This window comes from Amia ocellicauda, chromosome 14 (genome assembly GCF_036373705.1).
Source record: "Amia ocellicauda isolate fAmiCal2 chromosome 14, fAmiCal2.hap1, whole genome shotgun sequence".
Classification (NCBI taxonomy): domain Eukaryota; kingdom Metazoa; phylum Chordata; class Actinopteri; order Amiiformes; family Amiidae; genus Amia; species Amia ocellicauda.
In genome coordinates, this window is record NC_089863.1 from 17,216,464 (window position 1) to 17,288,552 (window position 72,089).

At 40.2% G+C, this 72,089-nt stretch overlaps 1 protein-coding gene and 2 long non-coding RNA genes across 4 annotated transcripts; all 3 read right to left on the minus strand.

Annotated features, from left to right (window-relative positions):
* Positions 1 to 4,021: 4,021 nt before the first annotated feature.
* On the minus strand, positions 4,022 to 14,522 carry rpusd4 (RNA pseudouridine synthase D4). 2 transcript variants are annotated; one of them, XM_066721911.1, is made up of 10 exons: positions 14,157 to 14,522; positions 13,768 to 13,939; positions 13,324 to 13,525; positions 12,757 to 12,850; positions 12,201 to 12,351; positions 11,890 to 11,987; positions 6,241 to 11,712; positions 5,698 to 5,764; positions 5,370 to 5,541; positions 4,022 to 4,775 (listed from the first exon to the last, which is right to left on the minus strand). In XM_066721911.1, the coding sequence occupies exons 1-7, from the start codon at positions 14,508 to 14,510 to the stop codon at positions 11,518 to 11,520; spliced, it is 1,266 nt and encodes a 421-aa protein (XP_066578008.1). In that variant the 5' UTR covers positions 14,511 to 14,522; the 3' UTR covers positions 4,022 to 4,775; positions 5,370 to 5,541; positions 5,698 to 5,764; positions 6,241 to 11,517. The 2 variants fall into 2 exon arrangements, with proteins under 2 accessions (XP_066578008.1, XP_066578009.1); XM_066721912.1 differs by lacking the exon at positions 5,698 to 5,764.
* A 2,732-nt stretch (positions 14,523 to 17,254) lies between these two features.
* On the minus strand, positions 17,255 to 54,620 carry LOC136767959 (uncharacterized). Its single transcript, XR_010821906.1, has 12 exons — positions 54,354 to 54,620; positions 50,356 to 50,625; positions 40,970 to 41,254; positions 30,423 to 30,680; positions 29,938 to 30,207; positions 29,082 to 29,359; positions 27,879 to 28,278; positions 25,743 to 25,936; positions 22,270 to 22,424; positions 20,504 to 20,949; positions 18,079 to 18,284; positions 17,255 to 17,679 (listed from the first exon to the last, which is right to left on the minus strand). It is a non-coding gene; the product is annotated as an uncharacterized LOC136767959 (long non-coding RNA).
* Positions 54,621 to 55,392: 772 nt separating this feature from the next.
* Positions 55,393 to 58,707, minus strand: LOC136767971 (uncharacterized). Its single transcript, XR_010821918.1, has 3 exons — positions 58,572 to 58,707; positions 56,152 to 56,195; positions 55,393 to 55,440 (listed from the first exon to the last, which is right to left on the minus strand). It is a non-coding gene; the product is annotated as an uncharacterized LOC136767971 (long non-coding RNA).
* Between the last annotated feature and the right edge of the window lie 13,382 nt (positions 58,708 to 72,089).

The following is a 72,089-nucleotide window of genomic DNA, read 5'->3' on the forward strand; positions in this document are numbered from 1 at the left end:
GTTTGTTTTTTGACTGCCTGGCATGTTGCCCTACAGCAGTGGCTCCCAAACCGGTCCTGGGGGACCCCCTACCCTGCTGGTTTTTGTTCCAACCGAGCTCTCAATTACTTAATGGAACCCTTAATTGAACTAATAATTTCCTAAATCAGAGACTTTTACTTATTTTAAACAGTAGGGGTTTTAAGTTAAGTATAGAATTATATTAAAAAAACGTATTGAAGAAACAACTATTTTCTTACAGAATTTAAAAAGTAAAATCTAAGCAGATTGTTACTTCAATTAAGGTTCAATTAAGTAATTGAGAGCTCGGTTGGAACAAAAACCAGCAGGGTAGGGGGTCCCCCAGGACCGGTTTGGGAACCACTGGTCTAGAGTATCAGTTTCGCCCTAACATTGTACATTGTACTGTCTTGTACTATAATACACGGTGTACTATAATACAGTGTAAGTCTATGCACTGTGATGTTAAGGCTTATTGTAAAGGTTTTTGGATGTGCACCTGGGGTGCCGATATGTATCTCCCGGTACAGATTGCTACTATGTCCGCATTCCGCTTTTTGTTCTCATAAGATGTAAATACAATTTTCAGCTCGGACCAGATAGCTGATAAAACAAGCCCGTCTAATGCAACATATTCCCTTATTTATTTTCAGAAAGAGAATATATAAAGGAAAGCAAAATGTGTTTGAATACATAACATTTCTTAATTGAAGTACATTTAATTGAAGTTAACCAGTGAACGGGAATCCCATTGCAACATCACAGCTCTGGATACCGGCGTCTTTACAGAGTCGTCCGCTGCTGTTGACTAATGCACTGTGTTCTCTGTGTTTAAAAACAGTATGTTCTTTGGCGGAAATTAGTTTGTTTGTTTGTTTCGTAAAAATAAACACTTCGTTTTGCAAGACACATATCGAGTCCCGGTATAAAGAGAGCATGTGCCGCTCAGCATTGGAGAGAGGAAGGCCAGAGTATTCATTCGTACGTATTGTCTTTTAATGTCATGTTGAGTTGTAGCATATATATAGAACTTAGTGCATACAATTACCTTTGCACCACCACTTAAAAACATATACACATGTAATTCGATTGTATTTTTGATGATGATATTATTATTTATTATAACTATTAATAATAATGGCTGTATGATTAACACGTGTACTCAAGGCCAGTGTTGCTGAGACTACAGAGAGATGAAGAGTTCACTGATTGTGGCTACTGTGCTGCTGCTGGCGCTGAGCTGTGGTGAGTGCCCTGTGTCTGTGGTTTGGTGATGGTTGGAGGTGATTTCGCTGGGTTGTGGGAATTGGATTGAGGTCGTGGCTGGCAGAATGAAGGGTAGTGGGTTGAGGTGGCGTGGAGTGGGGGTCCAATCAGGAGGTCTGAGCTGAGCACAGTGCCCCCTCAGCAGCCAGGGCACCTTGCCTGGTCTCTTTACTGTCTCCCTCCCCTATGCTGTCTTTGAGTGTGTCCATGTGTTAGTTTGTTTGACAGTCTCTCTCTCTCTCTTTTTGTGTGTGTCTGTGTGTGGCCCCTTTGGCTCAAGCTGTGTGTGCTGCTCTTCCACACAGGGGACGCTCTGCGCTGCTATAAATGTCTGGCAGGAGGGAGAGGCCAGAGATGCACTCGCACCGTGGAGACGTGTTACAGCTCTAATGATGTCTGCATCAGCGCCTACTTCCTCCCACCCGCCTGTGAGTCCACTGCACTCAGACACTGTGTCTATCTGTTAATACTGACAGGGTGTGTTTTAGTTAATATGTAGAGTATGTCTATTTGTATTAATTAATATTAGATATAGTACATCATATGAATAGTGTGTCTATTAGATATTATATATAGTATACAGTGTGAATAATCCCAAACAGTGTGCATAATAGTTCTCATATAGTGTGTTTGTTAGTCAATACAGACAGTGGCTTCTGATCCTGTATAAAGTCCTATATAATTCTGTCACCAGTTGACTGCTACAGTGTCATACACATTAACCTCGACCAGTAAATAAGAGATGTAAAAGCAAAAGCATGATCTAATTAATGCCTCTCTCTCTCTCTCTCTCTCTCTCCACTCTACAGCTGGTTTCTTCCAGAGATGTGGCAAGTCGTCTGAGTGTGCCATATACAGCACCAATCAAATAATCCAAGCCCACTGCTGCTACAGCGACCTCTGTAACTGAGTGACAAGGGTGGGATGGGGGTGGGGGTTGTAAAGGTCCATTATCAGTCAAGCTTGGGAACCTCTCTTGAGCCTGATTCTGTGACATTGTTGAAATAAACTGCACTGAAACAGAGTACACATTGTCTCACTTGTGCCTTTCTCCTTTCTTGTGTCATTCATGCATTTTCATAGATAGATGCATGCATAGTATACATAGATCAACAGATATACAAATAAATAAACAAAGCAAGCTGAATGTGATCTGCAGTTAAAATATTTATTTATCTCTCTGTAGCATACTTATGATAGGAATCTCTCTTTAAATATAATTGATTACACACAAGATATAAAACAAATTGCTATGTTTGCCCTGCAGTTGAAACAGTTGGTGCATTTAGCTGTTGCTGGAATACACACACTTCTAATCTGAATAAACTTACATTACATTATTGTAATATGGTGCATATGGTAGATGAAAGATTTTATTATATGAAGGACAGTCACATAAGGTCCGGCGGGTTTAACTCTCACAGCCAGTAGGAGACAGACGTGCCGACATTACTGCATGTCAACAGAGCAGCTATTGATCAAACAGAGAGCCGCAGAGCCCCTGTCTCGATTAGCACTGCAGACTGCAGGAGAGTGCAGGGGGTCGTGCTGGAAATGTTTTTAGACACAATTGTGTATGTGCATTAACTAGAAAATTCACAATTCATTTTCCTTATTTAAGCTGCAGTCTTCATGCGTGTTAATTTCAATCTCTCCCATGCTCCAGTGTCAGAAAAGGTGAATAGAAACTCACTGCACGATTTATTGAGGGTGATATAGGCTAACCCAATGGCTGGGAAAGTTGTCTATCCGATTTTAATTTAACACAGTGCTGAAATTGAGGCCTTGGTACACATTAAGAAACATTTTTGCAAAATACCTGTATGTCCATCTATGACATAATCTGAAAGTCATGTCTTGTTAATTAATTAATTAATTAATAGAGTGGAGTTGACTTGGACTGGAATCTGGAATTGTATCTGGAATACACGGATCTGAGTCAGATGTTTTTCAGAGACCCAGACACAATACCACCTGTATTGGCCCTTTGGTTTTCAATGGAAAGTAATCTTAATGGCTAAATTGGCGATGCAGTGTATTGTATGCTGTTTTAAAGGCACTTATTTTATTACTGTACATCTCCCGTATATTATATTAGCAAAATATCAACTCTTTACAGTTGTGGTGCTATTTGGGATTTTGTTAAATTGTTAATTAAGCACTGATTTCCTCCCTTACGAGTGTACCTGTTGCCAATTAAGCATTTGGCGAAACGCTTCCCCCTCTAATTAGTGGGACACCTATTTAGAATTGGGACTGTAAGGTGGAGTTAAAAATTGCTAGTAGATGAGCCAGAGTCACAGTCAGAGTCAGTCAGAGTGCTGAATGCAGCCGCTGTGCTCTGCGTTTCCGTCTCCTGTGGGTAAGGCATGTGATGTGTTATTAGGGGGAGGCTTTTTCTTGTAGTCCCCCCTGTCACATGTATGTAGCACATTACACATTCATTGTGATTTTGTTTCCTGACACCCCGTCTATCTAAAGATCCAGCATTGAGCAACTTACTGCTGACTGCTGGGATGCAAACTGTACATCAAGGCTGATCTGAATTATTGGTATTAGCTTTTTCTTGTATTCCATTCTTTCACTCAAATTAAATTATTTTCTTGCCACCTTACGTGTTCATGAGCAGAATCCAGACAGTGCAGTGGTAGGAACCATTTCTAAACTCTTCCCATTGTCCCATTGCAGTACACTGCTGGAGACACTGCCCTTGATTGAGCTCCCCCCCCCACACACACACACGCACACACACAGACACAGATGAATATTTAATTGTGCAAGGCATGTATTTTCTCCTGGGTGACAGTACAATTGTGAGAATGAACAACAGCAAATAGAATCTGAGCTGTTTTTAAAATCAGTGTCACTGACGTGTGATTCATTAGGGCTCATAAAACATATATGTTGCTTAAAATCATTCTCCATTTTTGTTTTCACTGGATTCTTATTGTGCTCTGAAACTTTTGCTCAGGGAGGCCTTCCTTCAAGTTAAGTGTTTGTTATGTGCTATGCATTAAAACATTATAATAAAGTACAATGTGCACATTACAATAATGGTTACATCTATATTTTTCAAGGCATCATTCTATTCATAACTCATCATGCACATGGCGCACGTCTTGCTCTCTAACACAGATGCGGAAGAACTGGAGGTTGCGGGGGAGTCTGTTGGTGATGTTATATTCTCTGAGGGTGTTTTCGAACCTTGCAGAACGAGTCGGGTCATTGTCAAAGCGGCTCCCATAGGGTCTCTGGTAGATGACGCAGAAATCACAGGATGGATGATTGGCTGCAAATTGCACGATCCTGTCCAGGCAGCTGCCATGTCTGTTTGTGCAGGGGGAGTTTTCAGTGAATAGGTAAACCGCTGTACTGTTGTTTTGAGTAATGTTGAATTCCTCTGCACTGGACAGGAGCATCTCTTCAGTGTGCTGGCCTGCTTGTTGGTCATAACGAGATGATTCCTGGAGCTGGCGCTCATTGTCACGCATTATTACGAGGTTAGCTACCTGTCCAATAAATAAAACAATGGAAAAGTAAATAACACAAATGGCAACAGTCAGTGCATCTTTATGTAGATCAGGACTGCACAATCTCACTGACTAGCTTCTTCACTTATTCAGACCACACCCCAACATCGGTTTCCCAGCTTTGCCACCTATATACTGTTATCACCAGTACAGCACTTCATACCTGAGACCAAAGCAGGTTTATACAGATTAGTTAATTTGAACAGTTATTTTTTTCATTCTACGTGTTTGCTGTTCAAGCATATTTTATGGACAAACATGTTAGCCAAATGTAATTGTATTTATTATTATTTCAACAACAATAATGTCATCATTATCTATTGTGATCCAACACACTGTGTGCCACACACATTGTATATCAGTAGTGAATTATAATACATTACAGTTTTACAATAGTACTGTATGTACTATAGCAACAGTAAATAATGAAGTCATAAAGGAGAACAGTGCTTTTAGTGCTTCAATTGATCAGCAATTGTGTTTAGACTGAATGAAGGTGAAGTTAATCTGAATTCAAAATGTTTTCCATTGATATTTATATTTATTTGGTTTCTTCTACTCAAAGAATCGTACCTGGGGGGTGCCTCTTGTAGCATTTTGTTGTGATCTTGCTTGTACACGGAGTTCCCAAAATACATCACGGATTATTTCATTGAATTCAATACACGCCACTCCATATAGTTGAGACAGCAGGGTAGTGATGACTGCTTCATATTTTGAATGTGTTGCCCCCATTGTTGTGTGCCTTATGTAAGAATAAAGGGTTAAATGCATACAACATTATTATTATTATTATTATTTTATTATTATCTATCTATGTTGGCATATTCTTTTATATAGAATATATAGAACTATTCAATTTACCAGAAAGTCCTGGAAAGTTCACTTTATCTTGTCTTACCTTAAGTTTAATTGTCTGGAGTCTGTACAATGTTCTCTTTAATCTGAATCTAGTGTGTCAACGAGGTCTGGAAAATGTATAATTTATAAATAAATATACATTTCAATGAAAAATATATTTAAGCTAATTGACAGAATAACTAAAAATCTCAATAAAGGGTGGGAATACTTTCAAACTGCAGATGCTTGTCATGCAAAGGAAAATCTTGCAGTAACCAACAGAAAATAAGCATTCTACCAATGCCCAGACTTGTGATTTGAGACTTTTGCATAATTGTGATTGACTACTGAGATCTATTTGATACTTTCTCTTATTTCTAGTAAGCTGACTGGAAACATTGTTATAAAGTGATTAATCAAACATAAATGAAATTGTGTGGCATCTGTGTATTAACAAACTGCAAACTGTAAACTGTTAGGTCTCATTATGCTGTTTCTACTCCGGTAAGTCAGACATTTGTATGTTTCCTAATTATGAAAAAAATACCTGCAGAACATGATAAACAAGTATGCCAAGACATGGGTTACAGAAGAAAGCACCTACCTCTGTCTTGGTTGACTCTGCTGAGGAGAGCAGCTGCAGTGTTGACTAGAAGCTCTGATGGACTCCTATTTATAAGAACTAAATGTTTTCTCTTTCATTTTGAGTCACTAGCAGAGCTGCTGCAATATGTGCTGCTTTCCCCAATGTCACATGCTATGCTTGATTTCCATATTCCAGAAAAGTCTCGTCTCAGAGAGGAAAGTATAATTAGAAGGCAATATTAATCTATGACTAAGTTTTTCAAGCACAGCTCACTCCAGCTGATCCTGGCAATTACAGTATTTTGGTTGTCATGGTCTAACTGTTTAACCAGTGTATGACCATTTATTTGTTTAGGTTTTTATTTTGATGGGGACTTTTCCTAACCTCTGCACATGCAATTCTTTACCCCCTGGATTGGATACAAATCACATTGTTTCTATTTTTATATTTTTATATGATTTTTTATGATTAAAGCTAGTTAGTTTGTGAAATACAAAGCAAAAATGGTTCTCGTTTTAGTTTAGGAATGTGAACACCTGTGTCTTTTCTGAAAAGTCTGACTAGTGACTAGCTGACAACTCAATTGGCCAGTGCAAACTGGGATTTGATTTACTTCTGCAAGACGTTTTTCTTTGTGTGATAACTGCCTCTTTGTCCGTGTAGGAGTATGAAACCCCCTGCTCTGAGGAACTGAGGCAGACAGGAATGTTAGCCTACGGTTTCTCTCTCCATACTGCATGAAGAAAGAATTTGTTTGACTATCACAACAACCTGAGTGAAGACTGAGCTTTCTTCCACAGGACACAAGTAATTGGATTGTGTTGCAGCACAATACTTTTATAGTGTTTAACCTAAAACCATAATAAGATTAAGATTGTCAGAGGTTTGGGTAGTACAAATACAAAAATTACCCACACATTGCAAAGTACAAATCTGTACCATATAGCAGTTTATTATATTGATAGAAGGCAATTTATAGTATTTACAATTCAAACCGCGATAGGGTACAACTTCATAATTTGCCATTTAGGTCAGGGTCCAAATTTGTATTTGCCAGATATTGTACAGATCTGAACAGAAACTGCACAGTGTTTCGGGAGCACAAGCTTTTGTCATCTCATCCAGTGATTTGGTCATTGTTCTTTGATGAATGTCACATGGCTCTTCCTTCTCAATGTAGGAGTCTTTCAAGTATGAATTTTTCAAAGGATTTATTGACACAAAGCTGGAAAATTCCTTCTCCTCTCATTTGCAATGTGAATGGTGGCATTTTCATATACAGCTTTTTGGATAGCTGGGTTCAGCTTTTGGCACTCAAAATCAGCTCTTTTGCTACACAAGCATGCCTTCTTGAACGCCTTGCACATATCCTTGAACGCACCCAACATAGCCTTGATTGATCCCGTAGCTGTCTGGGATTTAAAAGTTGTTTTGAGATTGTTCAAATACCTCCGTTTCTTCCGGTATAACTTTCATAGATTCAGTTTTGGCTGAAATCCAATGTTACCTCATTCTTCTTCTTAGCATACAATGTCACAGCACAGCAGTCCTTTTATTTTGTGTAAGGCCGTAAGCCACCTTTTTCATAACGGACCTTAAAGATTTTGAAATTACTCCACGTCTTTTTTTACTGAAACATGTCTAATCTCATCGAAAGCTCTTGTTTTTTCCAGAAGTATTTTTCAGTTTGACCTGTGCTTTTTTAAAGGTATCATTGAGGATGTAATTAAGACAATCTCCTTCTACATGATCTTTTTCCTCAGGAGGTTTTGGTTCTGTGTGCCATTCCATCCATTTGATTTGATTCATTTTCTTCTAGACGAGATCCCAGTTGTTTGCACATTAATAGCTTAGCCTCATATTCTGATTTCCTGTGATACAGCTCTGATTGACTTCTCTTATATGTAATTAATTAATTGCATTAGTTCTGAGTTTGTACAATAAGATCATGTTTCTCTGTCTCTAGCCTTATATCAATGTTCTCTTCATACTGAATCAGCAACTCTGAGTTTTTCTCTTCCATAAACTATTGGTGCTGAAGTAGTATACCTCAGCAGTAACTCTGCTGTACATCTGATACATTTCCTTTAAGAAATTTGATATGTGAACGTTCTACACAATTTGGTTCATAATCTGGTTGTGTAAGGTGTTCTGTCAAAGATTAGCCATTTATGGCATGAACGCTCTGGACGGGCATCCACTTATTTAATTTTGTAAAATTAATTATTTATCATTTTAGCATGCATTGCAGATTTTTAGAAAGTATTACTATTACCTTATTAGTGACAATATAGCTTCTGAGCCAAGTTAAGTATTTGAAATGAATACAGTGAGCAGCTCTCTACAAAGTGAATACACAGGTTCATATATGCAGGATTAAATCAAAACTTTGACCCACCTGCTAACAGAAAACTACAAGTCTGTACATAATACTGGTTACATTTATGAAAAGAAGGAAGTAGCATCTCAGAACAAATTAACCTGCCACTGAGTACAGTTTTGTAGTTTTCTATTAGCTCAGTGGGTCAAAATTTTGATTCAGTTCCAGCCCAAGTTACCGTAAAGTAAGAAATGCACATATAATGCTTACTTTCAACTGACTACTCAAAACTGAACTTAAAAATCATACTCTTAAAAACAAACCGATTTCCTTGAACGCAATTTACTTGGTTAAATTATAGGCTACTAAACGGATAGATAATAGCACAGGCCACAACAGTTATTATTGGTACCTATTTTCTCAACTAAAAGTAACAGCACTGCAGGTCAGCTACATTATTATTCAATGCAATTATGAATTTGACAAAGTAACATTTTACATTTTAATAAAATACTATCGCAGCATGTCCAATATTCATAGCAGAATGCTTTAAAAATGAACTTACCAGCCATTTTTTACAGTTACTCTAATGTTTTGAAGGTCACCGTTTGCATTTTTTTTTGGGGGGGGGGTGATGTGCTTGTTTGGGTGTTAATTATTAGCCTACATTATTAATTATTAACAGCAATAAAAGCAGGAAAATTATTCAGGTGTAGTACTAAGGGTATTATTATTATTATTATTATTATTATTATTATTATGTATAGATGTATTTTTAGTCCAGAACTATATAAAAAACAAGAAACAAATAAACATTTAATTTATGCAATAATTCGTACTAGGGTTTTCTATGGGTGCGATCACAACACACAGACTTTCACAGTTCTGGACAGAATCTGCAGATTCAGAAGATTCTCAGAAAACCATTAGCTAAATTGGTCAAAGTCTGCGTAGAATAACAGAAGTCTGCATTTCTGGTATTATTTGCAGTAGCAGTTACATTTTACAGAAGCTAACACAGTGTTTATTCACAATTATTATGCTTTACTTTTATTTGTATTCTTTATGTCTATTTAGAATCAGAATTTGGGGGGACACTGGTCATAGCGCTGGGCCTGCGGCTGCCACTGAGCTGTAGTCAGAAGCAGAACTCCTGCTCCTGGTCACTCTGGCTGTAGGTGGGGTTGGGAGGGTCCATTTTAGGGTCTCCTACAAGAAGATTCTGGAAGTAGAAAACCTGGGTGTCCAGATAAAATTATATTATATTATATCACTGACACCAGTCATATCAACTGTTCCTCTTGGCCTGCAATAGAAGCCGTTTCATTCAGCCTCTTCTGAAGACACCTCTTCCCTTCCTTGTTTTTATCACTTTTGGATGTTTCTGCAACATTTTGCATCATTACATTTAAGATTTAGATGTAAACTAAACGTGTATTTAAAAGCTTTAAGATATATTTTTATATCTTATATTCCATTGTTTTATTTATTGGACAGGTAGCTAACCTCGTGATAATGCATGACAATGAACGCCAGCTCCAGGAATCATCTTGTTATAAGATATATATTTGACTCAGAGATTTAAGATTTAAGTTAAATATTTATTAAGTTAAATGTTTAGTCAAATGTTAAATATTATTAAAAATGGAGATTTAGCATTTATTGAATTATTTATTTTTTTAAATGAAATATGAATACATTTAGGAAAAAACTATTTACTAAAGTATATTAAAGTATTTACTAAATCCGGAAAACCATGCAAGATTTAGGCTAAGTAAAATTTGTGAAACTTGTGTGCTGTTTTACATTTGGCACCCCGTAAGAACAACAGTTTTGATTTGTATAGTTGTTACAGCAGCAAGGAGATCAAAAAGTTCTTAAACAGTGCTACTGGCTGTGGTCTTCCCTCTTCTGATGGGGCCTCTCGTGCGCAACTTACAGGACTTAAAGGATCTGCTGCTAACGTCTTGGTGCCAGATACCACAGCACACCTTCAGAGGTCTAGAGGTTAATGAAAACTTTCATTAACTTAAGATCATTTAAGTAACGAGAAGAATGAGCACATCCACTGGCCATGTTGACGTTTATGCAGCCCCCTGACCTGCTGTTTGAACTGTAGCACATGGAATTTGGAATAGCAGTATAGTTTCATTGGTTCACAGGATCACCTGTGGTTTCATTTACTGTGATTAAACTCAAAACAAGGCGACTGATACTGTCTCATAAAATAGAAACTTCTAGTCACAACTTCAAGTCTGAATGAGGGAGACACTGTATTAATCCACTTTAAATCTTTTTAATCGAAGGTAGAGCAAATGCTGTACACAAGGTATTGTGTAACTAATCTGGATTACTAAGGATGTTAAAGGCATTTATAATGAATCTGACAATTAATAACCACAATGCAGTAAGTACATTTTATTTTTACAATATACAGCCTTATATAAATACATGACTCCTCTCCCAGAAAGTGGAGTACTACTGCTGACTAATGTATACATTCACGGTGATATTTAAATAGATTTTTTTCCTCCTGACCAGTATATAAAGTCAACTGTTGAAATAAAAAAAAAAAAGTTAATGACTTAACTTTTTGAGTAAATTGTGGATTGAAATTGCCAGTGAGTGGGAGAAATACACAGTTCACTCAAATAGACTAGTGATGCGGTTTCAAGCTTTGACCAGCAGATGCTCAATTTTCATTACAGGGCAGAGCGCTTTTGACACAATCCCAGATGCCTGGCTTAGTGCTAAACCAGGCCAGTTTTTAACCTGTTGGTGGTGCAGCAATAACACAAAGGAACCACATCTGCATTAACCAATCAGAGTCAAGGAAGTTGGACACTCAGCTTGTCTTTCTCTGAAGGTTGGAGGTCCCGCCTGCTTCTCCACACCAGCTCTCATGGATGACCTCTTCCAGGTTAATGTACTGGAGTGCTGCCAAGAGAGCCAGCACTTCCTTACGGGCTGCAGAGTCATTTCTGCGGGAGCGGGATCTCAAGTCTCCGCAGGGAGTTGCAGAAGAACTTGGGCAGAGGGCAGTTTACCGTGACCTCTGGGTGACCTTCGACCCTGGGGAGGACGAGCTGGCGAGCGTGCAGGTGGATGGGGAGGTACCGCACTTTGCTCTGCTCCAGCCCCAGCTTCTTCAGGACCCCGTCCGGCAGTTTCTGTGGAGAAGGGAAAGTAGGTAATTCATTTACAAAACACAATGTAACGTGAATAGTCTTTTGCCAAGGCCACAGTTACTGATGTCCTGGATCTATCCAGGCTTAATAATGCTAAACAAAAACCTCTTCCAACAATATCTTGATTCCCCGCCCAGACACTTGTTAGCTGTAGCTCACCTGTGGTGCCAGTTTGCTCCAGTTGGCGTATTTATGGTCTCCCAGGATCTGGCAGCCCAGTCCGTACGCCATGTGAACCCGAATCTGATGCTTCACCCCTGCAGAGAGAGACAACACAGGGAGTCAAAGTCTAATACTGGTGAAATACACAGCCTCTTATTTTCAATATCATCATCAGACACGCAGGAGTGAGATCACAATAGGAATGGCCCCGATCTCATACACAGTCACATGGGTCTGATCCGTATCAAAGAATGCAATGCAGTGAGGAGCCCCACAAGACAAGTGTCCCCCCGTTGCCTTTCCCGTACCTGTGATGGGCTGCAGCTCTACCAGGCTGCAGGCCCCGGACGAGGCTAGGACGCGGTAGCGGGTGACGGCGCAGTGGGCCTGTCTGTTGGCCCGCACCCGGGACACCTTCTCACCCCCCTCGGCGATCCTGTACACCGGACTCAGGGTCATCTGCAACAGAGGTCCAGGGAAGAGAGGACTGAGCCACAGCGGTTCCATACTCAATCAAACAATCTGTCTTTAAGTATAGAGCAGAGACAGGCACCGTGGTACTGGAGAGCCGGAGACGGGTTTAAATTAAGAGCGCAGCTGGAATACAAACCAGCGGACACAGAGGGTATCTGGGGCCAGGGCTGAGAACTGCTGACCTGAGAGCTTCAAAACTATGATTGGTCCATTGAAAAGTCAATCCAGTGCCTGTTAACTCAGTGGGTTACAGCAGGCAAGAGGACTGAGCCATATAAACACCCCTAGAGGTTACAAGCTCTCTTGTTCAGGTGTAATAAACCAAGCATGGTGTTAAAGGTTTTAGGCCTATGGCCAACAATAAGTTGCACTGGGTTTAACTTCGTTTACTTTATAGTGTGGCTGAGGGCCTTCCACTTCTTTCTCAATGATGGGGATGTCAATCACTCCCTCTGAAGGAACTGGGACCCCAATACTCAGAACCCTTAAAAGAGAGAAAGACATTGACAGAGTGATTATTATGCAAATCTCAGAAGCAAAGTGATATTTTCTGTCACATGGTTTAAAAATAATAATGCCATTTAACAGCAGCTATCACTTGACTTCAATCTATAATTGTATAAATAGGTGACCTTGGTCCTGGAGACAGACAGTCCTGCAGGTGCTATGGGCCCCTCTCTCCATAAGCAATTACTAAACACCTGGAACATATGGCAATTCTGACCAAATAACAATTAAGCCTACATCAATTATCTTATTAAGGGGCGGGGGGACGACACAAATATCTGTGGCAGTGCAGGACCAGGGGTTGCCAACCCCTGCTATAAATCACAGTCCAAGTACAGGTATAGTGCAAACTGAACCACTGTCACATTAGTGTTTGGTCTTAGATTGCAACACTGATCTGTGTGCGTCTGGCTGTTTTCTCACAGCGAGTCATACCTCTCCATATCTTACCAGTACTTCTTCTCCACCTGGTGGGTTTTGAAGAGCTGGTGAACGCGATTGGCCGCCTCCTCGCTTTTGCCCAAAAGCATCACCCCGGTCGTCTCCTTATCCAATCGGTGGCACAGGTGCAGGGGGCCCACCCTCATGCCGCCGACCATCTTGGCCAGGACAGGAAGCACTTCGGCAATGTTGTTCTTCACCCCCGGCCCCCCTGGTGTGTGAACCCGTCATAGTGGAGAAACAGGACAATCAAGGGGGAATTCATTGCACAGAAATCAGGGGAGAGATGATCACAGAACAATTAGCATCAAAATGAGCAACCCTTGACCACCACAATGACCACATAGCAATGAGAGTTACATTACATTCAATGGGGGGGATACACAGGCAATACTGTTTATGTATACATGCTTTATCCAATATCAGTAGCACACAGGGACAGGGGACACCCACCGTGCACCGGGACTCCGTAGGGCTTGTTAATAGCGACCAGCTCGGCGGTTTCCAGCAGCTTGCCCTGCAGCAGGGACTTGGCCAGCACGTTGGGATGGACCCTCTGCAGCTGCTGGCTGAAGCGCCGCAGCTCATCCACCCGCCGCAGCACCGGAGGCTTGGGGGTCTGAGTCTGCGCACAGCGGGGAGAGACAGCACTGAGAGCAGGGGACGGGTGGACAGACAGCGCAGGGCTACAGCGCTGTCGCCAATCCGTACGCATGGTAGACAGTAATGTGTGCGCAACTGATACTGTACAGCTGCAAACACTAAGCCTATATTAAGTCTATGCTTCATGCGTTAAAAACCACATTGTATCGCACCGCACTATGGAGTATGGATAGTCAAACCTCAGCTTTGGCTTCTGTCGATTGCTTCTTACTCTCTTTACGTATTTTCTCCGCCAGATCGCTGGCTTTCAGCCGCGGGGGTTCATTTTCATCCGAGACTGCGGCGGTGCGGAGTCCTGTTCTCTGCCCAGCCGCCGCTGTCTGCAGCCGGGGAGCCGGTCCCGTCAGCGCCGCTGAATGGCACAGTATCCGCCCTCTGTCTGAATGAGGGAAGATGCATGGCGCACGACAGGTGAGTGTAGCTGTATATGGGTTTCGACCCAGTTCGGCGAAAGTGCGATTGAAAAGGCTTCTGAAAACGGCAGCATTTGATGAACACAGAGTCCATGCCCGCTCCCTCACGGGCGCCGCCATTTTTATTTTCTTGAACTTTCACCTTTTGAATAAACTTTATTAGTCGGACTGTGTGCACCGGTGCGCTTTCTTTCGTTGATTGTTTGTACTTAAATTGACATTTTAACAAATTATTGGCATGATACAGTGATATTACATTCTTGTAAAATGTACGTAGAGATTAATATTTTTAGGATCATGCTGCTCAGTGCAATGTTCATTAAAATATGTAATTTTAATAATGATACGTGAATAAATATGTATATTATTTATTGGCAGACACCTGCATTGCAAATTGTGCTAAAGGGAGGTGGGCATATGAGAAATCACAGTAAATGGTAAAACAACAATATAGAAGTAAGCAGAGGCATAAGGAAGTATAGTTATAAACAGTGCAAGCAGAATAACCTGCAATATTACAGTCTGAAGTAATGTATACTGAACAAAAATAAAAAGGCAGCATGTAAAGTTGTCCCCATGTTTCATGAGCTGATATAAATGATTTCAGAAATGTTCCATATGCACAAGAAGCTTATTTCTCTCATATTTTGTGCATACATTTGTTTACATCCCTGTTAGTAAACATTTCTCCTTTGCCAAGATAATCCATCCACATGACAGGTGTGGCACATCAAGAACCTGATTAAACAACATTATCATTACACACATTCGCCTTGTGTTGGGGACATTAAAAGGCCACTCTACAATGTGCAGTTTTGTTAACAAACTCATAAGCCAACTCCAAAGTCATTTTAGAGAATTTGGCAGTACATCCAACTGGACTCAAGGCTGGAAAGCACTTGTAACCACACCAGCCCAGGACTCCACATCCAGATTCTTCACCTGCGGGATCGTCTGAGACCAGCCACCCGGACAGCTGATGAAACTGTGGGCTTGACCCCACTGCAGCACTGGTGGACATTCATGCAGCAGCAGCCAATCATGATCCCTCAAAACTTGAGACTTGAAATCCATAGTTTAGAACCTAATTAATATATTTCAATTGATGTTCTTATATGAACTGTAACTCATTAAAATATTTGAAATTGTTGCATGTTGTGTTTGTTCAGTTTATTTATAATTCTAATATATATTCTGTTGTATCCGATTTGAGTTATTAATAAACAACAACATTACATCCATTATCAATAACAGAGTCATCCACCACAGCGTAATGGAGAGCCAGAGCCTAATCCAAAGGCTCTTGACCTGATCTTCCCCTCTGTGAAGGTGGCAGTTCTGCAGTGCTGGAGATTGTGAATGGACTCTGATGGAAGGGGGAGGAATGATGGGAAGGGCTCACATAGATTCATCTTTAAAGTATTTCAAGAAAACTGCAAAGACTCTTGAGTCTGAAAGACACACAGGACATTTTTTGCATTGAAACCGGAGTACAATATTTTGGTTCCAAATAAAAGCACTGTTAAAATTGCTAACAAATAAGTAAATGGTGCAGCATTCTCTTTAAGACTTATATAATCAACTACCATCTTATTTTACCCTTGTGATAAATCTGCATACAATAGATCAGCATTAATTAATTTGAGGAATGGTGAATATTACACTTTCTTTCCCTATAATGCTCTACTCTGAATACACTGAATTGGTAAAACATGGTGGATTTTAAATGCGCTCTACATTCAGGAAACAAAATTCGTAGTCACACAAAACAAAGATGATTAGAATACAATGAAGGATTAAATTGATATAAACAGCAAAATACAAGGTTAAATATTAAATAATTTAATTTCTTTCCCTGTGTGTCTGTGTAAACAAGGTCACTGTTTCACTGTCTCACTGAGCTTCGGTACTGTGCTATAGATTAACCCAGATACCTAGAAGAACAGGGTCTGATAACAACTAGTTTTCACCAGCAATTTGTGCTCGATACATCGTACAACCCCCCCCCCCCCCACCCATATGAAACATTACATATGCCTTAATTCTCCCCAGTTTGACTATATATTGGTCTTCCTGAGCAGTTGTCAGGCAGAAACTGAACTTTAGTCAATCATCTTTAGTCAAATTTGAAAATGATCTATGTCTATTACATCCCTTTCAACTAGTCTACAATATGTCTTAATTGAAGCATTACGGTACATTACTTCTATCGACCCCCCCCAAAATACAAAAAAGCAAATACAAACCAAGTGCTTGATGTTACTTGAAAAAAACTACAGTTGAGTACTGTATACATACAGTGCGGGGAAAAAGTATTTGATCCCCTGCTGATTTTGTACGTTTGCCCACTGACAAAGAAATGATCAGTCTATAATTTTAATGGTAGGTGTATTTTAACAGTGAGAGACAGAATAACAACAACAAAATCCAGAAAAACGCATTTCAAAAAAGTTATCAATTGATTTGCATGTTAATGAGGGAAATAAGTATTTTACCCCTTCGACTTAGTACTTGGTGGCAAAACCCTTGTTGGCAATCACAGAGGTCAGACGTTTCTTGGAGTTGGCCACCAGGTTTGCACACATCTCAGGAGGGATTTTGTCCCACTCCTCTTTGCAGATCCTCTCCAAGTCATTAAGGTTTCGAGGCTGACGTTTGGCAACTCGAACCTTCAGCTCCCTCCACAGATTTTCTATGGGATTAAGGTCTGGAGACTGGCTAGGCCACTCCAGGACCTTAATGTGCTTCTTCTTGAGCCACTCCTTTGTTGCCTTGGCTGTGTGTTTTGGGTCATTGTCATGCTGGAATACCATCCACGACCCTTTTTCAATGCCCTGGCTGAGGGAAGGAGGTTCTCACCCAAGATTTGACGGTACATGGCCCCGTCCATCGTCCCTTTGATGCGGTGCAGTTGTCCTGTCCCCTTAGCAGAAAAACACCCAAAGCATAATGTTTCCACCTCCATGTTTGACGGTGGGGATGGTGTTCTTGGGGTCATTCCTCCTCCTCCAAACACGGCAAGTTGAGTTGATGCCAAAGAGCTCAAATCCTCATCTGAAGAGCACAAAAACAAGACATTGCTCTAGGCCTTTATACACTCTTTCTCTGCCTCTGCCTCTTCCTCTTCATCTGAAGATGACTCATTGAATAAATCACTCTCTTCAACTGCCTCTTCCTCCTCAGTGGCATCTTCACATTCCCCATTCAGAAATGCATAGTAGTTTTTCACTTCAGCTTTTTGAACCAGATCCAAATATTTTCCACACAGGATTCCAAACTTTCTCCAAAACTAAAATTAGACATAGACATATATTGTTAGTAAACAATCATTGAAAGATCATCAAAGCATTTTGTTTCTTTAAAACATAAAAGTAATGAACACAGCTCTCAGTAATTGATTCTGCAATCTCTGTGGTGCCTTTCATGACATAGCAGTTGTAGTTGTATTGATACAATAGTCACTGCTATGGTATAGCAAACACTACTGATTTGGAGAATCGTAATCATAGTCAAGTTTCATTAAACAAAGATTCAAACCAACTACTATGGAACTACAGGGTGCAGACTGTGATCCAAGCATATGCATATTTTTAAATATGTACATTTTAAAGTCATACCTTATACATTCACATATTGTAGATAATTTGCACATAGGAAACTTGCCAACTAACTTTTAATGCCATCTTACCAAATTGGATTCCACCAGTTTCGCAAAATTGATTCTCTGATATGTCTTGTTTTCAATGTTTTTCAGGTAGGCGATGCTCCTCTCCATCTTGCTGGCAAGAAAAGTTTCTATCTTTGTCCAAAACTCAATGCAACTTCTCCACTTCTCTTCAACATGCAACAGATCCTGTTTTACAGTCTTGAGAATGATCTCATCATTATTCATTTCTGGAAAGGAGAATCCACATGGAGACAACAGATTAAAACAAACAAACAAACAAATAAAAACGCTTATCACCCTCATAATACCAACACCTCACCAGGTTTAAAAAAACAACAACTTTAATTTAAATAAATATTTCTGCTTTGGGCATGTACAGTGAGGGAAAGAAGTATTTGATCCCCTGCTGATTTTGTACGTTTGCCCACTGACAAAGAAATGATCAGTCTATAATTTTAATGGTAGGTGTATTTTAACAGTGAGAGACAGAATAACAACCAAAAAATCCAGAAAAACACATTTCAAAAAAGTTATACATTGATTTGCATGTTAATGAGGGAAATAAGTATTTGATCCCCTATCAATCAGCAAGATTTCTGGATCCCAGGTGTCTTTTATACAGGTAACGAGCTGAGATTAGGAGCTCTCTCTTAAAGGAAGTGCTCCTAATCTCAGCTTGTTACCTGTATAAAAGACACCTGTCCACAGAAGCAATCAATCAATCAGATTCCAAACTCTCCACCATGGCCAAGACCAAAGAGCTGTCCAAGGATGTCAGGGACAAGATTGTAGACCTACACAAGGCTGGAATGGGCTACAAGACCATCGCCAAGCAGCTTGGTGAGAAGGTGACAACAGTTGGTGCGATTATTCGCAAATGGAAGAAACACAAAATAACTGTCAGTCTCCCTCGGTCTGGGGCTCCATGCAAGATCTCACCTCGTGGAGTTTCAATGATCATGAGAACGGTGAGGAATCAGCCCAGAACTACACGGGAGGATCTTGTTAATGATCTCAAGGCAGCTGGGACCATAGTCACCAAGAAAACAATTGGTAACACACTACGCCGTGAAGGACTGAAATCCTGCAGCGCCCGCAAGGCCCCCCTGCTCAAGAAAGCACATGTACAGGCCCGTCTGAAGTTTGCCAATGAACATATGAATGATTCAGAGGAGAACTGGGTGAGTGTTGTGGTCAGATGAGACCAAAATCTAGCTCTTTGACATCAACTCAACTCGCCGTGTTTGGAGGAGGAGGAATGACCCCAAGAACACCATCCCCACCGTCAAACATGGAGGTGGAAACATTATGCTTTGGGGGTGTTTTTCTGCTAAGGGGACAGGACAACTGCACCACATCAAAGGGACGATGGATGGGGCCATGTACCGTCAAATCTTGGGTGAGAACCTCCTTCCCTCAGCCAGGGCATTGAAAATGGGTCGTGGATGGGTATTCCAGCATGACAATGACCCAAAACACACAGCCAAGGCAACAAAGGAGTGTCTCAAGAAGAAGCACATTAAGGTCCTGGAGTGGCCTAGCCAGTCTCCAGACCTTAATCCCATAGAAAATCTGTGGAGGGAGCTGAAGGTTCGAGTTGCCAAACGTCAGCCTCGAAACCTTAATGACTTGGAGAGGATCTGCAAAGAGGAGTGGGACAAAATCCCTCCTGAGATGTGTGCAAACCTGGTGGCCAACTACAAGAAATGTCTGACCTCTGTGATTGTCAACAAGGGTTTTGCCACCAAGTACTAAGTCGAAGGGGTCAAATACTTATTTCCCTCATTAACATGCAAATCAATTTATAACTTTTTTGAAATGCGTTTTTCTGGATTTTTTTGCTGTTATTCTGTCTCTCACTGTTAAAATACACCTACCATTAAAATTATAGACTGATCATTTCTTTGTCAGTGGGCAAACGTACAAAATCAGCAGGGGATCAAATACTTTTTTCCCCCACTGTATCTTCTTCCTACCTTATAATGTAATACGATATTTTGAAAGTATTAATTACAAAAACAAATATTGGGATGAATAGTTATTGGATAGATTGTGAATTCAGAAAGTGTTCTTGTTGTGCATGTTTAGATATAATCTATGAATCTAGTTTACTGCGGTGTGAATAATTAAAAACCCTTTGTATGGATCAGCAACCCAAACCTGTTTCTTTATACCTACACTTGCAGAATGAATGGTAACCTTAATAAAGTCTAGATATTATAAATGTTAACATTATTTCTGATCTATCAAATTATATATATATAATATATAATAGTAATTTAAGTTGCCATTTTAAACCTGTATGTTTAAATTTAGTGATTTAAAATCTCTAGTTGATGTCTTATCTTGATCTTGTTCATTTCCTTTTTTAATGACTGGCAATGGGTGCTCTTTGTTTTATTAACTGTAGATCTTTAATGATTTAGTCATAAAAAAAAGCTCTCACTTCTGTTTCTTAAATGCTCCAGAGTTTCCCTTTTTGCATTCAGCTCCTCCTCCAGCATTCTTCTTTGGATCTTTTGTTTAATAACTTCTTCACATTTGCCTGCGATATGATTGTATATTTCAGCTTGTAATTCATCATCATCAGAATCTGAGCTCATCCCCAGGGAATGGCACAATCTGTCCCTTTGTACCATAAATGGAAAACCAAACCTTAATAGAAAGCCTTCTGAAAATCCTTCTACAGATCCTACATGGCGTATGACAGTTTTAAGGTTATTTAGACTCCTCGCTATGTCTTCTTCACAAGATTCCTTTTTTTTATAAATATCATTTATTTCTTCTTCCATAACTTCAGTTTCTACATTGAGTGGAGCCCGTTCTGTGATAACCTTGAGCTTCTTTTTCTCCACGCTGCAGATGATGGTGTTGACCCTGATTTGTTGGAACCTGTGTTTATTATGACAGGAGAAAATGTACAAATGAATCAGACTAAATTAGGCTGTTTTCTTGTGTGGAAGGGGATGCAATGCAGACACTTAAGCTTAAAGCATGATATATAAGTAATACATATTTTGATGTTTTGATGTTATAAATAAAAAACAATAATTTGTTTTTCAGGACTGGGCTTTGTAACCTGTATGTCAATTGTCATCTTACCAGTGTCACTAGAGGCAGTCTAGTAAACTAATCTATTTAACACTTAGGAAATCAATACAGAAGCTTTCATTAATAAAAAAATGAGAAGCTGGGTTTTGGCCTTTTTTAAGAAAAGTTCAGAGAAATTATGATCTGTGGGGGCACTATTGCTTCCTACTGAAATTGGACCCACAACAATTGTGTGGTTTGCATCTGGTATGATGTTGACTGTAAATCAGAAATGGACAATACCTACTATAAATACCTATACTAAACTATAGGCAGGGCCCTGCAGTTTCTGCAACTTTTTTCCCCCTCCAATTGTAATACAACTGCTATGCCTATTGATGATCCTACAGTCTCCTAATTTATCGTAATTTATTTCACAATTATATATTTTTAAATATCTTCTCCCTGTTTGCTCTGCTATTGGGTTCCCCAGCATGTCACAGCAACTCGGTTAAGAACCAGTCAAGGTGGCGGGACACTGTATCATCTGCTACTGTCTGGAAGGTCCTGGTAGTCAGGACTCGTATATAGACAGACACTATCAGCCGTTCAGATAATGCAGCACTACACAGGTTTGTTCTGGTCAGGGCATTATACAGCGCCATAGATAATTCAGCATGTCTTTGTTGAGATGATACCTGAACATAATGTGCTCATTGCTGAGCTCTTCATATGTGTGCTGAGGCTGGTACACCCTTTCAGCATATCTATGTCGGGGGTTGCTGTTGCCGGGTGTACACTGTCCAAATGTCCACGGACACGCTGCACACTACAAACCATGTTTCCCATTTATATTTCTTCCTTTTCTATTGCCATTCAGTCAAAGAAGACTGTTAGGAATTCATTCTGGTGCAGCACACATACAACCATATATAAAACAGTTCCACACTTCACATTGTTGACTGTGTGCTGGAATGGTGCTGTGCGTGTAGTTAACACCATCTTTTCCTAATCCTTATTCTGTGCATTGCAAACCTGTTTTTTGCTGATGAACTGATGAAATGTCGAGGTGGGGGAGTGCTGATGAAATGTTGAGCGGTGTTAGGGGGAGGAATGCAGATGTAGTGCTAAGATTGAATATTTAGATCTAACATTTAGACTTTTAAATTTAATGATAAATACCTCTCTCTTGTTTCAGTAGCATCCTTCTTCAAATCAGATACCCACTGTAGGAGCAGTGAAATAATTTCTCGGGCCATTTTACCATTGCAGAGTTTCAGAGTTTCCCTGGTATCTGGAATTAAGTCCTCTAAGACTGTACTGACTGTTCCTCCCATCTGCAACAATAACAACAGAGTTCTGGGTATTTTATTTGTGCATTTATATTTGTTTTTAATTAACATTTACAATTATGTCTCCTATTCATACACCTCCATTTTGGAATTGCCAGTTGTTAACCAGCTTCCACAACCGCTTAATTAGATGAGTTACGCACACTTAAAACATATATTTGCCCTCCAAAATGTAAACTATAAAAAGTTTATTATCTTTCAGACTTCCTGTATATGAAAAACAAACGTCTCTTCAATTTGAGGTTAGAACAGTTTTGATACTGGTGGACCCCAGAGAATCCCTTGGGGCTAGTGGCTGTTTTACACCACAAATAATTACATGTAAAGTAAATGTATACATTTAAGTAACTTAAGTTTCTAAAAGTATCCCTATATGTATGAATGTGGACAGACTGACTTAGGTTTTGAGATTGATGATGAATGGAATGGGATGTGTGGGATGTAGGAAAAAGACAAATCTGACAAATCCCTTTACTCAAAGGCTATGTCAATAAAAGGTAATGGATTAAAATGTTCAGGCCAAGATTTACACTCTACTTCATAATCACCAAGGGGCTACAAATTAAAGTTGGTTTCTGGGCTTGGCGGCACTAGTTATGCAGAGGTTCATATGAATTACCTAATTGAACACTTTGATCCACACAAAAGTGCGGTCGGGGGGGCTGACTCCTCCAAATTATCTCTCTTATGGGGGGTCCCTTAACATCCCAAGCCTCCCCTCAATTAGAACACTGGTTGCAGCTCTACATTGAGTAGATCTAGAAAATCTGGCAAAATGTATGTCACCATCAAGTGATATTGGTGGATTAGTTTGTACAATAAGGATGTGGAGTAGTGGTCAGGGCTCTGGACTCCTGAGTGGAGAGTTATGGGTTAAATCCCATGTGGGGGACACTGCTGCTGTATCCTTGAGCAAGGTACTGTACATAGATTGCTCCAGTAAAAATAACTTGTGTAAATGGGTAATTGTATATAATACATAAATAGTGACATATCTGTTACAATGTAAGTTGTCCTAGATAAGGGTGTCTGCTAAGAAATATAATAATAATATAGGTCGAGCAACAGGAGAAAAAACATAAATGACTGCATCATTTAGGTTTTTACCTAACCAGTATGTGAAAGAAAGACACCATGATATTGACACTATGAAATTAGTCAGTAAAGTGTTTTATGTGAAAATGTAATAATACTAATGCACTTGAACAAAACCTAGATGATTGTCCTCCGACACTTTACATCCAGTGACAATATGAATGTGTTTGCTTGCTGGTTAAAAGTAAATAAAACAGAGGCAGTTTAATGATTTCTGTTAAAGTGGCATGAATGGATTAAAATGGGTGCTTGGGTTAACACTGTATTAATTTAACAATTCCTACTTTGGACTGTTATATCTTGCTGTTTTGATTGATATTTTATATTCAAACATTAACAAAATGTTTAGAATTTTTAGCTTTTGTGTAATTGCTATTGCATAGCTGTATACAGTGCATTGCAAAAATATTCAGACCCTTCCTATTGTGTCCTGTATTGTGAATTTACAAAATCATGCATATACATTTTAGCTTAATATTTTTTTCAAAACTTCAGTGCTCAATCTGGTGCAATTTTTGGGCATTCTTCTTGGCAGATGTGCTCAAGATCTCTCAAGGTGCTTGGTGATGGCTTAAGGACAGCAGTATTCAAGTCTTTCCTCAGATTCTCAATAGGATTTAAGTCAGGATTTTGGGATACTCAAGGACATTCACTTTCTTACTCTTTAGCCACTTTATTTTTTCACCTGAATTCATTTAGATTTGCACTTGGCAAAGAGTTTTAATAATTATGCAATCATGATGTTTCCATTTTTATTTCATATACATTTTCTACAAGTAGCGAGAAAAATTGTGAACCCCTTAGGGTTTTCACATATTTCACATTTCAAACCTAAAATGTTATTATATCTTATTCTAAGTCCTAATAATAGATACAGATAACCTGTGGTTTTCTCCTGGCTATCCTTCCATGAACACCAATCTTGTTCAGTCTTCTTCTGATAGTTGAGTCATGAATATTCACATTAGCCAGGGCAATAGTGGCCTGCAAATCCTTGGTCATAAATCTGGGGTTCTTTCTGACTTCCTGGATCATTCGCCAGTTTGTTCTTGGACATATTTTGTTAGGATAACTGCTCCAGGATAGTGACTGTGGTCTTGAACTTCCTCCATTTGTAGACTATCTGTCCGAAAATAGATTGGTGGAGACCCAAATCCTAAGAAATGGTTTTGTAAACGTTTATATGCTGATGAGCTTCAACAACTGCTTTCCAGCTATTTCTTTTTCTCATTGTGTGATGTGTTTCCACACACCTGTATGGTGAAGACCAAACTCACAACGATTCTGATCTTTATATAGGGTGGGGCCTCCCAAAGTCACCCTTCAAGATCTACCTAATAATTTAAACACCTGATTATAATTATCCCCTTTAGGTGAGCTGATAGAACCAGGGTTCACTTTATTTGTCTAATTCAGGGGATCCAAACCCTGGTCCTGGAGTACCCCCTACCCTTCCGGTTTTTGTTCCAGCTGAGCTCTCAGTTGCTTAATTGAACACTTAATTGATGTAATGATTTGGTTACATTTTACTTTTTTATAAGAAAATTGGTTCCTTAATAAGATAATACATTCCTTATACAATGTTATACTGAACTTAAACCCTCTACTGTTTAAAATAATGAAAAGGCTCTGATTTAAGAAATTATTACTTAAATTAAGGGTTCAATTAAGTAATTAAGAGCTTGGTTGGAACAAAAACCAGCAGGGTAGGGGGTACTCCAGCACCAGGGTTGGGAACCACTGGTCTAATTCATGCATCATTTTGATTCTTAAGACATGAAATTGGTTAATATATGGTAAACCCTATTGGATATTAAAGAAAAGACTGGTTTTGCTTCAAGAAAGTTCTACAATGAAAGCTAATGTACTTTTGTAATTATCATTGGGGTTCACAAAGTTTTTTTTGCCACTGTATTTACTTCTTTATTTTTGTTTTGCTTTGAATGTGTGGAGTAGGTTGTGTATATAACACATTAATCCCTATTTCAGTGTCATGACGGCAACAAAATGTTAAAACTTTCAGATTGTCTGAATACTTTTGCATGGCACTGTACGTCTGTCACACTACTTATGTAGAACTAGCATCTAGATGTATTTATTTTAAATTAATTTACATGATCTAATCAGTATCTGATCAGTATATCGATCCATACACGTTGAACTTGGTAAGGACCTGGAACACTTTATTTTAAGAGATTGAAGACCAACCTTCTGAATCACATTGATTTCATGAGCAAGCTGCAGCTGGAATGAAACCGCTCTGTCTCTCAGCTGTTCCGTGAGATCAGGAAACCGATAAAGATTCTGAAATGACTTTTTAATGAAAGTAGCAATTTCCTTCTGCCCTTCCCCAAGCTCCTGAAATTGTAGTACTTCTTCCAGCCTTTCAACATCCTCTATTGCTGCCAAAAAGATGGTAATATGATTAAAGGCCTTATAAAACTCAACAGTAAAACATTAAAATATCTTTCATGTTCAAAAGCATTGTTAGACACTAGCTGATCTCTTTCTACAGAGCAATTTTGAATGCAGTAAAGTTTGCTTTTTCCAGAGTCACTTAAGTACTTGTAGGAACATCAACACATGGGATACATTCCAGAATTGAAATGGGTCATCCCATGTTAAATCAAGCTTGATCGCACGTATCTAATGAACAAGAGGTAATTTAGGGTTACAACTTAAACTTGTCGAAAAACTGATCCTGGAGGTATTCGTATTTGTGGAAAATGTATACAAATTTCAAGGAGGTCAGGTAGGTTAAAGATTCATGTCATATGGACATTGTGATGGAGTGATCCCATCACTATTACAACTACAGTACTCATCACTGGTTTAGTGTGATGCAGTGTGTTGTAGTTAAACTGTTTTTTTTTTAAGTTTTAAAAATGGTGGTCATTTATTGTATTTATAAAAGGAAAAAAATATTTTAAAAAAGAAGGGCATGGTTGGTATTAACAACTCTTATGAACTTACCTGCGGTGAAGGGAAAGGGGGAGTTGGGCTGGAGTTGCTGGGGTTGGTGTGTTGGCGGCCATGTTGTTGAAGGCTAAAAGTGGTTACAGAGGCCATGATGGAGAAGTGCTTGGCCATTACCCTATTTATTGTAGTAAGGTAGCCACTCTTAATTCTCTGGCCATAAGGGAAGGGTTGTTTGCAATAATGTTTTGTTTTATTTTTCTTTGTACTAATGTTGGTTTGTTTTTTCATGGTATTAGATATAATTAGTATTGTTTATTGATATCATGAGAGTGGGTAATTTACAGTATTTGGGTCTATACTTTTAGATATTGAGATATTTATATTTTATTAGTGGTATGTTCTTGGGGGAGGAGTTCTAGACCTTGGGGTATAAAGAGGGAGATTTTCTACCATTATTCTGTCCAGCTATTTGTTTTTTGTTTTTTCCATAAAAAAAAACTTAAATTACTTTCTTCTGGAGAACTGTCTATCTGGTCCTACGTGTTCAATGCTTGATGACACCTGACCTTGGGTCTGTAACAGACATGATGTAACTGCTGTGTAAAATGAGTCTGATAATTCATTGTCTCGGAGAATTCTTAGGATGTTTAAATCAGATTCAGTGTGAGTGTACTGCACAATATTTAGATATGCTTATAGATTGAATCACTGTTGACTGTTGGCACCACTGGCAGTTTGAACTTAAAAGGGCTGATTGGAATTTTTGTACAACAATACTTCTATTCTACCATTTGTTTTACAGCTATAAGTGCTTTTCATGTTATGTGAATGATACGTTTGTGATCTAATAACACCATGACAGAGTTTGGGAGGGGCTTAAGCCAGGAAGACATGATTCATAAAGTGTGCGGTTTCATTTGTTGTTATGCTAATGTAGGTAAAGTAGCTGGTAAATTAGGAAAAAAAAAAAAAAAAAAATTAAGGGTAATTATTTAATGAACGTTAACCATATTTGTAGTACACTAACACTACAACTATAACAACAAGATTCAGAAGATGAGATATATTAAAACTATAGACATAAAATGGATCTACAGACCCCAAAGTTATTGGGGATGAATCAGCAGTGGGGAGCACCTGACAGACAGGATTCCCCTCATTGGCTCCTGCAAAAAGGTAGGAGTTTGTGGAGACGGGAGAAATGGGTAATCTGACTCTGTTTATGGACTGGGACTGCATTTGGATTGTTTGCAGTGTCATTTTTCTTTTATATTTTTAGGTTTATTTTTATTTGGCACAATAAATATAATACATCACCTCCATTTGTACCAATCACAATGTGTGTGTGTGTGTGTGTGTCATTGCTTTTCAAGACCCTGCCTATTGGTGTTCATCTCCCCATGGTCATAATAAATATATACATACTGCTGTGGAGGACTTCCTCTTGCTTCAGTTGTTCTTTGTAAGCATTTATATTCTCTTCTCTCTTTCTCCACTCCTCTTCATATCTATGTTTCATTTTTTTCTCTCTTTCCATCTGCTCTTCTTCATATCTCTGTTTCAATTTTTTCTCTTTCCATCAGCTCATTTTCATATTTCTGTTCAATTTCTCTCTCTCTTTCCATCAGCTTCCCTTCATATTTCTGTTTCATTTCTTTCTCTATTTTCTTCAGCCCTGCTTCATACGCCTCCATTATATCTTTTTCTAATCGATCCTTTAAATGCTGTACATATTGAAGTGTGCTTTGAATTTCTTTTTCTTCTTTGTCCAGTTGTTCTCTTTTCAGATTGAGTTCCTCCATTTTCTTCTTGACTAGATCCTCCTCTTTCAAATAAGAGAAAAAATTTATATATATGCATTTTTTCAGACTTAAATCTTAAATCAAGTTTCTCCTGTTTTAGTACTATACATTTTCATAACTGAATTTATTAATTGTAATTGATTGATTAATCTTACTGGTATATCTTGTAGTCATTTAACTAACCAAAGTAATAACTAAGAAATCAACATTAAACAATGACTAATCTGAAAATGAAAATAATAATAATGATGAACATTTATGTTTATGTTTAAAGTGATTTAAGCACTGTTTTGATACTGTAAATATATATAATGGAATCTTATATAATGCTTAAATCATGGGAAAGAAACTGTGGTTTTATATAGATTTTCACATTTTCCCCAGTTATTTTCATAATACATAATGCTATTACTAATGATGCCAAGATGGCTGCTGCTAACAGATTTTCCCAAGGTCCTAAAGACCACAGGATTCATTTGGGAACATATCACACAGAGCAGTTAAAATGTGATATTTATATACTCCTAGTCCTAATTGTATGTAAAAATTATGTGATTATAATTTACAATTATAAGTCGCCCTGGATAAACTTTTTTAATGTGCCTGCTTGCTCCTGGTAATTATATTACAAATGTACACTTTATATGTTTGTTTTTCATTACACTTTCTTAAAAATATCTTAACAGGGGCTATTGTTTAGCTGGATAGTACATTAAGGATATGTGTGTTATATTTCTTATTTTTTCAGTTTTAATTTAAATGTTTTGTTAATGCAATTTATGATTTATTGGAGTAATATATATTGGATTGCAGGATTAACTCTTACTTGTTTTGACATGTAACTTCACAGAGCTGCTCATATCAGTTCCTCGAACTGTGCAGATTGTAAATACATAAAAAGTTTGGTCCTTCAGACCATTAATTGTCTTAAACTTGGTTCTCCATTCAATTGATTCTGTTTTTTTTTATCTCCATCAATTTCATAGCATATCTCAAATTTGGTATTTTCATTATCCTTTTCATCAAGTTTTTCCCAGTGCCATTGTAGAATGACACTCTTAGGTTTGACATCAGTTGCTTTGAATCTGTAAGGAGCATAGATGGCTGGGAAAGAGAAATTAACAAAGATAAGACTGAGTAACTCACTTAATGTTACTAAAGTGCACATTGCTTCATACTGCAGTAAAAAGATGTGTGGAAAATTTGAAAATGACCCATTTTAGACATATTAGAAACCCATGTTTCTTGAGGACCAGTTTTATACCACTGATTTAAGCAAGCACAAACAAGCACAGTACATGCAGTGTTGTCGCTTTACAAATATGTGAATTCAAATAAACATTTATAGCAACAGCAGTCACCTAGAATCCTGAATCCTGATCTACAATACATGGATTGGACAGTACCATTATACCTACTGAATTAATTATTATAATTTTGAATATAATTAAAAATGAGCTGTTATGTAATTCAGTAAGTAAATAAAATGATCAAATAACTAACCACAAGACATTTACAAAATACAGGTTTATAAAATCAGTGCAGTGCTGTCTCTCTCACTTGAAGGAAATCACACTTAATCACCATGCTTTTCCTGGTGAGAGTGTCTTGTGTTAATATTCTCTTGACTAATGACTAACTTACAAATTAATATCATAATTTTAAATAAAATTTGATCTTACAGTTTTTGGTCTTCTCCTTCAATTCCTTTGAAGATTTCTTATAGTAGATTTCATTTAAACTCTTAATTGTGTCTTCTTGAATATTTTTTTCCCCATGTTCTTTAATCATATCAGATACCAGGGAGACAATATTTGTTGCCTCAATTTCCATTTTTTTATTTAAGAATGATATAAAACACTTCAGTTTTTGTGTTCTCAGTTTGTTCAGGGTTTCTCTGATATAAATCTCAATTGTGTTTTCCTCCTTGTGATTTTCTTCTGTGCCAGAAGCTGTGAAAATAAAAATCTTATACTGTTTTACATAGGTCTGTGGTAACCATGGTATACCAAGGTATTCATCACTTATTTCTAAAATGAAAGATAGATCTATCTATATTTACATTGCTATATTTCTAATAATTTTTCAGTTTTATTATAAGTTTATAGTTAATTCTATTTAAGATTAACTAAATGTAATAGATACATTTAACATGATCGATCCTTACCTGTTGTGACCGTTAATGACACAGGATAGCTCTCATCAGTTCCACGAACCGTACAGATTGTGAATTTATAATCTGTTTCTGGTTTCAAACCCTGAATTTCTTTAGTGGTTCCCCAGTCAATTGATTCTGTTTGTTTTTCTCCATCAATATCATAGCTTATCTTAAATTTTGTATTTTTTTCATCAGGTTTGTCCCATTGCAGAATGACACTGCAGGGTTTTACATCAGCTGTCTTGAATACCTTAGGAGGAGAGATGGCTGGGACAGAGATAAATGAACAAACGTAAGACTGAGTAACTCACCTAATGTTACTAACGTGCACATTGCTTCATACTGTGGAAATACTGTACAACATTGATGTAAGCAATAATATTTTTTGAAACTGGAAACATTTGAACTGGTAGAATTCAACAGTTTGTGACAAATTTCCTGATTCACAGAAAGTGGACATGGCTGAAGGGGCTCTCTGAATGTCTTGTCAGTAGCATATCAATAGCAAATGTTAAAGATGAGTGTTTTGGGGAGGGTTGCTTTAATCCTCTTTGAGAGAGGTACAGATATGGGGAAACAGAGTTGTTACTTTGTAGTGTGAAAGTGGGAGAGGGCTCCATTGTCACATTATATACTAATAAGACACTACTGTTGGCTACTCTGGTAGGGTTGGGTGGTAACCCTGGAAGATGGAGCTGGACAGAGGTTCAACTAAAAAAAGACTGACTTGTCAATCAAGTCTCTGTAGGACTATCATTGCCTCAGTTGTACTCAGTGTACCTGTTCACTATGCTCTATATCATCCACTCTGTATTAAATCACATTTAACCAGAATTGTCCAGACACTTTTACAGGTTCCATTCTGACATTGAGGACCAGTTTCACACCAGCTGACATACAGAAACCGCTGAACAACATCTGCAGGGGCTTAATACACTAGAAGCCTGATGGGACGGCCTGAGACACAGCTTCTAAAAGGTCCAGCAGGCTCTGACAATTTCTCAAACTCTATCTCCTTATCTGAAGAAGTACAGACAAGAGCAGATCACAGCAACTCATTCAGCGGTGAGGGATACGTACATGGCGCCATAATCCTTACGAGGATAAACCTGAGACATCTGGATAGACTGCTCCCTGATATGGGGAAAGCAGTGTAACATGGCCTCAACCAGTGGTCTGCACTTTGTCCAGAGCTTAGACAAGTCTAGTGGCCAAAAGGGAGACAAGCGAGGATCCTGTGGCCCTAGCCAGTGGCCTGGCCCCCCAAGCACTTACGAGCCACCACCCCTTGAATAACACCGTAAAAAACAAAAAAACACAAGCACACAGCATCTGTGTGGTGCATGGTGCATAGGGAAGCAGGGAGGCAGGGAGCTTCTGCACCTCTGGGAGGGTTGGACCCACTCAGGGCATCGTGGTGGCTGAGGTGAAAGGAGACCAGCCAAGTATACCAGGCAAGCACTGAACTTGGTATAGATTATTGCTTAATTCATGAATCTGATGCGACCACACCCCCAATTACAAAAATGTGAAACCTACATCATTAACACAGCAGCACACACACACACACAAAAGACACAAGCAACCGTCTTGTTGCACTGAAAACAAGTCTAATATTTCTTTACAAACTTACTTTGCCTGTATGGACTTAGCAGAGCCTCAAAATCCTAGTTGCCAAGGCCAAACCCTAACAGTTGGCATCTCTGCACTTGATAACAAATGTTGCTCTCTCTCTCTCTTTCAAAATATATCTCTCAGGCATTCTTAAGAATTGGGACAAAACTCATCGAGCCATACCATATTATGTTATTTAAAGTAAAAAAAAAATTAGAAATTGGAAAATGTGATCAAGTCTTACCTCTAAGTGACATGCATATATGCTTACAACTGTTCAGGTTATTATGGAAATATTTTTCACTTTTTCCCTATTAAACTGTCTCCCAAGAAATACCCTGTACAACATAACAGACCTCAAATCAAGGTATTTAAAAAAAGGGTAAAAAAAAAAATCTCTCAAAAAGTCACAGTTACTGAAAGTAAACCTTGTTAAAAACATGGCCATAGTAATGTGTGACAAATAATAAAATTTATGCTCAAGCAAGGCCTTCAACAAAAAGTGTACAGGGTTTGTGTAAAAAAAAAAAGGTTATATATCAGGAACATTCACAGACAGCTATGTTCTCAGGACCCCATTCACCTTCCTGTTGCCTTTGAGTGCAAAATAACTGCAGATGGTCTGGTAAGAGTTAAATGTCTTGATAATTTCAACAAAATATAATAATTTCATCATGGTCACAACCATAAGTTGTCAATTCATAACCATTAAAATTTGATATTAATATTGATTTATGAACAAAATGTGTTTATTTTGATTGGGTTGTAGTACCAGTTAGCAGACTGAACAAAAGCTAAATGGTTGCTCCCTGTTCTGCTTTGTTAAGAGGTAAAATGTGGTGTTTTGTCAGATTCTTTATTCATATAATATATCTTACATATCTTAATGTAATGATACATTTCATGATTATCAAGTTCTCATTCTGCAGTTATAAGGATCAAATGTTTTGATCAATAAAATGACGAAATTCAAAATTATAAGTTGCAGATTTTTCCTGAATCAATTAAAGTACTTAGCATTGAAAGTTTAATTTGAATTTGTGTAGAAAAATGTATGTGTATCCACAATCTGGAGATTTGCAGTATTAAAAAACAAACACATAAATAGCCGTGTCTTCCCAATGTACTTTTTTAACTACTCAGGATATAGAGGGTTAATTAGTCAAGCTATCGCTGATGATCAAAGGGGCTATCTGTTTTAAAAATATGCTTTGAAGTGAATAATATAGACATACAGTGCATCTGGAAAGTATTTACAGCGCTTCACTTTTTCCACATTTTGTTATGTTACAGCCTTATTCCAAAATGGATTAAATTCATTATTTTCCTCAAAATTCTACAAACAATACCCCATAATGACAACGTGAAAGAAGTTTGTTTGAAATCTTTGCAAATGTATTAAAAATAAAAAACAAAAAATGCACATGTACATAAGTATTCACAGACTTTGCCATGACACTCAAAATTGAGCTCAGGTGCATCCTGTTTCCACTGATCATCCTTGAGATGTTTCTACAACTTGATTGGAGTCCACCTGTGGTAAATTCAGTTGATTGGACATGATTTGGAAAGGCACACACCTGTCTATATAAGGTCCCACAGTTAACAGTGCATGTCAGAGCACAAACCAAGCCATGAAGTCCAAGGAATTGTCTGTAGACCTCCGAGACAGGATTGTATCGAGGCACAGATCTGGGGAAGGGTACAGAAAAATGTCTGCAGCATTGAAGGTCCCAATGAGTACAGTGGCCTCCATCATCCGTAAATGGAAGAAGTTTGGAAGCACCAGGACTCTTCCTAGAGCTGGCCACCCGGCCAAACTGAGCGATCGGGGGAGAAGGGCCTTAGTCAGGGAGGTGACCAATCAGGCCTGTATGGTAGAGTGGCCAGACGGAAGCCACTCCTCAGTAAAAGGCACATGACAGCCCGCCTGGAGTTTGCCAAAAGGCACCTGAAGGACTCTCAGACCATGAGAAACAAAGATTGAACTCTTTGGCCTGAATGGCAAGCGTCAGGTCTGGAGGAAACCAGGCACCGCTCATCACCTGGCTAATACCATCCCTACAGTGAAGCATGGTGGTGGCAGCATCATGCTGTGGGGATGTTTTTCAGTGGCGGGAACTGGGAGACTAGTCAGGATCGAGGGAGAGATGAATGCAGCAATGTACAGAGACATCCTTGATGAAAACCTGCTCCAGAGCGCTCTGGACCTCAGACTGGGGTGAAGGTTCATCTTCCAACAGAATAATGACCCTAAGCACACAGCCAAGATAACAAAGGAGTGGCTACAGAACAACTCTGTGACTGTCCTTGAGTGGCCCAGCCAGAGCCCAGACTTGAATCCGATTGAACATCTCTGGAGAGATCTGAAAATGGCTGTGCACTGACGCTCCCCATCCAACCTGATGGAGCTTGAGAGGTCCTGCAAAGAAGAATGAGAGAAACTGCCCAAAAATAGGTGTGCCAAGCTTGTAGCATCATACTCAAAAAGACTTGAGGCTGTAAATGGTGCCAAAGGTGCGTCAACAAAGTATTGAGCAAGGGCTGTGAATACTTATGTACATGTGCTTTTTTTGTTTTTTATTTTTAATACATTTGCAAAGATTTCAAACCAACTTCTTTCACGTTGTCATTATGGGTTATTGTTTGTACAATGTTGAGGAAAATAATGAATTTAATCCATTTTGGAATAAGACTGTAAACATAACAAAATGTGGAAAAAGTGAAGCGCTGTGAATACTTTCTGGATGCACTGTATGTCTATATTATTTGCTTCAAAGCATATTTTTAAAACAAATAGCCCCTTTGATCATCAGCGATAGCTTAACTGATTAACCCTCTATATCTTGAGTAGTTAAACTTCAAGAATTTAACAGTGTTACATAATGGCAAAAGCTACTTGAATTATTAGGGACTTAATTCAGCAATTAGTATTTTTTCTGATATTAATAACAAGGCAACAAGCCAGTCCATCTTAAAGTCCTAGGCCAATCAAAACGAATTACTAATAAATACAATTTCCACAACCATAATTAAAGATCATTTGTCTGGCCTATTCTCCTGGTCTGCTCATCACTTCTACTATATTACATTTTATTAAACTATGCTTCCTTAGGCTCCTGCATACTTATGTATTGTTAGCAATTCAATTGTGTTTCGATGACTCTCTCCAATGCCTTCTTTTTTGTTTTGCCTATACTGAGGACTTAACTGGGTTATGTCTGCAACTTATTAGCTCATTGTATGATATATGCTAATTGTATTTTGTACTGAGTGTATTACTACACTTTTGTAATGCTTTAAAATGTTTCTTCTGTAAATTGTCAGACACCCTGCCTAAGGATGTCTGCTAAGAAATAAATAATTGTTTTCTTCAGCGGCTACTTGTTTTTTATTTAGTTACATCCAAATTGGGTGAATGGTGTAGGAGTTACACATATTTTTATATGTGGTCCCCCCAATTTTAGGGGCTCAAAAGTATTTGGACAAACTAACATAATCATGAATTAAATTGTGAGTTTCAATATTTGGTTGCAAATCCTTTGTAGTCAAAGACTGCCTGAAGTCTGGAACCCATAGACAACACCAGATGCTGGGTTTCTTCCCTGGTGATGCTCTGCCAGGTCTGTACAACAGCTGTCTTTAGTTCCTGCTTGTTCTTGGGGCATTATGACCACCTGCCTAATATTGCGTAGGTCCCCCTTTTGCCGCCAAAACAGACCTGATCCGTCGAGCCAAGGACTCCACTAGACCTCTGAAGGTGTGCTGTGGTATCTGGCACCAAGACATTAGCAGCAGATCCTTTAAGTCCTGTAAGCTGCAAAGTGGGGCCTCCATGGATCGGACTTGTTTGTCCAGCACATCCCACAGATGCTTGATTGGATTGAGATCTGGGGAATTTGGAGGCCAAGTCAACACCTTGAACTCGTTGTTGTGTTCCTCAAACCATTCCTGCACCATTTTTGCTTTGTGGCAGTGCGCATTATCCTGCTGAAATAGGCCAATGCCATCAGGGAATACCGTGTCCATGAAAAGGTGTACATGGTCTGCAACAATGCTTAGGTAGGTGGTATGTGTCAAAGTAACATCCACATGAATTGCAGGACCCAAGGTTTCCCAGCAGAACATTGCCCAAAGCATGACGCTGCCTCCACCGACTTGCCTTCTTCCCATTGTGCATCCTGGTGCCATATGTTCTCCAGGTAAGCGATGCACATGCACCCAGCCATCCACATGATGTAAAAGAAAACGTGATTCATCAGACCAGGCCACCTTCTTCCATTGCTCCGTGGTCCAGTTCTGCTGCTCACGTGCCCATTGTAGGCGCTTTCGGCAGTGGACAGGGGTCAGCATGGGCACCCTGACTGATCTGTGGCTACGCAGCCCCATACGCAATAAACTGCGATGCACTGTTTGTTCTGACACCTTTCTATCAGAACCAGCATTAACTTTTTCAGCAATTTGAGCTACAGTAGCTCGTCTGTTGGATCGGACCACACGGGCCAGCCTTCGCTCCCCACGTGCATCAATGAGCCTTGGCCGCCCATGACCCTGTCGCCAGTTCACTGCTTTTCCTTCCTTGGACCACTTTTGATAGGGACTGACCACTGCAGACCGGAAACACCCGACAAGAGCTGCAGTTTTGGAGATGCTCTGACCCAGTCGTCTAGCCATCACAATTTGGCCCTTGTCAAAGTCGCTCAGATCCTTACGCTTGCCCATTTTTCCTGTTTCTAACACATCAACTTTGAGGACAAAATGTTCACTTGCTGCCTAATATATCCCATCCACTGACAGGTGCCATGATAACGAGATTTTCTGTGTTATTCACTTCACCTGTCAGTGGTCATAATGTTATGGCTGGATGGTGTATGATATATATATACAGTGGGGGAAAAAAGTATTTGATCCCCTGCTGATTTTGTATGTTTGCCCACTGACAAAGAAATGATCAGTCTATAATTTTAATGGTAGGTGTATTTTAACAGTGAGAGACAGAATAACCACACAAAAATCAAGAAAAACGCATTTCAAAAAAGTTATACATTGATTTGCATGTTAATGAGGGAAATAAGTATTTGATCCCCTATCAATCAGCAAGATTTCTGGCTCCCAGGTGTCTTTTATACAGGTAACGAGCTGAGATTAGGAGCACTCTCTTAAAGGGAGTGCTCCTAATCTCAGCTCGTTACCTGTATAAAAGACACCTGTCCACAGAAGCAATCAATCAATCAGATTCCAAACTCTCCACCATGGCCAAGACCAAAGAGCTGTCCAAGGATGTCAGGGACAAGATTGTAGACCTACACAAGGCTGGAATGGGCTACAAGACCATCGCCAAGCAGCTTGGTGAGAAGGTGACAACAGTTGGTGCGATTATTCGCAAATGGAAGAAACACAAAATAACTGTCAGTCTCCCTCGGTCTGGGGCTCCATGCAAGATCTCACCTCGTGGAGTTTCAATGATCATGAGAACGGTGAGGAATCAGCCCAGAACTACACGGGAGGATCTTGTTAATGATCTCAAGGCAGCTGGGACCATAGTCACCAAGAAAACAATTGGTAACACACTATGCCGTGAAGGACTGAAATCCTGCAGCACCCGCAAGGTCCCCCTGCTCAAGAAAGCACATGTACAGGCCCGTCTGAAGTTTGCCAATGAACATCTGAATGATTCAGAGGAGAACTGGGTGAAAGTGTTGTGGTCAGATGAGACCAAAATCAAGCTCTTTGGCATCAACATAACTCGCCCTGTTTGGAGGAGGAGGAATGACCCCAAGAACACCATCCCCATCGTCAAACATGGAGGTGGAAACATGCTTTGGGTTTGTTTTTCTGCTAAGGGGACAGGACAACTGCACCACATCAAAGGGACGATGGACGGGGCCATGTACCGTCAAATCTTGGGTGAGAACCTCCTTCCCTCAGCCAGGGCATTGAAAATGGGTTGTGGATGGGTATTCCAGCATGACAATGACCCAAAACACACAGCCAAGGCAACAAAGGAGTGGCTCAAGAAGAAGCACATTAAGGCCCTGGAGTGGCCTAGCCAGTCTCCAGACCTTAATCCCATAGAAAATCTGTGGAGGGAGCTGAAGGTTTGAGTTGCCAAACGTCAGCCTCGAAACCTAAATGACTTGGAGAGGATCTGCAAAGAGGAGTGGGACAAAATACCTCCTGAGATGTGTGCAAACCTGGTGGCCAACTACAAGAAACGTCTGACCTCTGTGATTGCCAACAAGGGTTTTGCCACCAAGTACTAAGTCGAAGGGGTCAAATACTTATTTCCCTCATTAACATGCAAATCAATGTATAACTTTTTTGAAATGCGTTTTTTTTCTGGATTTTTTTGTTGTAATTCTGTCTCTCACTGTTAAAATACACCTACCATTAAAATTATAGACTGATCATTTCTTTGTCAGTGGGCAAACGTACAAAATCAGCAGGGGATCAAATACTTTTTTCCCTCACTGTATATATACACTCACCTAAAGGATTATTAGGAACACCTGTTCAATTTCTCATTAATGCAATTATCTAACCAACCAATCACATGGCAGTTGCTTCAATGCATTTAGGGGTGTGGTCCTGGTCAAGACAATCTCCTGAACTCCAAACTGAATGTCTGAATGGGAAAGAAAGGTGATTTAAGCAATTTTGAGTGTGGCATGGTTGTTGGTGCCAGACGGGCCGGTCTGAGTATTTCACAATCTGCTCAGTTACTGGGATTTTCACGCACAACCATTTCTAGGGTTTACAAAGAATGGTGTGAAAAGGGAAAAACATCCAGTATGCGGCAGTCCTGTGGGGGCGAAAATGCCTTGTTGATGCTAGAGGTCAGAGGAGAATGGGCCGACTGATTCAAGCTGATAGAAGAGCAACTTTGACTGAAATAACCACTCGTTACAACCGAGGTATGCAGCCAAGCATTTGTGAAGCCACAACACGTACAACCTTGAGGCGGATGGGCTACAACAGCAGAAGACCCCACCGGGTACCACTCATCTCCACTACAAATAGGAAAAAGAGGCTACAATTTGCACAAGCTCACCAAAATTGGACAGTTGAAGACTGGAAAAATGTTGCCTGGTCTGATGAGTCTCGATTTCTGTTGAGACATTCTGATGGTAGAGTCAGAATTTGGCATAAACAGAATGAGAACATGGATCCATCATGCCTTGTTACCACTGTGCAGGCTGGTGGTGTTGGTGTAATGGTGTGGGGGATGTTTTCTTGGCACACTTTAGGCCCCTTAGTGCCAATTGGGCATCGTTTAAATGCCACGGCCTACCTGAGCATTGTTTCTGACCATGTCCATCCCTTTATGACCACCATGTACCCATCCTCTGATGGCTACTTCCAGCAGGATAATGCACCATGGTTTCTTGAACATGACAATGAGTTCACTGTACTAAACTGGCCCCCACAGTCACCAGATCTCAACCCAATAGAGCATCTTTGGGATGTGGTGAAACGGGAGCTTCGTGCCCTGGATGTGCATCCCACAAATCTCCATCAACTGCAAGATGCTATCCTATCAATATGGGCCAACATTTCTAAAGAATGCTTTCAGCACCTTGTTGAATCAATGCCACATGGAATTAAGGCAGTTCTGAAGGCGAAAGGGGGTCAAACACAGTATTAGTATGGTGTTCCTAATAATCCTTTAGGTGAGTGTATATATATGTATTCTCTATCTCTCTCTCTCTATATATATATATATATATATATATATATATACACTCACCTAAAGGATTATTAGGAACACCATACTAATACTGTGTTTGACCCCCTTTCGCCTTCAGAACTGCCTTAATTCTACGTGGTCATAAAGGGATGGACATGGTCAGAAACAATGCTCAGGTAGGCCGTTGGCATTTAAACGATGCCCAATTGGCACTAAGGGGCCTAAAGTGTGCCAAGAAAACATCCCCCACACCATTACACCACCACCACCAGCCTGCACAGTGGTAACAAGGCATGATGGATCCATGTTCTCATTCTGTTTATGCCAAATTCTGACTCTACCATCAGAATGTCTCAACAGAAATCGAGACTCATCAGACCAGGCAACATTTTTCCAGTCTTCAACTGTCCAATTTTGGTGAGCTTGTGCAAATTGTAGCCTCTTTTTCCTATTTGTAGTGGAGATGAGTGGTACCCGGTGGGGTCTTCTGCTGTTGTAGCCCATCCGCCTCAAGGTTGTACGTGTTGTGGCTTCACAAATGCTTTGCTGCATACCTCGGTTGTAACGAGTGGTTATTTCAGTCAAAGTTGCTCTTCTATCAGCTTGAATCAGTCGGCCCATTCTCCTCTGACCTCTAGCATCAACAAGGCATTTTCGCCCCCACAGGACTGCCGCATACTGGATGTTTTTCCCTTTTCACACCATTCTTTGTAAACCCTAGAAATGGTTGTGCGTGAAAATCCCAGTAACTGAGCAGATTGTGAAATACTCAGACCGGCCCGTCTGGCACCAACAACCATGCCACGCTCAAAATTGCTTAAATCACCTTTCTTTCCCATTCAGACATTCAGTTTGGAGTTCAGGAGATTGTCTTGACCAGGACCACACCCCTAAATGCATTGAAGCAACTGCCATGTGATTGGTTGGTTAGATAATTGCATTAATGAGAAATTGAACAGGTGTTCCTAATAATCCTTTAGGTGAGTGTGTATATATATATATATATATATATATATATATATATATATAATGTATTCTCTCTCTCTCTCTCTCTCTCTCTCTCTCATATATATATATATACAGCTCTGGAAAAAATTAAGAGACCACTTAACATTGATTTCTGAACTTGGAGTGGTCTCTTAATTTTTTCCAGAGCTGTATACACAATTTAAAATTAAAATCATCATTAAAAATATAAAACCGTTTCTTGCAATATAGCTTACTTTTAATTTTAATAAATGACAAAAATACTTACCCTTAATTATAATTGTTTTAAGCTCAGCAGCATCCTCCTGCAGCCCCATCTTTTCTAAAAGTTTGATTACGTTCTCTCCTGCTTTATCGCTGTAGTATTCAGTGATATCCTGTGCAAGGTCCTGAACTGTTATGTCTTCATCTTGATAATTAGGGGAAGCCTTTTCGTCACTCAGATTGTATTTAAACTTTTTTATTTCTTGTTTAGTCAGACTTTCCAGAGAGTCAGCGATGTGCCTCTCGACAGGTTTAGGTTGCTGGTCCTCAGGCTTGTTATCCACCTTCACTATTACATTGGAAAGATAAAATACATTAATTCCTCTATCAGACTTAAATAACTATTCAGAAAATACATACTTGAAAGTCGGGAGTATGATTGGTGTGAAAAATGTCAATTACAGTATTTTGCCAGAAGGACAGGTGCACAGGTGTCTGAAGCTGAAAATTTGGGAACATTTAAAAATAGACTGGATAGGATCCTTGAATCACTTAATTATTAATGGACACCAAACGAGCATGATGGGTCGAATGGCCTCCTCTCGATTGTAAATTTTATGTTCTTATGTCTCTGGATTTGTTTATGCAGTGGTACCTTTCAGAATTGTGTATGTAAATTATTACTTTGAGAATTTGAACTAAGTTTATTTTCAAATATAGAGTTGTTTAGACAATTGGGCCCAATTTATTAGATGAAAATGATACAGACGCAAGTGGAATGAAAAAGAAAAAAATTGATTTTGTTAATGCAGCAACAACACTGTTAATACAAGTGTTGGAAAAGTAATTATTCAAAGACATTAACAGTATACCGTATATGCCTAATGGACATTGGAGATGTTGTGACTACAATAATTAATTATGATGAAGGTTCATCAAAATTGAATAAGTCTAACACAAATATCTAATTCTGTGTTATTGAAAATCATTATATCAGTCTCATTATCAAATGCCCAGATAGATCTTTATAGTTCCGATTAGGTTGGGATGTGTTCAGTGATGCCACTAATTCCTGTAAGAACTGGTTGTTATCACTCTAGATACAGACAGGGTCTATACAGAGCCGGTGCTACGGCCTTTGGTGGTTGCCTATAGGGTACCATCGTTTAGGTTAATATCAATTCTTTAGAGCCTGCAAATCCTGCAATTTACTGAAAATTCTGAATTTGCACTGACAAGGAAGCGCTACCCAAAGGGCTTTTTCCTCCACAGCAGGAGCATTAGCAGTGGCAGTAAAATCCGAGGCCCGGCTGAACGGCTTATGCCTCTGTGTGTAGTAAGAGATCTCGCCTGCGTGAGGGACTCCTCCGCCGGCTTCCGTCCACATTACAGCCTGCGACTGCGGCTGTAGGAGATCTCGCTCTCTCATCTCGCTGAGAAAGAGCTCTGCTACGCCTCCTTGTCCGTGTGTGCAGGCCTCGGTTTTAGATCCCAGTACAGCTGGTGGTCTACTACCCTCGGCCCCCTCGGACCCCGCACCCCACGTCACCCGGTGTCCCCGTAAGCCCCAGCACACACGGTGTAGTTAAGATTACGGGTCCACGCGGCACTTGTATCCTGCACCTGGTGCTTGGAATATACAGTGTTCTGTCTGGCAAAAACAAGGTTGCATCTGGTTGGTGTTGCAGTGCCCCCATGTCCATAAACGTTGCTGGATCGAGCCCGCTAGGCGCTCCACCTGTCGCGGCGGCGTTTCAGTTGTTGTGTGCCCCCGCTGCACGTGACGTGGGGTGTGGGGTCACACTTGTGTGCACTCTCTCACCTCCACCATTGCGTCACTTGCGGCCGACGCACCTTGCCTGCCTGGAGTGGGAAGGTCCTATGCCCCGTCTGCCTGGGCACTGACAGTGGGTGTGAATTGGCCACAACTTCTGGTCCGCTATGGCACGACCGGAGTCCCACGCCCTGACGTCGATGATGGAGGTCCGGCTCTGTGGACAGAGAGCACGATGAGGCCATCCATGCTTTGTACAGCAGAATGGACCAAATCTGCGCTCTGCTGGCCATGCAGGCAGCGCAAGCAGCGCAACAGCGCACACCATGATGCTCCACCACCAGCCCACACCACCCCACTGGAGTCTGAGGGGAGTCTATCTGCCCCATCCCTGGATGAGAACAGTATACAGGCCACCTGGGAGGAAGACAGCCTGTCTCTGGAGCTTGAGGCGGACCTCATGGAGGAGGAGCTGGTCTCACCCACCCCTCCTCCTCCTCCATTGAGCGAGGACATCCCTCCTGCTCCTGCGGGACAGGACTGGGAGTTCTGGGCAGTGATTCAGAGGGCTGTGGAGTGTCTCCAGCACCCCTGGCCCTCTGATCATGCCCTGCCATGCACCAGGCTCGAGAGAAGTCAGCGCTCATAGCAGTCCACATGGGCCCTCCTGCTGCTTCCTGACCTCCTTGATGAGGACCACTTGGGTGTGCCAGAAGCGGGCCTGGGGGACTTCCTTCAGGTTAACTCCACCATTGTCTGGGGAGCCATGCGGCCTGGCCTGCCCCATCAGGCAGTCATGGAGACACTGCTCCAAAGGGTGTATGAGGCAGGAGCCCAAGCGGCTCGCCTCAGAAACACAGAGAGCCTGCTGGCCCTGTGTTTGGCCCAGCTGGCTGAGCCCTCGGAGCATGATGACGCATCACCAACCTCTATCTTGGAGATAGCAGCGGCTGACCAGCTGGTGACGGTGATGCATCAAGCGGCAAGGGTGACTGGGCGATCCCTGGCAGCCATTGTGGCGACATGCTGCCAGCTCTGGCTGTCCCAGAGTGCTGGAAGGCACTCCGTTGGTGGTGGAGCTCTCACAATTTGACCCTCGGTGTGCCATTGGGCCCAGTCTGCCACCGAGCAGTCATGATGACAGACGCCACCAAACAAGGTTGGGGAGCAGTCTGCGATGGACGTGGTGTCCGAAGCAGGTGGACAGAGCCCGCATGGGCCCTCCATTACAACGTCCTGGACTTACAAACGGTGCTTCTCGGACTGTCTCATTTCCTGCCAGTCCTACGGGACAGACGTGCTGGTTCATGGACAACACATCGGTGGTTGCCTATATCAACAAGCAAGGAGGTACTGTACTGTTTAGCACACCATCTGCTTCTGTGGGCGCAGCTATGGCTCCGCTCCATCAGAGCAGTTCAACTCCCCGGCATGTCAGTGGACCTCCTCTCTTGGGGAGGCCCCCCGGTTTTGGAATGGGGCCTCTACCCGCTTGTGATGCAGCACTTGTGGAGCCGGTTTGGCAGAGCGCAAGTGGATCTCTTTGCAGAGTCCACCCACCACCCACTATGGTTCTCCATCCGAGACCGCTCAGGAATCCTAGGGATCAATGTGTTAGCCCACACATGGCCGTACAGTCTCCTTTCCCCCTTTTCCCCGTGGTCCTGTAGAAGGTCAGGAGAGAACGAGTGACAGTTCTGCTGATAGCCCCACGGTGGCCTCGCAGATTCTGGTTTACAGACCTGATCACCCTCCTCCAGGGGGAGCCTTGGCAACTCCCAGTGAGATCGTACTTCTTTACCCAGGTGCAGGGCACGCTTTTGCACCCCAATCCGGGCCTCCTCCAGCTTTGGGCCTGGACCCTGACGGGGAGTGTTTGATTGCCTGGGGTCTGTCAGACGCGGTAGTAGCCACTATTCAGTCAGTGAGAGCTCCTTCTACGAGGTCGCATTATTCCTACTGCTGGCGGACATTTAGCACCTGGTGCTAAGACCCAGTTAATTACTCCATTGAGGTCATATTACAATTTTTACAAGAGCTGTTGGACCAGGGCAAGTCCCCATCCACGCTCAAAGTGTATCTGGCGGCCATCTTCACATAAGAACATAAGAACATAAGAAAGTTTACAAACGAGAGGAGGCCATTCAACCCATCGTGCTCGTTTGGTGTCCATTAATAACTGAGTGATCCAAGGATCCTATCCAGTCAATTTTTAAATGTTCCCAAACTTTCATCTTCTACCACATCACTGAGGAGTTTGTTCAGATTGTGACAACTTTCTGTGTAAAGAAGTGTTTCCTGTTTTCCGTTTTGAATGCCTTGAAGCCCAATTTCCATTTGTGTCCCCGGGTGCATGTGTCCCTGCTAATTCTGCTAGCCCCTTTAGTACTTCCTCCTCATTTATCCTGATCTCTCTGACTGGACTGATTGTTAACCTGTGGCATGTTATCTGTTTATTCTTTTGTGAAAACCTCTGTGAAATACTCATTTAGAACATTTGCCACATCTTGTTCATTTTCCAAGATACTTCCATTTTGCCCTTTATCTGTTTCACTTCCTCCTTTATTGACCTCTTGCTGTTGTAATATTGAAAAAAGCTCTTTGCATTAGTTTTAGCTCCAAGAGCTGTTTCTTTCTATTTCCCTCTTTGCTTTCCTGATCCCTTTCTTAAGGTCTCTTTACATCTCAACATATTCTATGTATTTTGTTTTGTCTCCATCCCTTTTGTATGCGCTATACAACATTTTCTTTCTCTTGATATTTTTTTGCATACCTCTATTAAACCATTTTGGCCAATGTTTTCTCGTCCTCAAGCTAAGTTTTGGTACAAATTTCTCCTGAGCCTCAAGTATATTCTTTAAATATACCCATCAATTTTCAACTGAATCTGTATCCAGTGTGCTCCAGTCTAACTCTTCTAAGTGCCGCCTCATGCCTTCAAGGTTTGCTTTTCTAAAATTGTAGACCATTGGTTTAGACTTGGTCCTTGTTTTTGAAAGAATGCCTCAAAGCTAACCATATTGTGATCACAGTTTGCCATTGGAACTAGTGTCCCTCTGACTCTATCTTGGTCATTTGAAAAAGATCAAGTCAATGCATTCGCTCTCCCTGGTTGGTTCCCTGACAAATTGTGTTTGTTATGTCCGGATTGATGGTGAGCTCCCTGGGTCTCATTTCCTTGCTGCACAGTTTCTGAAGGGAGCTCGACGGCTACGGCCTCCTTGCACCCCTTCACTGCCCGCATGGGGCCTTGATGTAGTGCTGGACGCATTTTCCCAAGCTCCATTTGAGCCACTGTACTCAGCTGAGCTGAAGCTAGTGTCACAAAGACTGCGTTTTTGCTGGCAGTCACCTATCCATACACCCATCGTGTGTCTGTTTTGCGGGAGATGGCTCCAGGGTCACGCTATGGCCTAACCCTGCGTTCCTCCCGAAAGTGCCGTCTCCATTCCATGTCAACAGGTCTATTGAGTTGATTCACAAACCTACAACATGTGCCCTGGACCCTCTCCCTTCTCGCCTCTTCCAAGTGACCGCTCCTGATCTTCTCCCCTTCACCTCCTCCCTCCTCAACTCCTCACTCCTCTCTGGCTGTTTCCCCTCTGCATTTAAACAAGCTGCTGTCATCCCACTGCTCAAGAAACCAACCCTCGATGCCACCTCTCCTCAGAACTACCGCCCTGTCTCCCTACTCCCCTTCCTCTCAAAGACTCTCGAGCGGGTGGTCCACCATCTGCTCTCTGACTTTCTGTCCCAACACTCACTCCTTGATCCTCTGCAATCCGGCTTCTGCACAGCTCATTCCACTGAGACAGCTCTCCTGGCTGTCACTGACTCCCTCAGCTGTGCTCGGGCAGCCTCCCTCTCCTCAGTCCTCATCCTCCTTGACCTCTCCGCAGCATATGACACCGTTGATCACTCCATCCTCCTCTCCTGCCTTGCTGACCTTGGAATCTCTGGGACTGCTCTCACCTGGTTCTCCTCCTACCTCAGTGACCGGTCCTACCAAGTGACATGGTGAGGCTCCTCATCCACCCCAAACCTCTCCTCACAGGCGTTCCCCAAGGCTCCGTCCTGGGCCCGATCCTGTTCTCTACACTCGCTCCCTGGGCCCCCTCATCGCTTCCCATGGTTTCTCCTACCACTTCTACGCTGATGATGCCCAGATCTTCCTGTCTTTTCACTCTTCCAACCCTCTCATACCCTCTCGCATCTCTTCCTGCTTGTCTGCTATCTCCGCCTGGATGCACTCACACCACCTCAAGCTCAACCTCTCCAAATCGGATCTCATGTTTTTCCCCCACTCTTCCTCACCTTCTGCTGACCTCCCCATCTCGATCCCCTTGGAATCCACCACACTCCTTCTTCTTCCGCTAAAAATCTATGAGTCACACTCGATCCTGCGCTCTCCTACACCCAGCACATCACCACGCTGACACGCACCTGTAGATTCTTCCTGAGCAACATACGCCGGATCTGTCCCTTCCTCACCGACTACTCGACTCAGCTGCTCGTCCAGTCCCTGGTCCTCTCCCGTCTGGACTACTGCAATTCCCTCCTGGCCGGCCTGCCTGCATCTACTACCCGCCGCTCCAGCTCATCCAGAACTCTGCGGCTTGTCTGGTATTCTCTCTGCCCCGATTCACACACGCTACTCCACTGCTCCGCTCCCTCCACTGGCTCCCGATACCGGCACGCATTCAGTTCAAGACCCTCACCTACCGCTGTCTCGACCACACTGCACCCAGCTACCTTCAGACCCTCATCTCTCCATACATCCCCTCCAGACCACTGCGTTCCTCCAGTGCCAGAGGACTAACTCTGCCTCCTCTCCACTCTCCTTCCTCCAGAGCCGCTCTTTCTCATCCTTGGCCCCTAAATGGTGGAACGACCTGCCCACCGAAGTCAAAATGGCAGAGTCCTTGACCTCATTCCGGCGCTTACTCAAGACACATCTTTTCCGACAGTACTTGTAATATTAGTCCTTTTATCCCTGCTAGATAGCAATTCACAGTTTTATTATGACCCTTGTGCTTTTGAATGTTTTCCTCCTGGGTCCCTTTCCCGTTGCCCTTGACTATGACCCTACATCTTGACAGTACTTAGCTTTCACCGTCCAGGATGTAGGACCTCACTTACTGTACTTGTGTAAATTGTAAATTGGAATTTGTAAAATGTATTTTGTATTACTATGTTTTAGTTAACTTGAATTTGTAATGATTGATGCCTTGTACTTAACTGTATTTTTGCACTTTGTTTTGCACTTATGTTGTAAGTTGCTTTGGATAAGGGCGTCTGCCAAGAAATATAAAAAAGAATGGCTTTTCATCCTCCTCCCTTCGCTTCAGAGCAAGAGAGTCGGCTTCACCTGCTCTGCCCTGTGTGCCTCAGGTGCTATTTGGAAAGCACTAAGGACTTTCGGCACTTAGACCAACCGTTTGTGTCTTATGGAGCGCAGACACAGGGCCAGGCACTTTTAAAGCAGCGCCTCTCGCATTGGATTGTGGACACCATTACCATGGCCTATGAGTCCACCAGGACCCCGGAGCCTGAACACCAGGTGGCCCACTCAACTTAAGGCGTTGCCACATCGTGGGCCCTTTTTCAAGGCACACCCTTGGCAGACATTTGTGCGGCTGCAGCTTGGAGCTCACAGCTTACATTTGCCCGGTTCTACAGGTTGGATGTGATGTGACCGGTCCCTTCCATTGGGAACCCGGTGTTGGCTGCAGTCGAGCCCCAGTAGCCCACGGGCTCCAGCTCCTGATTTCCTCTCCCAGTCTACCCCTGTTAAGCGCATTCCGATGGAGCTATTGAACCGTGTCTTCCCTTCCACCGAACTATGCCTTCCAGTCAAGCACCCACGCGAGCTGCTCCTGGACTTGCTGACAGCCTGTCGATGTGTTCCAGGGTCTGTTATGCGGCCTCCAGGTATGTTGCCTTACGAGGCCACCCTGTATATAGTTCGTTCATCATTGCATTGTGTTGCAGTGGTGCAGGCGTCTAGCCTTTACCCTGCTATGTATATATAACATGTAAACAGCAGGACTGTGGCTCCGCTCAAGCCTGTGTAGACTGCAGCTCACTGTTGCTGTTCCCAGCTGAAGGCACTTGAGTTGTTCGCTGCCTCGCTGTGTACATAGTTCCTTGGTCAGCAGGTCTCTGGCCTGCTCTGGCTGTGTGCCATAGAGCAAAAGTCCGCTGCTGCTGTCCTCAGCAGTAAGCACTTGAGCAGGCTCTCATGTTCCGCTGTGTATACAGTTCATTTGTCAGCACAGCAGAGCTAATGTTGCCCTGCGTTAGCTGGTCTAATCAGCAGGCGTCAACTGCTCCTGTGTTCCGTGGGTGGCGCATGAGTTGGTTCCTGCGCTCCGTGGTGTATATAGTTTGTTTGTACGACATTTTAAGTTGTCAGCACAGTGGAGCTCTCCACCCTGTACTGCTCAGTTGAGTAGGATGCTCCTGTGCTACGTAGAGGCAGTATGAATATTCCTACTGCCATGCAATATATATATATATATATATATATATATATATATACACTCACCTAAAGGATTATTAGGAACACCATACTAATACTGTGTTTGACCCCCTTTCGCCTTCAGAACTGCCTTAATTCTACGTCGCATTGATTCAACAAGGTGCTGAAAGCATTCTTTAGAAATGTTGGCCCATATTGATAGGACAGCATCTTGCAGTTGATGGAGATTTGTGGGATGCACATCCAGGGCACGAAGCTCCCGTTCCACCACATCCCAAAGATGCTCTATTGGGTTGAGATCTGGTGACTGTGGGGGCCAGTTTAGTACAGTGAACTCATTGTCATGTTCAAGAAACCAATTTGAAATGATTCGACCTTTGTGACATGGTGCATTATCCTGCTGGAAGTAGCCATCAGAGGATGGGTACATGGTGGTCATAAAGGGATGGACATGGTCAGAAACAATGCTCAGGTAGGCCGTGGCATTTAAACGATGCCCAATTGGCACTAAGGGGCCTAAAGTGTGCCAAGAAAACATCCCCCACACCATTACACCACCACCACCAGCCTGCACAGTGGTAACAAGGCATGATGGATCCATGTTCTCATTCTGTTTACGCCAAATTCTGACTCTACCATCTGAATGTCTCAATAGAAATCGAGACTCATCAGACCAGGCAACATTTTTCCAGTCTTCAACTGTCCAATTTTGGTGAGCTTGTGCAAATTGTAGCCTCTTTTTCCTATTTGTAGTGGAGATGAGTGGTACCCGGTGGGGTCTTCTGCTGTTGTAGCCCATCCGCCTCAAGGTTGTACGTGTTGTGGCTTCACAAATGCTTGGCTGCATACCTCGGTTGTAACGAGTGGTTATTTCAGTCAAAGTTGCTCTTCTATCAGCTTGAATCAGTCGGCCCATTCTCCTCTGACCTCTAGCATCAACAAGGCATTTTCGCCCACAGGACTGCTGCATACTGGATGTTTTTCCCTTTTCACACCATTCTTTGTAAACCCTAGAAATGGTTGTGCGTGAAAATCCCAGTAACTGAGCAGTGATAGGAACAGATACATTTGGTCTGTGTGAGGAGGAGGTCACATGGTACAGACTGGAATAGGATTTCATACTTGCTGAGTGATTGACAGTAGCAGGAGTGATGCAGTGCCTGCTCTTTACAGTGTTTAATTTAATCACACTCACCATATATTTGTTCATTGTTCAGAATCTTAGCTTCCTCATTGCACTTAATTGCTTTGAGAGCTTCAACAGTAAAATTTACTGCATTACTCTTCTTGCACCTCCTGATGATAAGTCTTGAAAGGTCATCTCTATCCATTTCATCATTAACATAAGCTGGTTTAAAATTGTAAATATGAATATCTCACAACTTGTTCTTAAATCTTTTTAGATTTTCTGTGGATAGTTTGTCCAGGGCATCCATAATTAAATCCTTGATGGTTTTGGGACTTCCTACAGCAGAAAGGAAATTAATAGAGAGTTAATAACATTTTCTTCATGGTGAAGCAATGTTCTTTCTGCAAAGTGGGGAAAAAAGAGATGAGAGAAAAAAAACATAGCTAGAAAGTAAGACAAACCCAATCTGTATTTAATCTGGGAGCTAGGTTTTGTATTCTGTTTTGTTTTGTTTTATTAAGTATTAAACATACAGGCACAGCCCTGTTTTGCAACCCCCTCCCTGGATTGTGACCTGTTAGTACTATTTTTTTGTATGTGTGTATATGTATTTTGTTCTTATTTTTGTGTAGTTTTACAAAAACAAGAAAGAATGGGGGAATGTATTGTTTGCATGGCTGATGATTGTTTCTTGAACTGATAGTTTGGAGTGCTTACCTGCTTGTGGTATGCTTGATACTATATAGCAGTATTACAGAATGACTCTTCTGACAGGGTGAGCTCCCCCTGCAACATGGACTGCCTCTTCAGGTGTGCTGGTCCAGGAGGCTTAATTGACTGATTGGCATGAGAATGCAAACACATTGCTGTATCTTGTATGGTTGACCAATCAGTTAATTATCCCCCTGGACTGGTACCACACCCTTTTTAAGGAGCCTCTGCTCCCAAGTGTGGGATGTAGAGAGTGAGACTGGTGGAGCATTTCAATTTTGTGTCAGGTCAATGTGCTGGTGGTTTTCTGTGGGGTTTATTTAAATGATATGCTTTATCTATTTTGTTTCTGCCTCCTAGGTTTCAGCTCACACTAGTGGTGGGTGGAACAATTGAAACATTTGAGTCAAGGCTTCATGAAACGCACACGTTTACTCTACAATGACATCAGCTGGCAGCTGCAGTCACAGTAGCTATTGATAATCTTGGAAATCTGTTCTTCTGTATCAAGCACATTTCTGTGGACGAGCGGTAATGCGGTGGTCGCATTATCAGGATGACATAACATTGAATGAAGGTTTTTGCTGTAGAAATAGACCCGTATTCTTCCAATATAGTTTCATACAAGGATGGAAATTTGGAGTAGTTCAGAATCAATCTTGTTCTCTTGTTTGCTCTATCTAATAGAGAGAATTAACTAACTAGGCTAACTATAAACAATTTTTACACAGCTAATTCTCACAATCTCTCTGTGATCTTGCAAATCTCTTTCACAACAAAGTGACACTGTGCATTCAAAGTGTCTGGTTTTGCCACCTCATTTTTATAACCGGACACAGTTGTTTGTGACATGAAATGGAACAGGTTTCATTTAATATCACGTGACAGTTTCAATACCCAGTATCACATGAACAGCAGTGTTTTTGGAACACGTCTTGGACCATTGTTCCAATGCACCAAGTGTCGAAAAGATCAGAACATCATCGAGTGCCAAGCAGCCCGCTAGCTCACCTCACAGCTCACAGTTGTTACATTAATAGAACCTCCCCCACCTATTTATCCTCTTCCCTCTGTATTGTAATCCCTTTGAAGAATTAATTATATTTAACTTGTTTCAAGGGTTGCTCACATGCAGAAAGTTTTTGGGACTAGTTCCATAAGGTGAGGTACAGCTAAGAGAAGATAGTGGTTGGGTAAAAAGCCAAACAATTAGGCTTTGGGAATGCTATCACCTTTTATTAGTAGGCGATTTTCGATATATTTTATTTTTATTTGATTCGCTCTTGATCAATTCCACTCTCTGCCTTTTTTTATATATATGGTCAATGGGAGGGAATCGGAGGTTAGTATAGTTATGTGTAAAAGCTCAGATTGCTCTCCCTTCCACAAATTTACTTTATATATGAATATTAATAAATATGCATGTATGTATCTGTATATGTCTGTGTAAAATATAAATGTCTGTGTATTTGTTACTATATATATACTGTGTATATATGTGTGTGTGTACACATTTCAATAAATATATCATGCTTTTTCTTTCTCTACTGTCCTTTTCCCTCTTTTGTTCTTTCCCCTTACATCAAGGAACATCAGTGTATATTACTATTCTTAACTTAAGATGATGCAAAAGGTATTTTTTTGTGGTCAGCTAACAGTCTGTTAAAATCAGTATGTATCAAAAAGTACAGAAACGATCAGTTGTAGAATTAATTGTATGTATTTCTTTATAAAAGGAAGAAAATACAAAGATAGTTTGTGTGCTGTTTTTTTCCATTACACTTGTTAAGAAAAATCTTAACAAACGCTGATGTTTAGCTGGATAGTATATAAATGAAAAGTCGAAAAGCTCTAAAAATTCAGAACACATCTGGAATAAGGTTCTTCAAAAGCACCAATCAGGGGTAGGATATAAGAACATTTCCAAGGCATTGAAAATCCCCCGGAGCACAGAAAAGTCTGTTATTAAGAAGTGGAGAGAATATGGCACAACTGTGAATCGGCATAGATCAGGCCGTCCTCAAAAATCTGGGCAAGACGGGCTCTAGTCAGGGAGGCCACCAAGAGGCCTATGGCAACTCTAAAGGAGTTACAGTCTTCCATGGCTGAGCTGGGAGACACTGTGCAGACTGCAACTGCAACAACGGGTGCTTCACAAAAGTGGCTTTTATGGGAGAGAAAAAACCTCACATCTAATTTCAACTAGAGTTTGCCAGAAGGCATGTGGGAGACTCTGAGACCAAATGGGGGAAGATTCTATGGTCTGATGAGACTAAAATAGAGCTTTTTGGCCTAAATGCTAAGCTCTACATTTGGCACAAGCCTAATATCGCACATCCTGAGAACACCATCCCTACTGTGAAGCATGGTGGTGGCAGCATCATGCTATGGGGATGCTTCTCTGCTTCAGGGCCTGGAAACCTTGTAAAGATAGAGGGCAAAATGAATGCAGCAAAGTACAGAGAAATCCTAGAAGAAAACCTGCTGAAGTCTGCAAGAGACCTGGGAAGATTAATCTTTCAGCAGGACAATGACCCCAAACATACAGCCAAAGCCCCACTGGATTGGCTTAAAAACAAAAAGGTCAATGTCCTGGAGTGGCCCAGTCAAAGCCTGGACCTCAATCCAATTGAGAATATGTGGAATGAGTTGAAAATTGATGTTCAACAAAGGTCCCCATCCAACTTGATGGAGCTTGAGCAATTTTGCAAAGAATAATGAGCAAGAAGTGTCTGTGTCCAGATGTGCAAAGCTGGTAGAGACATATTCACATAGACTCATGGCTATAATTGTTGTCAAAGGTGCCCTTACCAAATATTGACTGAGGGGGGTGATTACTTATGCATTCAATTATTTTCTGTTTTGTATTTGTACATTCAAATTTCATGTCTACCTCGCAAATACCCGAATTTGTGAATGCTGGTGTAGGTATGTAGTGTGTGTGCTTTAAAATGGCCTAATATTTACTCCAGCCAAATAATTAAAACCTCTCCATTGATAGATTTTCTGTCTCTGATGCAATCTCTGAATTATCTTAATACTTTATACTTCAATATCATCACAGCGTTTCCCCCCAGAAATTAGAGTAGGCATGGTGCTCTGTCGATGGTGGTGGGGAGTCCTCTGAGTAGAGAGGATCTTCTGCTTTCATTCCATCTGGGCTCTCAGCTGCTCCAGTGATGTCAACAGTCCTGTGTCATGCAATGTTACACTCTCAACCCAAAGAGTCTGACATGCCCTGAGCCAGCTCAGACAGGCAGCAAGCTGAAAGACACCAGCCCTGCACACATGTATCCTGACCTCAGGAGAGTGTCTGCTTAGAACTGTAAATATGCACTTTCATTCACACTCACCAGATTTACTTTTCTCTTCCAGATCACTGGGTGCTTTATTCAAGGGAAGGTCTCTTGAGTCCTCAGTAGTCTCAGTTGCTGGTTCAGTGTCCGTACACCTGTTGCCAATCAGGTTTGTCGACTGCCATGTACTCACAGGGTCCACTGTCCTCATGTGAGAATTGCCATCCTTCTTGTCAATTAACTTGTCATGAAAATGCTGAGTTCCCAGTTCAATCAGGTATTGAGTGTGATCATTGATGTTTTTATATCTTCCCCCAATCTCTGAATCTGTTGGATAAAATACGATAAACAGGATACATTCAATCCTCATAACTGAGAACAGGTTACCTTAAGGTTTCACTATGGTCAGTTTAGCTGTCTGTCGGAGTCACTATGGAAACCTGGATGGAGCACCTAGCAATAGAAACACAACGTTCAAAGAGTCCCTAAAAGAAAAAAAGTTTTTCCTAATTCTCCTTTTGGACTGGTGTCCAAGGGTATGCCCTGCCTTGCACCCTGTGCATGCCAGGGTAGGCTCCAGCTCACTGTGGCCTTGTAGTGAGGAAGCGGATATTAAAAATGGATGGATAGATGGATGGATCATTTTCTGTTTCTTCTTTTCCATCCTACAGGAAAGGGAGTAACCCCTATAATATTAGGAAGCATTCAAGGTTTCAAATGGAGTCACAATAGTCAAGTTTGTTAGTGACTGAGTAGGTATCAGACTAATGTATTTGAGTTTCATATATGATATTGGCTCTTAATCAGGGGAACTTAATAGACTATTTATGTCTGAAGTAGTCCACATTTAACACTACCATTTTACTAAGGCATTGCCTTCATATTATTGTGACAGATGCCTCTGTAATTATTTACACAAATATGGTGTCCTGTATATGTAGGTCCATCCATCCATCCATCTTCGAAACCACTTATGCTAGTGAGGGTCGCGGGGAAGCCGGAACTGATCCTGGCAGGCATAGGGCACAAGGCAGGAATACACCCAGGACAGGACACTAGTCTGTATATGTAGGTTGTTTATGAAAATGAAACTTGCCTGTTTCCCTCCCTCCTTGGGGGGCATCTTGGATCTGTGTGACAGGTCCTGACATGAGAATAATAAAGGGGGTTAGAGCTTAAACTGAGCAGGTAATCTATGATTATTATATTATTCCTACACAGATCCCACCCAAAATGCCGTATTCTTGTCTATAAATCTGAATGCATGTACAAGTGGCCAGAATCTCTACAACAAAATTACACCTCCATCTACAGAACAGAACACCAGAAGCAGGGGCAGCCCCCTCTCTGAGTAACAGAGCTCTTATATTTTGTAAGTCACCCTGAATAAGGCTGTCTGCTAATAAATAAATAATAATAATAACTTAGAACAGAGATCTTTGCTCGGAGGCATTATGATTAGTGTAGGAATCTACAGGAGTTACTATGGAAACCTGGATGGAGCAACTGGCAATATAAACACAACAGTCACAGAGTCTTTAGTACAGGAGAGTGAGACTCCAGCCCCAACATACACATTAACTCCTAAAGATAAGTAAATGTAATCTATTTTTTCTGCATATGCAATAAAAATAATAATAATAATTATTATTAATAATAATAGTTATTATTATTATAAAGTTAAAACTACTCGAATACATTATTTGTACTTTCAGATGTTATTTATGTTCATCAATAGTAGATGGGGATATTCTTTATATCCTGGCACAGCATGAGAAGAGAAGTTACATCCCTCATGGTTACTCATATTAAGATGATCAACATGATTTCAGTTAAACTACTGGATAGTTCTTACCTGCTTTTTTCCTTCGTGGAGGTTGCATTTGAGTTGGCTTAGCACTGAAAATATGTATAAAAGATACACATCAGGTCTATTCTAGTAACAAGTTGGATATTCACATCAAACGGTCTCTCAATTTGCAGATGGGGCTTTGGGGTGATGGTGATGGTGGCATTGACAGTGAAAAGCCTAATTAAACCAGTGGTTCTCAACTTTTTTGAACCACGTACCTTTCCTATGAGAGCCCATTCTTCATGGACCCCCATGTGACCAAAACATAACACCCACTTAAAAGTGAGGGGCAGAGGGCGTACATGCATCTCCAGTATTTATCTAAATAAAACTAAATAAAAGCTAATAAAATATTTGTATTGCACAAATCAGATCTGACAAATCACATCATGGTCAAGACAGGTCTGTCACACAAACAACATCAGACACAGAAAAATACACCTGCACCTACAATACACACAATTTTGGTACTAGAATTAGCCGTTTTCAGGTAACTTATGCCTGAGTTGGTAATTTAAATTACCATATTTACTATATTGGTCCATTTCACCGGTTGTGATGCTAGTACTATTACTAGGTAACCTCATTTGAAATTCTAGTATTAAACTACCACTGAACAAGTTTTAGACATCTGAATGAAAAGACAACCAAAAAACTACTAACTAAATATATGCTGGCAATAAATAAATATATAAATAAAAACAACAAGGCCCCTAGGTCTTAAATAGCCGCAGTTTGCAGGCCCCTAATCCCCAGTTTGTCTTAATCCTCTGTTTTAGTTGTAACAAAATCATTTTTCACTTAGTTATTAATGGACACCAAACGAGCAGGATGGGTGGAATGGCCTCCTCTCGTTTGCACACTTTCTTATGTCCTTAATTAATACCGCGGAAGAGCCCTGGACCATGTGAAACAAAAACACTGCGAATATCGACTTTGAAACTCGACATTTAAACGTGTAAGTCCGGGTTTATCATGAGTCAGTCTTGTGTTTTCTCTTCCGTAGATATTACGTGTAGACGAGATTGTTTTCAATGGGTCTAGTGTTACGTGGGCGATTCCACATTTTGTAGGAGGACAGCTTATAGTAGTAGTATAGTAATAGTTACACAGCCACTATTAAACAATAATATTAAAGTACAATATGCCGGTAATGTAATATTGTGCAGCCAGTCCTCAGTGACGCAGGAGACCCGGGTCATCCGCAGTGCCTTACAGTGTGTTTCTGTATTGTGTCTCAGGGGGACTGTAATTTATAGAGAGATTTAAAATAATAATCCATCGTTTAATCAAACATAGAAACGGATACATGATCATGTTACAAATTATTGTATTATGAATTATTTTACATGATATAACTAATTTTCAGAAAAGCATCTTTAGGGTAAATAAGTAAAATTAAGTCAAATGATTGCATTTTATATACTGTACTATGTCTTACATAAATTGATTGTAATTTTGTTTTGTACTGAATAAATTACTTAATAAGACAGACATCTGCTACATGTTTGCAATAGTAATAATTCATATTAAGGTTTATCTGTTTACATTAAACAACTACCACATAGTTTCCTTTGTTAAATTAATATTTTGTTTATCTTTAAGCCAACGTGCTGAGTAAAACTAACATATTACAGTGTTCATGAAATAACACATTATTTGTGCTAATATTCCTACGCACAGATTGTGTTAACTTTAACACAACATGTGTTGTCCTTAATCACACTGAGTAATGTGTTAAAAAAACAACACATCGTGTGTTGTTTTTAACACATTTGTTCTAAGAGTGTAGATCATGAACATTTAGTTTCGTGGGTGTATTCGATTTTTTCCGCAATCATAACGTCCACTATTATTTTTTATAATTATCCAAGCACATTTTGAAAATGAAAAATATTTCAATCTTAAAAATTCGGCCAATTCACTAAATTCTCTAACCCACACAAGACTGCAATCCAGGCTCCGCTGACTTAACAACATAAGAAAGTTTACAATCGAGAGGAGGCCATTCAACCCATCGTGCTGGTTTGGTGTCCATTAATAACTAAGTGATCCAAGGATCCTATCCAGCCTATTTTTAAATGTTCCCAAATTTTCAGCTTCAACTTGACCTTGATATGGTTAATCAGTGCACTACTAGAGACATTTTTAGCTGGGTGGCTATGCGACCCCACTTTGAGGACAGCTGCATTAAACACTGCTTCCATTGAAAATCAACTTTTAAACTTAGACATTTAAACATTTAAAGATTCCCTAACTTTAACCCTGACTTTGCATACAATATGCTATTTAGAATAAAGGGAAGGGGGGTAACTATATAAGTACATTAATGTTAAATATATCGCAACACAACGTTTTGTTGATTTATGTATTCAGTTTTAGTGTTGTTAACGATCATACAGAAAACGCGAGGGTTTGCTTACTCTCCCGGTGTCTCTGTCCCTTTCCCTTTCTCTTTTTCTTTTTCCATCACCTCCTCTTCTGTTCCTCTGAAACTCGAAATTGAAATTCGACTGGACCTCCGGCCCCTGAAAAGCGCTGTTATGAAACCCAGCCTCCCTGCGGTCCTGCCACCCCCGCACGCCCACACAGGACTCGAGGCGCTGGCATTGGTCAGCACTGCTGACTGCAGACCCTCTGGTTCAAGTGCATCGAACTGAAAGCTGCGTACTAAGTGTAGATGATCCCGTGGTTAGTGCGCAGCTCCGTACTAAACTAGTTCACATTTAATACCCATTGCAACAAAGTCGGCGGCTGAATTCGTATCCAGCTGCGGACTAAACAAGCTCTGCATTGCAACGAGCCCCAAAATCACTGCTGCTGCCTCTGGAGGAGACTAAGTACGCGACTAACTTAGTCCTGCTCCAGATACGGACTTCATATGGATAGTACCGTACTAAAGGGAACTAAATGTGAAAAATTACAATGTATTGACAGCTTTTGTAACTGAACTACTCATAACTCGATTGAAAGGTTTTATTAAATAACTGAGAATATATTGAAAGTTCTACAAGAATTATTACCCAGCTGGGATTGTAATGCAATAGTATATGAATAATATGCAGTTATAATACAATTTTGCTGTATGTAGCCTATAGCCGACTTCGTATATTAGTTTATGCCAACATAGTATGGCAAGCCAAATTATCATTTAGAGATATCTCTAAATGCATTTCAATATATCTTCAAATATTTAAAGATATCTCTAAATCATTTAAAGATATCTTTAAATTATTTACAGATATCTGCAAACGATTTAGAGATATCTAAATAAGGTGCTTTTTAAATATATCTCTAAATGATTTGCAGATATCTTTAAATGATTTAGTCCCCCTTTCAACCGACAATTTCTACACTGGTTCTTATTTTAATTATATTTTGGTTAGCTGTGGTATACATTTCACCAGTGTACACCAGAGTATTATTAATAAATTACATTTTATCAATGTCACAAACAAAAACGTAACTATTTGAAATGTAAAGCAAAACGATTTGTGGTTAAGTAAACCTGCCCGGTATACTAATAATATACTATGTTGGCATAAACTAATATACGAAGTCGGCTATAGGCTACATACAGCGCAGCTGTATTATAACTGCATATTATTAATATAATATTGCATTACAGTCTGTGTAATAATTCCTGTACAACTTTCAATATATTCTTTGTTATTTCATAGTATTTAATAAAACCTTTCAACCGGGTTCAACCGAATTGAATCGAGTTTTGAGTAGTTCAGTTACAAAAGTAGTAAATACATTTTAAGTTTTCACATTTTGTACCCTTTAGTAATAGAACAAATAGAACTGGATGCTATTTAGTATGCATTTTTGATATGAAGAATTCAATTTCTGATATCAAAATACCAGATCATTCTTGATATCAGCAATTTAATTATCAATATCAGCAATATAATTCTTGACATCAACAATTGTATTCCTGATATCAGCAATTATGGATTAAATGTCACAACGGCTTGGCATAATATAGTCTCATCTCTTCCTCCATCTAAATAACTATTTGCTTCACTGTTTGCTTATTCTAACATCTGTAACAGTTGTGCGCGCTGTTTTCTGACTGTAGCCTGCAGACTTTCGCAGGGGGGGCTTTATAATTAGCCCACAAGTTTTTAGTGTTTTCCAACTTATCGCGATGTTTCAAATGCTGCTGAAGCCTGTGCTCGGCTTTTTCCGGAGGAGAATCTGCTTTTTCTATGCAAAAGACGCGTTTAAAGAGATGTCGGACTGCGTCGGATACAGGACTGCAACCACATTTTTACAATGTCAGATCCAATCCGCATAGGACTGCAAAGGGTTATATACTCTTGCTATCTTGATTTTTATTTCTGCGACAACATTGACAATTTGATGAATGATGATAGATAAGCTATACTAGCTTAGGGTTACCATACATACAGTTTTTACCGGACATGTCCTTTTTTTCGTCCTTTAATCTCTGGAAGATTTTTTAAATATCTGAGAATGTCTGGGATTTGCCTGCTCTTCCTTTTTCCAGTAGCGGGTGTGTGTTTAACCCAGTCTTGGATTCAAGGCCGGGACTCAAAAGGCCAAGGCCAAGGTTGAGGCATGGAGCCACAAGGCCAAGCCGAGGCCAAGGCCGGGAGCCTCTTAGGGCAAGGCCAGTCAAGGTCAATGATAAGCAATTTAAAATCAAAAGTAACTTGAACTAAAACCATATTCTTGGAGATAGTCAACATGGGTTTAGACGAGGCAGATCATGTCTTACTAATTTATTAGAATTTTTTGAACATGCAACTGCAGCTGTAGATCATGTGAAAGCATATGATATGATATACTTAGATTTCCAAAAAGCTTTTGATAAGGTTCCACACCAAAGACTGATCCTCAAATTGGAAGCTGTAGGCATTCAGGGTAATGCAAGTAGATGGATTATGAACTGGTTGATGTATAGGAAACAGAGGGTGTCGATTAGAGGAGTCGCTTCTAACTGGAGTGAGGTTGTTAGTGGAGTTCCACAGGGATCAGTACTAGGGCCTTTGCTTTTTCTAATCTATATTAACGATCTGGACTCTGGGATAGTTAGCAAACTTGCAGATGATACTAAAATAGGTGGCTCAGCAGATACAATCTCTGCAGCACAGGCTATTCAGAGAGACTTAGATAATATTCAGTTGTGGGCCGACACCTGGCAGATGAAATTCAATGTGGACAAATGCAAGGTAATACATGCAGGTAACAAAAATGTCCACTATAATTACATTATGGGAGGAATAGGACTGGAAGATGTAACACATGAGTGTGGAGGGCAGTAGTGTAGAGTAGTGGTTAGGGCTCCAGACTCTGGAACACAGGGTGATGGGTTTGATCCATGGGTTGCTTTTGTTCCCTTAAGCAAGGTACTTTATCTAGTTTGCTCCAGTTAATACCCAGCTGTATAAGTGGGTAAAAAATAATGCAATATACACTCACCTAAAGGATTATTAGGAACACCTGTTCAATTTCTCATTAATGCAATTTTCTAATCAACCAATCACATGGCAGTTGCTTCAATGCATTTAGGGGTGTGGTCCTGGTCAAGACAATCTCCTGAACTCCAAACTGAATGTCTGAATGGGAAAGAAAGGTGATTTAAGCAATTTTGAGCGTGGCATGGTTGTTGGTGCCAGACGGGCCGGTCTGAGTATTTCACAATCTGCTCAGTTACTGGGATTTTCACGCACAACCATTTCTAGGGTTTACAAAGAATGGTGTGAAAAGGAAAAAACATCCAGTATGCAGCAGTCCTGTGGGCGAAAATGCCTTGTTGATGCTAGAGGTCAGAGGAGAATGGGCCGACTGATTCAAGCTGATAGAAGAGCAACTTTGACTGAAATAACCACTCGTTACAACCGAGGTATGCAGCAAAGCATTTGTGAAGCCACAACACGTACAACCTTGAGGCGGATGGGCTACAACAGCAGAAGACCCCACTGGGTACCACTCATCTCCACTACAAATAGGAAAAAGAGGCTACAATTTGCACAAGCTCACCAAAATTGGACAGTTGAAGACTGGAAAAATGTTGCCTGGTCTGATGAGTCTCGATTTCTGTTGAGACATTCAGATGGTAGAGTCAGAATTTGGCGTAAACAGAATGAGAACATGGATCCATCATGCCTTGTTACCACTGTGCAGGCTGGTGGTGGTGGTGTAATGGTGTGGGGGATGTTTTCTTGGCACACTTTAGGCCCCTTAGTGCCAACTGGGCATCGTTTAAATGCCACGGCCTACCTCAGCATTGTTTCTGACCATGTCCATCCCTTTATGACCACCATGTACCCATCCTCTGATGGCTACTTCCAGCAGGATAATGCACCATGTCATAAAGGTTGAATCATTTCAAATTGGTTTCTTGAACATGACAATGAGTTCACTGTACTAAACTGGCCCCCACAATCACCAGATCTCAACCCAATAGAGCATCTTTGGGATGTGGTGGAACGGGAGCTTCGTGCCCTGGATGTGCATCCCACAAATCTCCATCAACTGCAAGATGCTATCCTATCAATATGGGCCAACATTTCTAAAGAATGCTTTCAGCACCTTGTTGAATCAATGCCACGTAGAATTAAGGCAGTTCTGAAGGCGAAAGGGGGTCAAACACAATATTAGTATGGTGTTCCTAATAATCCTTTAGGTGAGTGTATTGTAACAATTGTAAATCACCCTGGATAAGGGTGTCTGTTAAGAAATCTAATAATAATAAAAAATCCAATGTCCCTTTCGTCTCCACAACTCCTTGTATTTAAGACATTTGGGACTCCATTTCCTTGCTTCGATGCAGCAATGTCAAAACATATTTTGTGGTTCAGTTGCCATTATAAATAAAATAATAAATTACAAAGAAGTAAGATCAGTGTGGGATTTCCAGACTGGGAAAACAGTTATAACTGAACATAGGACAAATGAAAAAGGTACATCGCCATTTTTCCTTTTGTTGTTTTGCTTTTTCGTGCGCTGACCAGCTAGAGAGAAAAAGCTTGTACGTGCAAATAATACAAATCGTTCATGTTATTTATTGTTTATGTTATTGATCGTTATAAGTTATGTTTTAGCATAAAATGTTTGTGTTTTTTCTTGTTAAAGCATTTTTGCACCTTTTTACCATACAACCATGTATTGAACAAATAAGTGCTGTTTTTAATTTGACCCATTTTTATATATTTGAACTATAATATAACTCATAACTTCTTGATCAGACATTAATACATTGTATTTTTTTTCATGTATAATATTTTGTTGAGGTGATAACACTTTGTTGTTTACACCTCCAGCCTCCCACTGCCTCCCCCATTTTTTGGAGTGTCCTTTTTATTGAAAGTTCAAATGAGATAATCCGAGATAGCTAGGGTTACCATAACTAATTATCAGTGTAGCAGTAACTTTAGCTAATGGGTTAAAAGGGGCTTCTTAATGTACAGTGTTAAATATGCATTCCACTGATTTTGTGGGGTTGTGTACCCATTCTGTCCAATCAGGCATTTTCTTTATTTTAGCATATTAAGGCAAATGTTTGGGGATGTAGCCATATTGAAGCACTTTTGGAGGTGAGGTGGGTGGAGAAGTTTATTGTCTATTGTGTTAATGGCAATAAGGTATCACTGTTGTCTTGCAGTGGTTCCCTCACAGCACACCAACAACGAATATACTAGGTATTGTCTTAATTGAATGACAATGGGTTGCTAAAACTATTATCACACGCATATGGCGTGTTAAAATATGTCAGTAGAAGAGTAATTAAAAGGGCAAATATGTGAAGTGCAAGAAGTGGCCTTTAGTGGTATGGTAAAAAAGTTGACAGACATACTAAATAATTACTTAATACAAATAATTTATGTAGTGCAGGCAGACCAAGACCAGACACTAAAAACTACTTGCAGGAAATATAAATTAACAGCAAAATATGTTCAGTTCACAATATCTTATAACAAGTTAATTCAACTAAGTGGTTAAATGTAACAAAGGGCATTACAATTGTTGAAAAACAATAGCACAGGGATCAAACATGCTATCCTCTCTGTGTTATTCTATTTGATGAAACGTTTCACAACTGAAATGTTTTGTTTGCGGACTGAATGCACACCTGAGCTGAGCACGATACAAATATATCCACAGTTAATTTAAGCAGTTTAACTGTGAGAAGTCTATACATTATTTTAAAATAAGCATAGACTTTACAAAGACACATTATTTCATGTTTTAAATGTAAAAATATGTTAGGGTGAACTAGGTACCATTGCTGCGTTAGCAAGTTTCTCTCGGCAGACAAACCACACTGGTCGGGGCCAGGGGCATCCCCTGTCCATGAAAATCCAAGCGTCATTATATTCCTATTAGCAACTTACTTAGTTTTCTTAGCTTGCGGTGGTTCAGCATCTGTTTTGGCTGCAAAATGTTGGATAAACTTGTCCATTATAAAAGTAGGCTAGATATGAAGTTATTTTAAACAGGTGTGTTGGAATGTATGTGTGCCTGAGGGTCACTACTGTAGCTACAGAGTCACATTAAGAAAGTCTACAGTAAATGTTTAAATGTTACATTTTCACAACTTTGAATAAGTTTGATTTGATAAAAGATTTATGAAGTTGCCAAAAAAATTACATAACATTTTTGAGGGGATAAAAATCTCACAGCACACTTGGGGAGTCCTCACGGCACACCATTGGGTATTGTGTTAATGTCAATTTAAAATACAATTTATCACTATCAAATGGTAAGAACTATGGTGGTACATTTTTGCTGGATTTGTATTAATTGCCCAGTTTATCCTTGTAATTTGCGTAAATCTTCTGAGTTTTTAACAGTCATTTAACGTAAAATATGCCCGGGGGAGCATGCCCACAGACCCCCCTAGCAGATGCCAGCCCCTCTGTAATAGCTATGTCCCCCTTGTGGCCCTCCATATCCAAAATCCTAGAATCGCCTCTGCACACCAGATTGTCAACAGTGAATGCGAATACTTTTTTGTTATTAAAACAGGCATTGGAAGCTATGTGAAACTTGGTTGACTATTTCATTTCATACAGCATGTATATGAAAATTGCACATTATGAACAGCATTTTTTTCCTACTGCATATGTAACTGGGCTCATTCGGGTTATAATGAACAAGTTGCAAAGTTGCAAGTTGATGTAGCCCCTCGGTAAAAGTAGTATAGTGTTAAGCCTCCCACAGTGGGAGACCCAGTCTTTCGGCATAGAGGGCTTAACACTGTACTGCGCTGGAGCCACTGTGATGTGGAGATCAAATCCTGGGTGGGGAACTCTGACCTGCATTGGCCACACATACAATTATAAAAAATGTAATTATCAAATTAAAAATGTAAATTGTTGTTGAATTTGTTTATATTTGGATTGTGGTGGAAGAAAGTTTAGGAGTCGGCAGTTCTAATCAGAATGTATTACATGCACGGGAAAAAACAATATGACACAAATGCCCAAAAGTAATAAGCATTTATTATACTGTTTCTCCAAACTTCTCAAGGAAGTAAAAAGCTTATACCCCCTCTGGGAGATACCCTCAAGGGGCTTAACATTTTACAAACAGTGTCTGAATGGTCATTTCTAATAATAGTAGCAGTGATTTTATTTGCATTCTAAACTAAGCCTTCCCATCTCATCAATAGTATTATTATTAACACTCATGAATAATAATCATTAACTTCTAAATTGCCAGCTGCATTAGAAGGTCATTTGCAGTTAATAATTAGCAGAAAAGGAATGTTATTTGTTGATAACCATGAAGGGAGTTTTAGAGAACATTTTCCTTACAAGAATGCAGGCAATTCAAGATACTGAAGAGATAACTTCAGGGTCACAGCACACAAAGGACAAAGGCAGAATAGGATTTCTATATTTTCCCCCATCACATGCATCTAATATTCAAGCATACTAGTATTTAAGCAGGATATTGTATTTAAACCTTTATTGAAGTGAATTATCTAATGTCTCAACAGGTATCTTGCAATTTTGAAGCTAAGTTGCCTGCAACTATAGTTTAACTTCTGGGGACTTCTGGGGTGTTAACAAAATCAACAGAACGTTGCATTTTTCACAATTAATGCACTTGTGCATTAGTTCATATAAAACGTTATTTTTGGACCAATCACCTCCAACGTTGTCCCAACGTTTAATTTTTCACAACAAACCATAACCTCCCCACAACATTTCTTTTGTACGAAGTAACATTCCTTACATTGTCACAACACAGTAAATTCGCCAACAGTGTTAATTTTAACACTGCAAAAGTGTTTATCTAATCCACACTCAACAGAGTAAAATTTACACTTTCATCAGAATTGACATTTATACACTGCCTCAGAGTTAAAAGTTCTGCCCTCTGAGACTTAAAATTGCACTCTAATAAGTGTTTTATTATCTTATTTAACACCCCAGCTAACACACAATGTTGCCAAAACGTTGTACAACATTGTGACAACGTAAATTACATTGTGGCAACATTGTGGCAATATTGTGCGTTATCAGGGACTGCAGTACTCTCACCAGTGTTAATTACATTTAACACTATGGGGTATTTAACATTTACAGTGTTAACTGTACTTTACAATTTAACTCTCCTCAGTGTTAAAACATTCTCATTGTGTTACTCAATTAAATTGTTAAAACCCTGTTTACACTGCTTTTATCAATCAAACAATACCACACATCTATACACTCTGGATGATCAGAAATGTGTGCATGTGTAGCACTGATACTGTGTATTAAAATCTAGCCTAGTCCTTTGTTATATATAGATAGATAATATATAAATATATATTTACAATTTAAGAAAATAAATACCCAGACCCAGTCAGACACACAAACTGGTCAGGCATATACAGGTAATGCCATACTAACCATTACCACCAACAGATCAATATAAAAAGGTTTTGGTTGAGAGTTGACTCCAAGTTCTCACTTAGGGTGAGATACATATATTTGTGGGTAAAGACATATTCTACCCACAACCAATAATTTTGCTGTGAAGATTGTCACAATGTTAAATTAGCCTCAACCAACTACAGCCTTACTACAATGTTAATAGAAATGTCTGTGTTAGCTGGGTATCAGACTGGTTTTATAATTTTAAGTCATTTTTACAACAACACAGGTTTTATAATTTTATTTTTACAATCACACCTGTTTGTGGAATTAGCATGATTTTGAATGTTACTCTCTCTTCATTATTTTGTTTTAGAACTGAATACATATGACTACAATATTGGCTGTACATTACAGAGAAGTGGGAAAGGAAAGATACACTAGAACTCAAATCTCTCATATCCCAAACAAGACCTTGGTAGTTATTAGAATGCATAAATGTCAGCACTTGGGTCAAATCTCTTTTGACATCAAAAACAATCATTGTTCAAGCAGAGAGCATAACTCACATTAAGCGCACCTAATATTGTACTGAGCCCATGGCAATGAGTTTGCATACAGTGCGTTGGTAATATAAACAATAACTAAATAAATATAGAAGAGTGTTTGCAAACTATAAACCCAGATGGCCAATCTTAAAACAAAGATAAGGGGACTGATTACTGAAGAAAATCAACCTTTTATTATCTGAACATTAAAACGTTACAGACAGATAACAATGCCATTAGCCCATTAGCCCAAGCTAAATCTAAGAAAGGGCCTGCATGGCAGTAAAGCAGCAGGGGTAGACGAGCGCTGTTGAAACTGCTGGATAGTGTAGGGGTGGTGTGGCTAACACGCCTCTTCAATGTTCCATGGAAGGTGGGTACAGTTCCTTTGGATTGCCAAACTGGGGTGGTGGTCATCATCAAGAAAGGGGACCAGAGGGTGTGTTCTAACTAAATAGGGATTACACTCCTCAGCCTCCCCTGTAAAGCCTATGCTAGAGTGCTGGAGAGGAGACTTTGTCCGTTGGCTGAACCTCGGATTCAGGAGGAACAATATGGATTCCATCTGGTCCATGGAACAATGAACCTGCTCTTTGTCCTTTATCATATATTTGAGGGGGCATGGGAGTATGCTAATCCAGTCTACATGTGCTTAGTAGACTTGGAGAAGGCATACGACCAGGTTCCCTGGGATCTCTTGTGGGAGGTTTTGTGGGAGTATGGGGTGGCGGGGCCACTTATGCGTGCCATCCGGTCCTTTTATTCCCAAAGCAAGAGCTGTTACACAGGTCAGTGTTGCATCACTTGGCGATCATGTGTTTCTCAGTGCTGTTCTTGTAATTGTCACGGTCAGACTCCGAGACACAGCGGCACACCACACCGTCTGGGAACAGAACATAGATACAGAATTACAAATCTAGAAACCCAATTCTATTCACAGAAATGAATATATGTGAACTTGTGCAGGTAAAGTGTAGAGCACTGCAACAGGGGAGAAGTCAGGTGGTTTAGTGGACTCACAGGCAGGGGGCTGGAGGACCATGTTGAGACAACGGGTCTGACTGGGCCGACACTCCATCTCCACTGTGTTTTTGCAGTGGGGGTTCTCCGAGATATCTTCACAGTGGTGACATCACAGAGACTGGGACACTGGGGGAAGGCAATGCAGGACAGGAAGGCATAAGACACTGGAGATCAGCTAGGGCACAATGGTGGTTATTTAGAAAATAGGAAAACCACTTGGACGTAATGGAAACTGATAAGGAGTAATGGAGTTCAGGGAGCAATAAGACAGCAGAGACCAGTTCCCCGTAACCAATTAAATAAGAGTAAAGATGGTTCAGTCATTTGATTGGCTATGTAATTCCCAAAAAAAACACACTCAGATACTTGTCACAGATTTTGAGTGATCCCTGATAGAAAAACAGAGTGTCACCCGATACTAAATTCAAGTGATCGTTCATACAAAAAATGAGAGGCACCTGATATTTGACACAAAATACGAGTGACACCTGATACTTCACACAAAATACAAGTGATACCTGATATTCAATTCGAATGATATCGAATAATATGAGTGACAACTGATATTAAATTCGAGTGATGCATGAGATAAATAAATAAGCATGATGCTTGATGCCAAATAAGAGTTACACCTGATGGGTAATATCAAATATGAGTGGTTACTGACAGCCGAAAGCTAAACTAACTGAGGGTTGATCACAAAACTAAGGCTGTATTCGAAATCGCATACTACACTATTGCATACTGCATACGTACATACTGCATGCTACATACTGATTTTCTGATTAGTAATTAGTACAGTAAACTGTAAACTACTTTTTTTAAAATCAGGAAACATCAATAAAAATAACAAATTATCAATGAAATTATGCAGGGAACTTCCCTCATCGGTAGATTCTTTTCCAAAGTGAATGGAACGTCGGCCAAACATGAAGCATGATGGATGCATTCATTGTAGTGACCTCTGGTTGTATACTGCATATTTTGGAGAATGTAACAACTACCGTTGCACAATTTGGGGAATATTCAAAGGTGAAATCTTTTTGTGGGAATTTGGGGGTTATTTGCATAGGCTATATTTACCATGTCATATGTAAACAGAAACAAACTTTTTACCTTATTATAAGCAGACATAATTGCAAACCCTTCTAACAGAAATAATCAACAATTCATTTATGAGTTGAACTTTATTTAGATAACTTGACTCTTTATATGGGAGTGTTTAATTGAAAAACAAAACAACAGGAATATTGAATAATGTACTCCATATGATCCCCCTGCAAAAAAAGCATTTTCAAACATAAATCTGTAAAATGATGTAGTCTGTCTGGAAACTCAAGTTCCTCTGGCTCAGGTGTCTTCCTCTGCCTGAATGTCTCTCCTCAATGTTCACTGCTTAGATGTCTTTCTCAAGCTTATCCTCTGTAGAACCGTCTCAGAAATAAGTGGAGAAGTCGCGGAGACAATTTGACATCTCCACCAAAATTACATTATAAATGAACTACCAATACAAGAATATATGCTACTGCAGATGTCATTTGAGCTGTTTTCACAATGTATTGCAGATTCCTATAATCTGGACAACCTTTAATAGCAGTATTTGAACTTATTTCTCCATTAAGTCAAGCATCACTTCAGCGTTGTGGACCTCAACATCGGTCTGTTCAAGATGCCGTGAGGCTGTCTTTAAAGCCGCGCCCTCGGCCTACTGTGTCTCAAGGAGAACACCAGCGTCTTCTCCATATGCACCTCTGCCACTACGGGTCAGACATCGGTTCCTTCAGGACACGATTCATAATGTGCATATCTGCCATGTGGAATAAATCAGTCATCTGAAGACACAATGTGTGGTTCGCACAACATCAGAGATCCTCCTTATAAAAGGCATCTCTATCACATGGACAGTAGTTGACATTCACACAATCTATAAGGTTTCCAGTAAAGGGACAATTCAAAATAATAATCTTGATCCCAATTTATCACAGATTATTTCAGTACAGCACTCAGCTGTCGTCAGCAGCATCATATCTCCTGTGTTACTGAATCCATTTTACTTCCTAGTGTAAATACTCTTTTGTGTGGAGCTGTCAAACTTTCAAAACAATGTGCTTATCTCTTTCCTTTTTATCTAACTTCTGAGACTATCTGAGACTATTTTAATAATTATTACAGCAGCTCTTTCAACAACATAGTTAATAGTTGTTAGGTAAATGATGGCTGTTATTAATCTTTTCCTCAATTCATTCTTTATAAATGAACCATCATTTGAAATTATTTCCATAGTTTCATTAGGAACAACTCCTATTATTCCTATTTTCATTATTATTATTTATTTCTCTAATATTTCCTTCCAACATTGCCAGTGTCTTGATTTGTATTTTACCCATTAATGGACATTCATTGTCTCCATATATAAATTTACTTCGAATAAACCTTCATCTTTAAGAATAGATTATATAATTCCTTTTATAATTCCATCCTTATTCTACTAAACCTTGTAATGACTGCTGTACACATCTTTGCATAAACATTATCATTATATTTCCCAAAAGTCAGAACCAAATTGGCACTGCTCTAAAGCCAATTCTATCGCCCAATAGACTTATGCAATAAAACCTTTTTTTTTTTTAACTAGAGCAAATATGTATTATTTGTTCATTTCAAAGCATTGGCTTTGTTATCACATACAATTTTTAGAACTAGTTTTTCACTTAATTCCCATATACAATAATACAATACACCATAGTAGCATTATTCAGTGTGTATCCACTTACATCACATTGAAACATCACATATCATTTCACATTTCAGTCACACATCCAAACAGCACAATTCTTTCAATCCAGTAGTCACTCTATTAAACTATGGAAAGGATAGTTCATGAAATGCCCATAGTCCCACCAGAGTCTGTATCCTTCAATTGCGCTTAGATTTAAAAGAGGTTGGAGTTGTATGACTATTCATGTTTCTTTTCAATCTATTTCCATATTGTTTCTTCAGGCCTTTCTCCAACTTTTCCTGAAAGATAATTTTATGTTATTTTCAGCACCTGAAATCAATCAGAAATGAATTGTTAATAATCTGTCCACCTATTCCTGGACATCGCCACCCTCCTGTTTGTCAATTGGAATCAGCAGAGTTAGTTAATTACTTTTACCAGAGTATGGTAAGCATCGTATGTTTCCACCATCCCCCTCCCTCCTGTCCGTCCACACACACTGACATCAGTGGCCATGAGGACGGATTATGGGCCGCCTCACTTAGAGCGGAGGCCAGTGTGAGAGGGGAGACTATGCACTGATGTGTCATGGCATGTGAGTAGGGAACCTGTGGACTAAATGTGAGGGAAATTCATTGTTGCTGGTTCCTGTGAAGACAGATAATAGTAGTTATTTTTCTATTAATCTGTATCAACATCAGTATTATTATCATTAGTAATGTAACTATTCTTGATTTCCCAGGACATTACTGTCGGTTGACAATGTTGCTTGGTTCGTTGTAGTACATCTGTATTTAGTTACAAGGCAGC

What these genes read in the sequence shown, in the direction of transcription:
- rpusd4 (XM_066721912.1), bottom strand. Translation starts at nt 14,510, where the DNA reads ATGGCGGCGCCCGTGAGGGAGCGGGCATGGACTCTGTGTTCATCAAAT. An exon ending in CGACAGAAGCCAAAGCTGAG is followed by an intron (nt 13,940 to 14,156) that starts GTTTGACTATCC and finishes CGCTGTGCGCAG; the next exon opens with ACTCAGACCCCCAAGCCTCC. An exon ending in GCCCTCAGCCACACTATAAA is followed by an intron (nt 12,352 to 12,756) that starts GTAAACGAAGTT and finishes CCTCTGTTGCAG; the next exon opens with ATGACCCTGAGTCCGGTGTA.